Source organism: Dipteris shenzhenensis, chromosome 17, assembly GCF_047967505.1.
Source record: "Dipteris shenzhenensis isolate YYH24624 ecotype China chromosome 17, Dip_SZ_1.0, whole genome shotgun sequence".
In the NCBI taxonomy this organism is placed as follows: Eukaryota; Viridiplantae; Streptophyta; class Polypodiopsida; order Gleicheniales; family Dipteridaceae; genus Dipteris; species Dipteris shenzhenensis.
Genome location: NC_141612.1, coordinates 49064701 through 49136789, shown reverse-complemented (window position 1 = coordinate 49136789; position 72089 = coordinate 49064701). Strand labels below are relative to the sequence as shown.

Below are 72089 nucleotides of genomic sequence, written 5' to 3'. Positions count from 1 at the left end.
TAGGCATTGTTGGAGGTGGTGGCCTTCACCCCTCAATTGAGCTAAGGGGAGCATGGTTTATTGGCAGGTGTCACATTGTAGGACACATGGCATCAGTGGGATCGTAAGCAATAATGTGGCCCTAATGGACTTGCATATTGGCTTGATTTCCCCTCTGTCGCTCGTCCCTCCCGAGACCTTTTGGGGGGAGACAAATGTATGTGTGGTAGGAGGAGGGGGATTGGGACCCCCCCACATTGGGACATGTGGCAGCCATGCATGCTATCAACATGGAATCAAAGTAGGTGTTCCTCGCAAGATTGTGGTGGAATTCAGTGTGGCCATTGTGTGAGCGACATGTGGCAGCTGCATGACTATGGCGATGGACTATCACAATCCATACGGTGACTTTGAAGTGTGACTCGATTAGTGTGTGTCAGCAACAACGGTGATAGCTCTTGATGACTCCCTGATGCATGTGTGTCCCTCTTGTAATCTTTAGCAAACACCCACATGGCATTGGTGGGGGCTTGCATTTGATTGTTGGTCCGGGCTTGTGTGGTTTGGTTGTGGTTAGGTTTGAGTAGTTGATCATGTTTGTTTGCACTAGGGTTTGTCCACATTGTCAAGGGGATGTAGGAGGTGGTGGCCAACACCCCTCAAAGCAATAATGTGGCCCTAGTGGCCTTAGATATATTGCCTTGATTTCCCATCTCTCTCTCATCCTTTCCGAAGACCTTTTGGGGGGACAGAGAGGTATGCTTAGCTAGTAGGTAGGGATTGGGACCTCTCGCACTCGATAGTGTCCTTGGGACACATGCCAACCATGAAGGTTGCTAATAGGCATGACTATACATTTGAGCCTACCAATTGAAAGCAATCCAAGTAAGTTTGTCTTCTTAAAAAATTTCACCAAACTCATATACACAACCCCAAAAAAAAGACACACCCGAAAAAAGTTAATCCATACTATTTAAAAGGATTGCTGTGTGGCATTTCGATCGTCTAAATGTCATGTGCACATTTTATTCCTAGGTGTTAAAAATGCTGAGAGGGAGAGAGAGAGAAAGAGAGAGAGGGGGGGTAGGGGATGTAGGGAGAGAGAGTTACCTCATATATATATATATATATAGAGAGAGAGAGAGAGAGAGAGAGAGGGAGAGAGAGAGAGAGAGACGGAGGGGGAGAGAGAGAGAGAGAGAGAGAGAGAGAGAGAGAGAGAGAGAGAGAGAGAGAGAGAGAGAGAGAGAGAGAGAGAGAGAGCATGTGTATGCACGTACACACAGACACACACACATCTTTTAAATATTCTTGCATGATTCCCATGTAGCCTGAATTAGACATTTACTTTGTTATATATATATATATATGTGTGTGTGTATGTATATATATATATATGTGTGTGTGTGTGTGTGTGTGTGTGTGTGTGTGTATGTATATATATATATATGTATATATGTATGTATATATGTACGTATGTATGTGTGTGTGTGTGTGTGTGTGTATATATATATATATATGTATGTATATATATATGTATATATATATATCTATATGTATGTATATATGTATGTATGTATGTATGTATGTATGTGTGTGTGTGTGTGTGTGTGTGTGTGTGTGTGTGTGTGTGTGTGTGTGTGTGTGTGTGTGTGTGTGTGTGTGTGTGTGTGTGTGTGTGTGTGTGTGTGTGTGTGTGTGTGTGTGTGTGTGTGTGTGTGTGTGTGTGTGTGTGTGTGTGTGTGTATGTATATATGTGTGTATATGTATATATACCAATCCCAAATATGAGCACATGAGGAGAAAGACCTTGATATTTTGAGTAACTTTCCTTTTTGAATCGCCTCAATCCGAGTTATGCACCAAAAGTTATGACCCTGTAAAGTTTTGGCTATGTATATGTGCAAAGGCCCCCCCAAAAAAAAAGGCCATGTAATTTGGTGCGACGTGGCATTTTTTGTTGGGGGGGGGGGGGGGGCTTTTCACATATGTATAACTAGAACTTCAAAGGGTCATGACTTTTGATGCATAATTCAAATTGAGGCGGTTCAGAAAGGAAAATTACTCAAAATATCTAGCTCTTTCTGGTCATGTGATTAGATTTAAAATTTGTAAAAAAATAATAGGTGTTTTTCAAACTATTGTTGGCCACACGTGTGGCCCAAAAATCATGCAAAGTAGAGGGGGGTCCCAATCTCCCTTCCTCCTAGCCATGCTACCTCTCTCTCTCTAATAAGGCCCATGGGATTATGACAGAGTGTCCACAAGTACTTTTAAATATACCTTAAACCTTGCAAACACCCCATACTTGTGGGATTAGTCTTTCCTTCATCCCTGTGTCATAAAGTGCCTGCTTGAGGCATTATTCCTTCAAATATCTACCTTATCTTATTAGCCACACATATATTTCCTTATGCCTTGTGAAAGGGTTTGAGCGACACAACCCATATTCCAACCCCTCCCATGGGCCAAACACTTGGAAAAACATCCTTGCCTTGAAATACAGAAACTTGGCACCACATATTAGGAATTCTGGTTATTGTTCTCCTTTATGGTGGAGGTGGATTTTGTCTAGGGTTTGAAGGGGTGTAAAAAACGAGTTGTGATTGGAGGTTGTGAACTAGATTGTCCATAGTGATTGGTCCATGCATGACATGAGAGGTAATTAGCTAGCTATTGAGATGGCTCCATCTGCATGGCATACCAATGGCATGAGCGAATCGACAATGGTGGTGGTGCCTCCAGATGCATGTAGTCTTATACAAAGCTTTTTGGAGACTTTGTTTAGGGGTCCTTTTGTTGAGGTCTCGGACCTGAGATGTCTCTACATATGATGAGAGTCGGTTAGAGGTCATACGGCAGTTTCTCATAATTTCATAAGGTCCTTAGTATTCGAGTCTTTTGGGTTTCCTGTAAGGTCAACAAACCTAGTAGGGGTGAGGCCCTGTCGATGGTTAAGTTTCATGAAAATATAAATTTTTTTCTTAGATGTTCATGTGGGATCTATGCACAAAAGATGAACTGCAATCTCGTTATACTTCATGTGAGATTTCTCTTGAGTTTGAGTGTGTGAGGGTGTATGCTAAGTTGACGTCACTTCCAACTTCGTAAACGATAAAAGGTTCATTATTTTAGTTTTCCAACAATTGGTATCAGAGCATACTAGTCTTGCGAGCCTATAAGATTAGAGTTTGATGGGTTTTGAGGGTTGAGCTTGATGTGGGGTTCTCTAAGGTTTGCAGTGAGGTCTTAGTATTGTGGTTCATGAGTGGGACAAAGAAACACAAGCATCTACATTGACAAACAGTTTGTGGCTTGGAAATCTAAGAAATTGAGGAGCAACAATCAAAGGCGGCATAAGAGTACTCTTCACATGTTGCTTGATGTGTGTGGTTAACTCCTTCAGGTCGAGTCAAAAGTGCATGACTATTTACATCCATGGATTCTTTGAAGAAAGTGAAATCTGAAGCATCTATTGTGAAATTCAATGGGTGGAACTTTGTGACCTAATAGCTATCTAGATGGTGGCTCCGGTAGAAGGGATTATGGGGAATAGTCCCTGATATAGAAAAAGAGCCGACCACTAATGAAGTAGATAAGCGGGCCTAGAAGAAAGATAATGAAAAAGCAATCGGGATGCTAGGAAGAGCCTTAGAGAGGACTATTTTCATCACCTAGATGATATAAAGCTAGTTGTAGAAAATTGGACCACTCTAGAGGCTCTTTTTTGGGTAAAGATGAGACATTTGAAAGCTACCCTCAAACAAGAATTACTCGACTTGCATATGGGAGAGAGTGAAGACTTAGCAACATTATTGAGTTGCATGTAGGCTCTTTTGAAACAACTTCATGAGCTTGGTTCAAAGTTAGAATCAAAGTTAGAAGATGAAGACTAGAAGGCAATTCAATTGAGAGCTTCCCCCCAATGATAATGAAAAAGCTTGGATTCTTAGGTTGAATGATGAAGCATATTTTATTAATGAGTCATAGCTCAATAACAATGACAAGAAAAACTAAGTTTCAATGAAAAGGTGTCACACACACGTGTGTCACATGTGCTATGGAAATGTGACACTCACCTGTGTGTGTGTGTGTGTGTGTGAGAGAGAGAGAGAGAGAGAGTAATAACAATGAAGAAAAAATAATTTATTTCATGGGGAATGTGACAAAGGGACACACACACACACACACACACACATAGGTTAGGGGCACTGAGAGTCGTGTATATATGCATGCATGCATGTATGTATATATATATATATATATATATATATATATATATGTACGTGCATATGTACATGCATGCATGCATGCATCCATACATACATACATACATACATCCACACACACACACACACACACACACACACACACACATACTTATACATATATATATATATATATATAGAGAGAGAGAGAGAGAGAGAGAGATATCATGGAGGAAGGGAGATGGGGATGAAGAGAAAATAGAGGGGGGAGGGGTGGGCGGGATGGGGAAAGATAGGGGAGTGTAGGAGAGGGGAGAGGAAACAAGGGGAGAGAGAGAGAGAGAGAGAGAGAGAGAGAGAGAGAGTATGCTCACCATTTTTGTGCAGGCTCGCCAAAAGATGCTCACCAAAGCATGCACCCGAAGGAAGGCAACTGACAAGAATGAGTTAACTAGGCAAAGCTTATGACTTTGCAAATCGATGATCAAGTAGTGAAGATCAAATCAGGGTAGCAAAAGTCAAGACAAGTGGGCATGCATCTTTGTTCATTGGCAAGAAGCCTCCAAGAGATAGTGAGTATATCAAAAGTCAACCACACACCCCCACCAACAAGCATTCTAGAAAAGGGACAAACAAGTGGCAACACCCACTGACAAACATCCTAGAGAAGAGACAAACTAGTGGCCACACTATTGGCCAAAACAAGGGCAAAAGAGCACTGAGAGACAAAAAGGCACCATCAGCTCCAACTAAGAACAACCCCAATAGAAGAAGCAAGAGGACAAGGGAAAGGGACCTGCTCAGCTTTGATTGAAAGATCCGGTATGGTTGGTAATTTATTTAGATTAACAAAAGTAGGAGCAATGGAATTTTTAAATCGAGCATAAGAGATGTTAAGTTTTGGACAAACCCCATAGTGGTTTATTTCCTTTGGCTATACACATCACCAAACTAGACTTCTTCTTCTTTTCTTTTCTTTTTTTAGATAAAATATCCTCCTTGGGACAAAAGGGAAATAAGGTATGGCAAGAGGGGACATGTAAAACTTAGAAGGGAGAAGGACAAGGGAGGCTAGGGGCAAGGGAGAGGCTATTGTGAGGTGAAAGAGGGCCATGTGAGGAGGCATAACACAGCCATCAAATAAATTATTTTGCACTTAGCTTAATGTTCCATGGGATCCAAAGCAAATTAGATGCATTTATGTTTCACATAATACAAATTTTAAAACTCACTTCAAATCTATTATGAATTTTCAAAACTCAATTGAAGACACTATTACCATTAGCCTCTTTTTCGACATTGTTCATTGATGCTTTTTACTTCATTTTGCATTGAAAATGATGTCTGTTAATACAAGTAGAGAGATAGTAGGATGTCGATATTACCGTTGATATTATAGTCCATATAAGCGTGAAAGCTTCGATATAAGTGTCGATAAAAGCATTGAAAAGCTCTCTGGAAAATACATAGTGTCGATAACCTTGCATGTACATTAGCATTAACTATTCAACACATTAGCATGGTGAATTTAACTCAACACCTTCCAATAATGAAATCCATTGACAAATAAAAATATATTGTACAGTTTGCTCTTCATCCTTTAACCAATCAAAGGCTTGTTGGAATCTTCATCGTGAGTATGATTCTCATCCTCTCGATCATTCATGGCCAGATCTCGCATATCTTCAACATGTAGATCGATGTTCCTGAAGTCAATATCTAAGAAACCCTCTGAGGAACTCAAGCTATCTTCATGTTCCAAAACTCTACTAGAAGGGTTATTGGAAGTGCTAGCTTCCAGCCCATCTATTTCTTGATCTTCCATTTCATTCTCTATTTCCACATCTTGAAAGGCATGTCGGTTTCTAGATGCAACTTGAATTACAAACCACCACACTAGTTGTCCACTTGATCAGGTTGAAAGACTACCTAAGACGAAAATCCATGATATGTTCATGCAAGCTTTGATGAAGTGGAAGGACAAATAATATCCATGTAAGAAAAATGCTTACTTTCTCGCAATGCATGGGTAGTGCGCAAATGTGTCAGTAAGGTCATCCCAAATTTTTGTTCAGTCAATGGGAAAAAACCCACTTGGATCCTTTTTTACTATAGTAGCTTGAGCACCTCTGCAGATGACTTTGAACCATTTCACATCAAATATAAATACTTGAAATTTTCTAAGATTCACTTGCAAAATATCTTGCATGACTCCAACATAATCCATTTCGCCTGTGATGAGATTTGTATCCCTTGCACTCGCTCTACTATCTTGCGAAAAAGTTGGCCATGACTCCTCGATCAAATGTGTTGCACTTTACATCAATTTTCTCTACTCTGTAGTGATTACCATGTAGTGATTACCATATGCCCATATTGCATTGAACGAATGGTACTGTAAAGGTAATGAATTATCCTTGTTAATATGTACAAAAAGTTTATAAATGAATGTAAATGAAAGCAGCATGATCATATACCTTTAGATCACAACCTCATGCAAATTCCTCCTCCGTATTTGTCACAATCTCCCCGCTTCAACTGGCATCTTCAAGAGTGTCCTCTAACCAATCAATGGTGCATTTAGCAAGCATTTTTGCTAACTCTGTGGGATACTTCTTACCTCTATTTGGCCTTCGCCATGCTTTTCTATCCTCCTCTCTTTTTGCTCCTTAAGGTTCCATTCATGGAGCAGTTGCGAGCGTGCCAATCCATAAGTCCAACTAATGATCCACAACGAAATAGATGTGAGATGCGTGTTAAGATGGGCATGTGTCGTCAGAGACCTTTCCCATAATATTTTGTCCCTGCGTTTCTTGCCGGTATCGAGATGCGCCACATTGGGGACAAGTTGTAGAGTGCTTCTATGTTCCTTGTAAGGGATGCAATCATTGGGACACGCATGAATTGACTTGTAATCCATTCCTAATGATGTAAGCATTTTCTTTGCGCCTGTCTTGAGTCGAGAATTGTGTTTCCTTTTGGAAGTAGTATTTGAAGTATCCTGAAACATCAATCCATTCAATGAATTTAAAGCCATGTAAATTAAAAAGTACATGTAGTGAGACACTACTTGAAGTACATCAAAACTCTTACCAAAATAGGGATGAAATGCTAGTGTCCGACCATCCATAGGTTGCTTGTAAATTTAAGATCAGAAGAATTGTTGCAAGATGAGATTTTCTTGCCCCTTCATATAACATGGTGCTTGCTTCACCTCATAAGCTTTCCTCTTCAAGACTCATGTTATCCTCCCTGATCTATTGGACATCTTCATCTCTTTCATCTTGGGGTGAAGGAGCATCAAACTAAGTATTTATTATTTCTTGCATAATTTCATCCTCATTCAGTTCATACTCCTCTTCAGTGCTTGTATTTTGTTGCTCTTCTCTCTCCCAATACTCCCTTACAGCATTTCGATATTCTTGGGTCAATATTGTCTCATGAGGACGATTATGCAATGCGTGTGCCCTCAAACTTCCTTCCACCAGTTCATCTCCCTACATGAACCAAATTTAGAGAATTAGTTGAAAAATTCACATACAAGAATGGAAGTATAGTACATGAAAAGAGTTTAGATAATTTAGTGAACTAGCCAATAAAGAAACTTGAACCTCACCATTGATGGATATGTTAACTTTGAATCTTCAAGGTCTTATCTTCTTACTGAATCTTTGCATGCTTGATTTCCACATAATTTAAAGTTAAAAATGATGCATTGTGTTTATTACATCCAAATTTTTGGTACATTTGAAGATCTTTAAAAAATGTTATATAATTGACAAAATTTATAAAAGCAAAGCTTTTAATACATATTCAATTATAATATCCCCTCTAACTTGTATTCTTCATGAGTCAAAGTTATTAATTGAATTAAAAAATCAATCTAGCTCTAAATATAAGCAATACCCGTTGATAAAGACTTGCTCTACTAGTCTCTTCTTCGGATTCCAATGAGCTTGAAGACATCTATACAAAGAACACTTGCCTATTACATCTATATTTTATTACATAGTCCATGAATAATCAAAGAAATGCAAAAGATACATGTATAATGGCAAAAGTCCTTCCAATGCTCTGTTACATCGATCTTTGCATTGATAAGCTGTATGGAAAATGTCACCGAGTCGATATTTCCATCGATAAAAGCGTCGATATTAACGTTGAAAAATTGCAAGTCTATCAGACCACATAGGCATACTTTGATGATCAAAGGACTGTTAATCTACCTCATAAAAATTAATATAGGGAACATCAACTTTATACTCACAGAGTTTTATGCAAATAAAAAACTATTTGATGTGAATCGGAGTCGATATCTCCTTGATTTTCACATGGAACATGCATGGGTGTTAAAAAAAGTGCATGGGCATGATTATACCCATGGAGATGATACCCAATGGCCATGATACTTTGCATAGGCCTCAAACTCACCTAGTTTGAGGCCTATGAAAAGTATCATGGCCATCGGGTCTCGTTCGCATGGTCAAGAATGAACATTTCCATGTTTTTGCCTGCCCATGCTTCCTCTCATACTATTGCATTTGCCATACATATTAACAAGAGAAGTCCCCACCTGGTTTGAATTCATGGACCAGAATATAGGCATGCATTTTTTAGCCTATGGCTAAGTCCACCAGGTTAGCGCAAGCATCAACAAGGCAAACAAAAGTAACTTTGTATGGAATCAGCACTCCATGTGCAGTTGTGCAAATAGCTTAAGTACTTTCTTGCCTTGCCCCTGCTGTGCATATCCTGCAAAAACATGCCTCGAAGGTATTCTCACAAGGTAAATAGGACTCGATGGCCATCATACTTTGCACAGGCCTTAAAATCGCCCAGTTTGAGTCCTATGCAAAGTATCATGGCCATCGGGTCCCATTTACATGGTGTGAATACCTTCGATGCATGTTTTTGTACCATCATAGAGGAAGCATGGGCAAAAACATGGAAATGTTCATTCTTGACCATGCAAGTGGGACTCAATGGCCATGATACTTTGTACAAGCCTTAAAATCACCTAGTTTGAGACCCATGCAAAGTATCATGACCATCAAGTCCCATTTTCATGGTGAGAATACCTTCAAGGCATGTTTTTTTACCATCATAGAGGAAGCATAGGCAAAAACATGAAAATGTTCATTCTTGACCATGAAAACAAGAGTTAATGGCCATGATACTTTGCATAGATTAAAATCACCTAGTTTGAGGCTTGTGCAAAGTATCATGGCCACAGGGTCCCATTTTCAATGTGAGAATACCTTCGAGGCATGTTTTTGTACCATCATAGAGGAAGCATGGGCAATAACATGAAAATGTTCATTCTTGACCATGCAAATAGGACCCGATGGCCATGATACTTGCACAAGCCTTAAAATAGCATAGTTTGAGGCTCGTACAAAGTATCATGGCCATCGGGTCCCATTTACATGGTGAGAAAACCTTTGAGGCATGTTTTTGTACCATCATAGATGAAGCATGGGCAAAAACATGGAAATGTTCATTCTTGACAATGCAAACAAGACCTAATAGCCATGATACTTTGCATAGGCCTTAAAATCACCTAGTTTGAGGCCCATGCAAAGTATCATGGCCACTGGGTCCCATTTGCACGGTGAGAATACCTTCGAGGCATGTTTTTGTACCATCATAGAAGAAGCGTCGGCAAAAACATGGAAATTTTCATTCTTGACTATGCAAATGGGACCCGATGGCCTTAAAATCACCTATTCTGAGGCTCATGCAAAGTATCATGGCCATTGAGTCCCATTTGCATGGTGAGAATACCTTCGAGGCATGTTTTTGTACCATCATAGAGGAAGCATGGGCAAAAACATGGAAATGTTCATTCTTGACCATGCAAACGAGACCCGATGGCCATGATACTTTGAGGCCCATGCAAAGTATCATGGCCATCGAGTCCCATTCGCATGGTGAGAATACCTTTGAGGCATGTTTTTGTACAATCATTGAGAAAGCATGGGCAAAAACATGGAAATGTTCATTCTTGACCATGCAAACAGGACTCAATGGCCATGATACTTTGCACTAGCCTTAAAATCACCTAGTTTGAGGCCTTTTAAAGTATCATGGCTATCAGGTCCCATTTGCATGGTGAGAATACCTTCGAGGCATGTTTTTGTACCATCATAGAGGAAGCATGGGCAAAAGCATGGAAATGTTCATTCTTGAACATGCAAATGGGACTCGATGGCCATGATACTTTGCACGGGCCTTAAAATCACCTAGTTTGAGGCCCATGAAAAGTGTCATGGCTATCCAACATCATTTTGCCCATTTGCAAAGCCCAACTCCTTGTTTTTTAGTCTAAGGGGCATTGCGCACTTATAAAAACAAGGGTTTGGGGTTTGCAAATGGGGAAAATGATGTTGGATGGCCATAATACTTTGCACAGGCCTGAAAATCACCTATTTGGAGGCTCGTGAAAAGTATCATGACCATCCAACATCATTTTCCCCATTTGCAAAGACCAACTCCTTGTTTTTTAGTCTAAGGAGCATTACACACTTATAAAAACAAGGGTTTGGGGTTTGAAAATGGGAAAAATGGTGTTGGATGGCCATGATACTTTGCACGGGACTTAAACTCACCTATTTTGAGGCCTGTGCAAAGTATCATAGCCATGCAACATCATTTTCCCCAGCCCTAAACCCAAAACCCTTGTGCACACCTAATTGTATTTGCACTGACACACACCCTAAAAGAAGGCATCACGATAATCCAAATGGACTAACACCTCGCTAGAATATTTACACCATCATTATGTAAATTCTTGTGAATTTTGGTCCTATGACGACCATCATTACCATGATGGGGCATTGACCCAAACCACACAATATTTTAGATTCATTGAAGGTGCGATTTAAAAACAATACAAGCGTCCACATTCAAAGGCCCCCTATGTCCCAAAATTACATTGACCCACATTTGATTATCCCATTTACCACTTTCTTATGAATTGCAACTGAATCAAACACAAAGATTTTTATTTTTCTTTAAAGGTTATGGTAGATTTTTTTTATTTAATGTAATTTGTATTTTTGACACTTTTATGGACGCTTTTATCGACGTTGCCAGGACCAAAAACACATACTCCCCCTATTCCATGTCGCTTTTCTCCCTCAAAGACCAAGCTTTCCTCACACTCTCTCCCCTTCAGACTTTGCAACCATCTCCCTTCCACTTCTTACGCCAGAGGCACTGCGGGCAGCAAGGAGAAAGGCAAGAGACTCATCAAAGGACCTGTATTTCTAGTTTTTGATTGTACTTGTTTTCCCTCGTCCTTTCAAATCTTGTTTTCTGTGGGTTTTTTCCTTGTTTTCCACATGCAAGAGGAAAAGAAGGGGAGGAGGAGGGCATGGGGAAGAGAGGGGCTTGGGATAGAAAACGAAATTCCCTCCCTCTCCCCTTTCTCTCCCTTTTTCCTCTCTCCCTTTTCCCTCTCTCCCCTTTCCTCCCTCTCGCACCTTCCTCTCTTTATGTCTCCCCTTTCCTCCCTTTCCTCTACATCTCTCCCCTTTTCTCTTCTCATGGGTTCTTTTGTTGAGTGATTTGTGTAGGCTTGCTTTTGTACGAGGTTCACAGAAAGAGACCCACCTAACTTTTGAGGTAAGTTCCCCATTTCCCTTCCCTTTCCCCTTTTCCCTTTTGTCTTCCCTACCCCTTTCCATTCATGTGTCTAGAGGTGGATGTTTACAACGAGAAGGAACCTTGTGTGCAATTTTTTGAAGGGTGGGATGAAGCTTGACAAACCTCTAAAGCATATGCACACAAGTCTTCTTCTCATTATAAGTATTCACCTCTAAAGCACATGCACAATCTCCCTTCTCTCCCTTTCCCACCTTTTTCCCTCCTTCTAACCAGTTTCCCTACTCTTCTTGCATCTCTCTATTCCCTCCTTCCCTACTCCTTCCCTACTCTTTCCCTACTCTTTCCCTCCTTCCCTACTCCTTTTCTACTCTTTCCCTACTTTTCCCCTACTTTTTCCCTCCTTCCCTACTCTCCTTGCATCTCTCCTTTCCTTCCCTTCTCTCTTTTCCTTCCCTCTTTCCCTCCTCTCTTTTCCTCTTTCCCTTCTCTCTCTTCCTCTTTCCATCTCCTCCCTCTCTTTCCATCTTCTCTTCCTCTTTTTCCTCTCTTGTTCATGTTTAAAATCTCTTCTACCTCCATGAAAGATGGCAAGTTGAGGATCCAATGGGGGCGGTAGAAAGAGAGGGACCGACTACCACTCGTAGTAGCACGGAGAAGGCTTACAAACTACTCACGCATCTTGATCCCCATAGGAGAGGAACTAAATCCTTCAGGAGTACGAAGAGGAGAGGCAATGATTGTTTGGGTCCACCGGGCTCTGTTGAGATCTCCCAGCACACCAGTCATGGCAAAGACTTACAAACTACTCACGCTTCTTGATCCCCAATCCTTCAGGAGTACGAAGAGGAGAGGCAATGATTGTTTGGGTCCATCGGGATCTATTGAGATCTCCCAGTGCACCAGTCATGGAGGACCTCGGGAGAGAGAGTGAGAGGCGTCGATGTAAATGCTTAGGCTCAAGTATAGCGAGTGCCGTTGAGGGTTCTCAAGCAGACTCACAAACATCCACCACCCTCCCCTATTCAGTTAATAGGGAGTATGAAATAGTTATGGATGAGAGAGGTAAGTGGGTAATTAACCGAATGCATGGCCTCTGCTCAAGTAAATTCAAGAAGGTGGTCATGGATTTTCGACACCATCACCCCCAAAAAAAGATTACATTTTGAAGACACTGAGGAAGGAGTTCCCAGTGTCGAGTGAGAACCTAGAGCTCGACTCCATGTGGATGTTGAACAAGATGGCTACAATTTTGAAATCACGAAAAGTCAAAATCCGCAGAAAAGCGAAGGCAAAGGAGTCAAAGCCTGTCTGGGTCCATGATGGTGATTGGAAGATTATAAAGAAAGAAGTCAAGACTTGAAAGAAGTTCGACTAGCAGAAGCAAGCACGGCTACTGCTGGAAGGAGGAGTAAAGTGGGCCAATCGCACTTGGGCTCTAGTAGGAAGGCTCAATTTTATCATTTTTTAATAAGTACCTATTCTTTCACTTCTTTCTACATGTAGTTTGGGAATACTTGGCATAAATCATGAAATTAACATAAATGCTTGAAACGTTAGGAAATGAAAATGGGCAGACAGTGCACGGAGGAGGAATATTCGTATGCGTACGACTATCGTACGAGATCCTTGTTTGACGATCTTGAAGCGAGTGAGTAATTTGTCCCCTTTTTGAATATAAGAAATTACTACACCCATTTCTCTTCAAATGCTCAATTTGAACAACTATTACATATATACTAACCTCTGACACATGTGTTTCTTGAACAATATGAGGAGGGTAAGAATGATGAGGAGGGTGGCTGGAGCGATGAAGAGGACATGAACAACGATGAGGATAGTAGCTATGAATAGGCTAGACTAAATATGATGTGCATATCAGTAGGGTAGATTAGTCAGATATAGAAAGTGCAAGAGCATATAATTTTGTACTCATAGAGAACATGAGATTTTGTACTCAAATCGAGAGAGAATATAGAAACTTTTACACTCAAACTGAATGTAAACATATGAAATGGCCAATACATTGTAATACAAACCTTTTATAGAAGGGCAGATTAGGGCTGCCATAAAAAAATTTTGCCCCTAGAAAAAAGCGTTGATATTTACATCAAAACAACTTTGGGTTTCCTTGACAGTGTCAATAAACTGTTCCTAGAGTCAATATTACCATCCATATTATTAGCGTCGAAAAATGCTTTATCAGTGTTAATAGCAAAAATAATATGGAGGCTAATATCGACGCTTTCTTATCGGCAGTAATATAGAGGGTAGTATTAATGCTTAGGAGTTTAAAAAAATAATATTCCAATGTAATTTGCGTCAATATAAGCATAAAAAATGGGGCCAATCCTTGTAGTGAGAGGGGGTGTTCAGGCATACAAATTACACTTGGTAGTGCATATGTCCTACTTACTATTTGTGTAAATACCATCATCTTCTTTTATTTTGATTAGCACAACAAATATGCCAAGAGAATGGGTCAAGTTCCTTGGAAAATGCGTAACTTTCAATCGGATACTCTGATTAAGATGATTCCAAAACCAATATTTTCTTATTTTTGCCTACAAAAGTCCCATGCAAAAACAACAAACTAGATTTGAAGTGAGTTTTAAAAATTCATATTAATTTTGTGAAACATAAACGCATCTGAGTTGCTTAGGTTCTCATGGCACATTAAGCTAAGTTCAAATAATTAATCTATGGCTATACTATGCATCCTCATAGGGCCTTCTTTCACCTCGGAGTGCCCTCTCCCCTACCTCTTACCTCCATCACCCTTCTCCCTTCAAAGCTCCTACGTGTCCCCTCTTGTCATACCTTATTTCCTTTCTGTCCTACCCTCTCTTGTTTTTCGATTGGCTTCCATTTCCTTCCACATCTTCTCTGCCGCTCTCTCTCTCTCTCTCTCACACACACACACACACACACACACACACACTTTGTATGGAATCAACCATTTTGATCGCAAGTACGTTCAAGGTAGGGTTTTAATGATCCCCTCCTCCATCGGTTGTTAGTAGGCAATATCTTATTTGTGCAATCTGCTCTCATTGGCTAGCCTGTTTTATGATCAAACTTCGAGGATGGTGGCCAAACTGTGTATACACCTTGTCATAATAGGCAGCATAGAGGCATGTTTCGGGTTTGAGAGCCCTCCTTGAACCACGTGTTTCAATCTTACACGTTTGATCTTGAAAAATCTAATGGTCTAATTTGTGATTTATTAGCACTGGCTCTCCTAGAGACAGTGCTTTAGGATTGCGTTAAGTGGGAGTTTTGTGATTATTCTTAGTTTTTTAGGAGTTTTTATTAGGAATTTCTAAAATTCTTAACCTCCACTTTTAGATGGTTGTTGGCTTTTCAGCTTTTAGCTTGTGTGCCTCTCGTTTAATGCATGTTATCGATGCAACAGAGCAAGGAAATCCAAGATGGATCCAAGATTGAAGGATGACTACACCTTTATTCATATGGTTGTAGTCCATGTGACAATATTGTATAAACTACAACGAGGATCAGTTATTGCATCGCCTTATTCATGTATTTGTTGGACTTTAGCTTCCAAATATGGGCATCACAAAATCTATTATAAATCACCACCCCTGATATTTGCAAAGGGAGAATCGAGTCCCAATGGACCCTATGTCGCATCTCATGTTCACTATTTTACTCATTCCCTTTTTTCCTTACAATTTTAACAAAATACTAGTATTTAACTTCAATTATGAGTTACTTCTTCATGTTAATTTAAAAAATTATTAATTTAAATCGACTTATTTTAAATGTCCTTCATTTTGCCTTTTCTCTTAGGCAGCCTATTGCACTCTAGTTACACAATCAATTCACGATTAGGAGGGATAGGAGGAGCCTAGGTGGGGAGAGAGGGAGAGAGAAAAGGGGTGAGGGGAAGTCGAGAGGGAGGTAGAGGATGATAGAGAGCCAGAAGAAGACTAAATTTTCAAGTAATTGTGGAAGCCCCATGGCAACCCGGTGGTAGGGCTACGTGCCTACTTCAGCGATGGCCCTAGTTGTTTGATCCCCAAGGGGGATAGGGGTAGGGCGGGGGGTGAGTGAGTTGTATATTTAGAAAGTAAAACAAGGTGAATGATAATAAATCATTCATAAGGCCTGTCGGAGATTCAAATAGCAAAAGAGGGCGGAGATGATAAATGGAAAGGGATGAGGGGATAGAGAGAGAGAGAGAGAGAGAGAGAGAGAGAGAGAGAGAGAGAGAGAGAGAAGAGAACCCTGAAAATGTGGCAGAGAAAAATCACAAGTAAAAACTGTGATTAAAATAAATAAATAAATGGGCATTTTCGCTTCTGACTTCAATTAGGAAAGGGGAAAGAGGAATGGGCACTATTCACCTCTCCTATTCACCTCCGCATTGAAATTCCATTAATTAGTGGGAATCCCTCCCGCCCCTCACTCAATTAACCTAAGCTTTAGATTATTCAATTTAATAAATTATTTTCTTAACCTAAGCCTCGTGGCCCTCTCTACCTCTCTCTACCTTTCGCCTACCCCTCTTTGTCCCATCGTGGTGTGGCGTCGCTACCTCTACATCTCCTTGCCTCCCTCCTCCACTCTCCCTCCGACTCACTCGCCTCTGTCCCTCTCTCTCTTTATAGTTGCGGATGGGCAGTCTCTAGAAGCCTCTCGATTAGGCACTCTCCAGAAGCTTCATGCATTTGCCATGGCCCTCAATTAATCATTGTCTCAAATTTGCCTCGAATTCATTCTTCTTACGCTTAGGTTAATCGCTTTCTTGGACAGCGCACTCTGCTTCTAATTAATAGAATTTCTTTTTTTCAATGTTGTGGGCACCTATTGAGCGTCCTAATGTTGTGGGATAGAGTTAATATGCCAAGAGAATGGGTCAAGTTCCTTGGAAAATGTGTAACTTTCAATCGGACACTCTGATTAAGATGATTCCAAAGCCAACATTTTCTTATTTTTGCTATAAAGTCCCATGCTAAAACAAAAAACTCGATTTCAAGAGTTTTAAAAATTCATATTAATTTTGTGAAACATAAACACATCTGAGTTGCTTAGGTTCTCATGGAACATTAAGCTAAGTGCAAATAATTAATCTATGCTATACTACGCATCCTCACACGTCCCTCTTTCATCTCGTAGTGCCCTCTCCCCTGTCTTTAGCCTCCCTCACCCTTCTCCCTTCAAAGTTCCTACGTGTCCCACCTTGCCATACCTTATTTCCTTTCTGTCCTAGCCTCTCTCATTTTTCGATTGGCTTCCATTTCCTTCCACATCTTCTCTGTCTGTCTGTTTGTCTCTATCTATCTGTCTCTTAGATAGACAGACAGATAGACACACATACACACACACACAACACACACACACGCGCACACACACACACATAGACACACACACACACATGTGCGCATGCGCAAAGGATATGTGAAGATTATAGAACGTTGCGCTATGCATGTGTCCTGCCTCAAGGTTGAAGCAAATTGGAGGGCCTCATGGTGTTTAAAACTATTTTGCCCACTGCTTGTATGCTAGTTATGCACTATATCCATGGTAAAACTCTTCTTGATTGAGAAGCACGGAGCCTTTGCTCAGAGTTGACTTAAACAACAAACACTCTCCATGAGAGCGCTAGTATCACGTTATCGTGAAATAAATAAGCCACAAAGTCCAACATATGCATTTTTTGGCACATGTGCATAGATACCTATGCACATATTTGGGTTTCAACCACAGCCCTTGGGAAGTGACATTAAGCAATATCTGAATGGTGTTCAAGCATACAAATTACACTTGATATTGCATATGTTATACTTACTATTTGTATAAATACCATTTTCTTCTTCATTTTTGATCATCATGGCAAATATGCCAAGAGAATGGGTTGAGTTCCTTGGAAAATGTGTAACTTTCAATCGGACACTCTGATTAAGATGATTCCAAAGCCAACATTTTCTTATTTTTGCCTACAAAGTCCCATGCTAAAACAAAAAACTCAATTTCAAGTGAGTTTTAAAAATTCATATTAATTTTGTGAAACATAAACGCATCTAAGTTGCTTAGGTTCTCATGGAACATTAAGCTAAGTGCAAATAATTAATCTATGGCTATACTACGCATCCTCACACAGCCCTCTTTCATCTCGCAGTGCCCTCTCCCCTGCCTCTAGCCTCCCTCACCCTTCTCTCTTCAAAGTTTCTACATGTCCCCTCTTGCCATACCTTATTTCCTTTGTGTCCTAGCCTCTCTCGTTTTTCGATTGGCATCTATTTCCTTCCACATCTTCTATGTCTATCTGTCTGTCTATCTCTCTAAGAGATAGATAGACAGATACACACACACACACATGTGCGCGCGCATAAAGGATATGTGAAGATTATAGAACGTTGCACTATGCATGTGTCCTGCCTCAAGGTTGAAGCAAATTGGAGGGCCTCATGTTGTTTAAAACTATTTTGCCCATTGCTTGTATGCTAGTTATGCACTGTATCCATGGTAAAACTCTTCTTGCTTGAGAAGCAAGAAGCCTTTGCTTAGAGTTGACTTAAACAACAAAATTGAGTGCGACTGATTGTCAAGCATTGATATATTTCCTTCATCTCTGCTCACCAAGAAATGATGGTCAAGCATCAAACATAGCTACTACACAATGGCTTGTGAATTCTCAACAGGAATCCATGGGATTGGTGGGCAACCCAACTCTCTTTGTATGGAATCAACATTTCCCATCGCAAATAGGTTCAAGGTAGGGTTTAAATGATCCCCTCCTCCATCGGTTGCTAGGCAATATTTGACTTGTGCAGTTTGCTTGCTGCTCTCGCTGGCTGGCTTGTTTGTTGATCAAACTTCAATGATGGTGGCTAAACTGTGTATACACATTGTTACAAAATCAATTCATGATTAGGAGGGATAGGAGGAGCCTAGGTAGAGAGAGAGGGAGAGAGGAAAAAGGGTGAGGGAAGGTCGAGAGGGAGGTAGAGGACGATAGAAGCCAGAAGCAGACTAAATTTTTAAGTAATTGTGGAAGCCCCGTGGCGACAACCCGGTGGTAGGGCTATGTGCCTACTTGGGTGACGGCCCTCGTTGTTCGAATCCCAAGGGGGATAGGGCAGTGTTCACAGAAAACCTGCAAACTATATACAATGAACATGTAACATTTTCATTTTCACGTGTAACAAATATTTTCTCAATTTTGTAAAATCTACAAAATTTTAGGCAATTTAGTTATATTCTAAAAAGTGGGCAAATTCTCAAAAAAAACCTTCAAAATTTGAAACCCCAAGTTTTGTGATTTGTTGAGAAAAATGTTTTCTATGAACACTGGGATAGGGGCAGGGCAGTTAATTTAATATTCCATGAAATACAAAAGACTTGACAATTTGCACTCTGTAAAAAATGTGTGTATTAATAGAGTTTCTACAATGCACGGATTCATTGTGTGCCTTATATGCATTGCAAGTTTGAGGCAGGAAATTTGTGAAGTTGTGTTTGCTTTCCTTGAACGATGCCATCACACCTCGCGAACGTTGCAGATGTCTTTCGGATGATCTTCGTGATTGCATCCACTTCAGCCGGTGTTTGAGATTAATTGTGTGCATTCATGGACCATGATTTGTCGCTCCAGCAGGTGATGATCGTGCCCGATTCGGCAGATTTGTAAGGGATCCATTTCGTTTCATGTTTACAACTTTTGGCAGCTTAATTCCCACTGTCTCATCCGGAATGATTCCTAATTTGTTGTTGTTCTCCATGAATTTTGCTGGTGCACAGTCGTGGCTTTGAGCTTGCGGGATATTCCAGCGTCCATCTGGAACGTTTTTGCCTTAGTTCCTGCGATGGCAGAAGTGGAGACTTTGACACACCGGGAACTCTGATGGCTTCAAAGAGTGGACATGCCAAGAATGCGTATTAGCATGTACAACACAGATGCAAAATCTGCAGCCGTCCAGTGTCTGAATAAACGATTTGCGGGCAAAAATCTGAAGCTTGCTCGCATGCAAATTTTAAAACTGGAAAGGTAGCTCTTGTTTTGACACATGCGTTTGGCGTGCCGCATTGACCTCTCTATCATTTCATGCTCGTGTATTACTGGGACAGTGTCTTCAAGTGCTTCAGCTAATTCTGAATGGAAAAATACAGCACGAATCTTCCTTCCGATTCGGTTGGCCGATCCTAAAATGTTGCGGTTGGAGAGACCCGTGGTTTGATGCAGATTGTTGCCATCGCTTTTGGAATTTTTTAGTGGCAAGTGCGGCTGAGTCTTTGTGTCCCCGATTGGATATCGTCTCACACGTTGCTTGGTTCGCTCGGTTGCGCAATCAGAGCAAGCAGTCCGAATCAATCAGGGCAACACACGACGAATCGGGTCTGATTGCTTGAGACCATTACGATTATGCATTTAGAATACGATCACGGTATACTCTTTAACGTCTCTGTTTGCACATTCCACAGAGTTAAAATTTTCCAGAAGTCTCCTCTGAGCTAAGTTTTCGCATTCTACGCTACAGCCTTGCCAAGACAATGAGTCATCCCGCTAGGAGAACGCCAAGCCCTTTAAGCATACCGGATAATGATTCTGAGGGGGATTTGGGCTTGGACGCATCTTTAGGCTCGTGTACAAGCTATCGCAGATGCCCCTCGTTGAAAGCGGATTGCTTACGATCTCCAGTTGATCCTAAAATATGGGAGGGAGCATCTTATCGTGCAAGATTCGGGCTTGACATTGGTGGCACATTGTGCAAAGTAGTGTACTTTGAGCCTTTCGACTGCCTTGAATCATGCACGTCCTCAATCGATTTATGTTCAACCAGTGCTGCAGTGCTCGCTGAGTCATGGGGAGGAAAAATTGGAGAAACGGAAGACGTAGACACAGATGCCAAGCTTTCTGTGTCAAGGAGAGCGAATGCAAATGATGCGGTGCAAGAAGACAAGAATACGCTCCTCAGCTGCGAAGAATCAGAGCAGAAAACCCCACAGAGATTTTGTCAGTCAGAGGATTGTCTCTCAACGTTCAGGTTATTGCAAGGGGAGCAGGATGGAGAGGAGTTTGGCACCGCATCATCTACTGTACTTGACAAAGGGGAGAATTCTATTCAGAATTGTCCTTGCAGCTATCATGAAGGCAGATCTGAAAATAGCTCCAATGGTAGCAGCCAGGTGAGACAGCCTTCGATAGGAAGTGACGACCCTAGCAATACGAAATGTGACTGTACAAATGGCAAATTGGATACATGTACGGGTGAAGGTACAGTAGGAGGTGAACGTATGACTAAGGCGAAGCACTTAAATCAGGCTCACAAGATATGGGTTTCAAGCCATGATCCTGTCCTCCTACCTGGTCGTGGTACGCTTTACTTCAAGTGTTTTGGTATGCTTCCCTATCTTCCCTCATTTACAATCGACATTGAAACTGCATGAGTAAGATTCTGTCTTGGGATTGTTTGATTATGCTAGAACAAGATTACTACTACTTTCATTGATCACTTTTCTTGTTATACGCAGAGACATGGAGGATGGAGGAATTTTTGTTTCTCACAAAAGAGTACTCCTTAGTAACTGCTGGCAGGGCTCTTGGAGCAACTGGGTAGGTAGATTGCCTTAAACATGCAATGCTCACATTATCTAGCCAGCATTGAACGTTAAATTGGTGTGAAGGATTGTGACTATGCAGGGGGGGAGCTAGGAAGTTTGGTCATCAATTCCTTGAAATTGCTGGCTTGCAACTGAAGCGAGCCGATGAGCTTAGAAGGTTGGTTGCCATGTCTTAACACATATGCGTAGATTTCTTCCATACTGTCATTGACATCTTAGAATCATAGAAGTTGCTTGATATCATGCTTAGGTTTGTTTTGGGGAGAATGACATCATACTCAAGAAACACATCACAGAAAAGCTTAATATATGCTTAGGTTTGCTTTTGGAGGTTGGATTATTTATTGACCTTGTGATGCCTGCATTTGTAGTTTAGGTAGCCACTTCTTTTTTTTGAGCGGGGTAGGGGACATTTTAGAAGAATGCATGTATATGGAGATCAAATTATTTTGAATAGTCCTTTGCCATTTTGGTTGAAAACTTGCAGCCTGTGTGTTTTCATCCCAGAAAACAGCTTATATTATTTGCCCTTGTTTGGCTGCCTGAACTGAAGCTTGGTGCGAGGAATCGGCTTTCTCATGAGACATGCTCAGCATGAAAGTTTTGAATATCCGAAAGGTATGTATGATGATTTCATCCTAAGTTCAGAGAATCATACACTAGAATGCTGGGCTGGTCAGGTGCAGAGCAGCTCGTGCATTCTTGTGACATTGCTAGTGAGTCTGAGAATGTGAACTCTTGTTTAACAATTAGATGGAAACACAAGCTGGCTTGGGAATCTTTGCATTGAACCAGTCAATCTGGCAGTTAAATCTCTGGTTTCTCTCACAAGTAGCCTTGCTATGGTCACGGCCCAGGTGTTTGGAGCAATGATGTTAATTGTAAATTCTCGTATTTAAGAGTTGTATCTTGGCTAGCAAGAAGAGAGTGATGCTCATGATAAGCATTAATCTGACCTTTCAGGATTGTCACAAAGAGCTAAAGAGTATCATTGATTGGGTTGTGGTTGTTCATGCTGTTGAAGTTTTGAAAAGTCAACTTGGGTAAAGATTTTGAACAGAAATGCAGCACTGTGTTTTGCGGTGGTCCAATTTCTTTACTACTTTTGTATCATACCAGCAGGGTCTTTCCAGGGAGGAGTCATTCAACGACCTTTCAGGTCACCAGGGCATAGCAGTGACGACAGTGAGAATTTTTCAGAAGAAGGCAGTTTGCACTCTATTTGTCAGCTTGATGATGGCAGGCCTGGATTGGAAGAGACATGTTTGTCTAATGATAATCCTCATGAACCTAACAAGCTAGAAGATACAGTGGGAGGGAAGAAGATGAGAGCCATGGTTGTACCTCAGGGTCCTAATGAAAGTGGTGGATGGCATGAAGGCAATCGGAATTTGTACCCATATCTTGTGGTTAGTTGAATTTCAGTTGGCTCTTCCTCTTATTGTGAAAGAAAGTAGTGAATTTTCTGTTGTTCGTGTTAAGCCCACTACAGGTCCCAAAAGACTTTGCACATATGAAATACAATTTTTTGAATCTATACAACTCAAAATTCTGAAGCTGCCTGCACAGCCGGGAAATCTGCACTGAGGGATCTGCAATGGAAATCAACGGATACCATAAAAGTAGCCTTTGTGCTCTTCTGATATTCCCCAACCCACTCTGGATCTACCCAAGGCTAGCTACCTCCACTACAATAAGGCAGTTAAAGGGTGATGCAGTCTGAGTCCTCCTTCAGTTGCTTAAAACGGTTTAAGGGTTCACTGTTCTCCTAGCTTGAACAACTTGTAGCTCAAGCATCGTGTACTACTTTTGACTAGCGTCGATTCGTGGCCGCTGCCTCAAACGGTATCAATCTAGTGGAGCAGCAATGCCATTTGGGTGAGTATGCAGGGGTCTTCCTGGGCGGGTTTTGCTGGGGGGACTGTTCAAGTGGCTTTCGTTTTTCTCGGAGTCCTCCACTGGGTTGAGGTGGCACTTTCAGCCCCAACCTTGGATTTTTCTAGCACATAAACCCTAGTAGGTGATTTCAGAAGGGTTGGATCTTCAGAAATATTTTTGGGCAATGTACCCACCCATATCCCATGTTCGTCAAACACAGCTGTTCTCTTGGAAGAAGGGTCGATACTCAGATTCAACATCATCTCCCTACGATAAATGTTGAGATCCTTCCAACTTACCCGAAAGTTGGCAGTGAAATTACAGGTTTCTACTCGATCTATATTTTGATATTGATCTTGGAACCACTGTAAGTTGACTAAGTCCTTAGCTGGACCTTTATGATGGACCACATTACCCTTCTTAATCTTAAGGGTGAAGCATTTAGGGGCTAGGAAGAAGCCTTCTAGTATTTCGTGTTCCAGCTTCAGTTTCCCTAACTCAGACAGAGACACTTCCGAGGAGGGAAGTGGTTTGTCCAACACTGCAGAGTTGGCGTTGGTGTAGTAGCACCCTTCGCAGGATATATAGGGATACATATGTATCCGAGCATATGCTGTGATTGCTGCCAACATCTGTACCGCTGAGGAAGAACTGGCATCTCGTGCTTCCAAAAAATGCAGTATTGATGATGTCTCATCATCCCCATCCTTTCTTTCGAGTCTTTGAAGCTTTCCAATGTACGACGTCGGTCACCAGAACCTAAACCTGGCATGCCTACTAATTCCATCATATCCACATATCAATTCAAAATTCTGTTGAAAAACCAATCAAGTCAATCTTTAGATCTGCTAGCGGGTTTGGATGTAGAGAACGCAGCAACTCATTCAGGAAACAATCTGAAAATTTGTTGAGAAATTTGCGTCAACGTCTAGAAAGCTGGTCCTTATTACTACCTTTGCCCTTGCCCGCTTCATGCACGTAGATGAGATAAAAATGCATGCATGTTCCATTTCAGTCCAAATTAGAGGATACCCATGAGCAGGCTGCAGTCACATAGTATGTGATCATATGTCCATAGCACTAACCTTATAGAGTGCTATAAAGAAAAGGGTTAGATCCCCTAACCCTAACCCTAAATGGGTTTGTATATATTCTATTTTTTCAACTAAATCTAGTCTATAGTTAGTCATTTGTGGTGTGCTCTCTAGCTGTGCCCTCTTCTCCTCATCTCAACTCTTCTCCTCTTCCCTCTTCATATTTTGTCATGGTTCAGAGCATGGTTCTGCCTTCCGCTGAGGCGCCATCCACCTTGTGAGAGTGAGATAGAGATTGTGAGATTGAGAGTTCTCTTGAGTGATTGTGAGATCCTTCCCTTCACTTCCGTGGAGAGAATTCCGTTCATCTTAAGAAGATTTTCATTCATTGTGTGAGAGAGAGTTCTTTCGATTCATTGCTGAGAGAGAGAGAAAGAGAGATTTTCCATCAAGTTCTTCTTCTTCAAGAGAAAGAGAGAGAGAGAGTATTGAGAAAGGTTTTCATTGAGATAGAGAGCTAGTTCTGAGAGAGAGATAGGAGAGTCTATCTCAAGAAACAAGCTTCATATAGGACTGCCTCGACTCAACATGTGAAGATCCACGCTTTTCGAAAATGCAAATGTGTGCAATGCATGCAGAATTTGAATGCCGATTGGCCCTCCAATGGGGAAGAGCGCCCTCGTGAGAGTACTTGTTTCTTTTTCGACCTACATGCAAGGTAGGAGAGAGATGACGGATGAATGTAATGTGGTAGAAAGAATGCTACGTGAGATTCACAATGAAAGGGTGATACCCTTTCATTAATGTCCCTTGAGATCACTCAAGTTCCATCTTCCCATTTACACCTACCCTTAGCCTATGACCCATGCACCTACCATTCAATGCACTCTAATGCACCCTTTCCCTTTCCTATTGCCCCTAGGACCTAGACACGTGTGTGCACATCTTTATTAATAATCATTGGCCAATGTTACATAGTTTTGGCGGTACTATTTACACCGCTTGATCTATCATAAATACAAACATATAACCGCACCATCAAATTGGCGCCTAACAATAATAAAGTTCTAATGACTATTAATTAACTAAATAATCATTTCTCTTGTCATGACACTCCCTCCTGCTTGAATGAGCAGAAGTCCTCTTCTGGATTATTGCTTGTCTCTTCCTCTTATGTGCACTTTCTCTTGTTACTTCTGCCATTGCATCGCCTCTTTGTAATCTGCGAGTATCTGTGGAAAATCTGTAAAGAACTCTTCTTCCATCCATTGTGCATCACTAGCTGGCTGGTTTTTAAACTTCAGTAAATACATATATCTCTTCTTTCCACGAGTACTCTTCTCTTTATGGTATACGATCTGTTCCGGAGTAAGAACTTCAGTCCCATCTTCAAGTTCAGGTTCTTCTTGCTGCTGAGTATCCAAAAACGCAGAAGTATCGCCATGGTATCTCTTCAAATTGCTCACATGAAAGATGTTCTTCATACGCCAGTGGGCTGGTAACTTCAGCTCATACGCTTTGGATCCTTCTTCTGGATATAAAGCTGCTGAAATCTGAAATGGACCATAAAACTTCGGTGCTAGCTTGACATGTTTGGTACTTCCTCTCACTGACTTGATTCTTCTTTTATCAATCTTCAATAAAACCCAATCATCCTCCTTGTAATAAACTTCTTTTCTTTTTTTATTGGCTGCCTTGGATTGTTGAACCTGGGCCTTCTTAATATGTTCTTTTACCTGCTCAATAACCTGTGACATATCCTCAGCAAACTGGTCAGCAGCAAAAATTCGCTCCCCCAAGTGTGTTATTGGAGTGGGTAAACATTGCCCATAGATGATTTCAAATGGGGCTTTCTTGGTGGAAGTATGTACAGTGTTATTATAAGCAAACTCTAACATGGGTAAGAACTCTGGCCACCTTCTAGGTTGGTCATGGACATAAGCTCGAAGTAAAGTAATTATGGTTTGATTGGCATTCTCACTTTGTCCATCTCCTTGAGGATGGAAGGCTGTAGTAAATTTCAGTTTGGTTCCGAGATTCTCTAATAGAGCTGTCCAAAAGTTGCTAATGAAACGGCCATCATTATCGGATACAATGGATTTTGGTAACCCATGTAACCTGAAGATTTCCCTAATGAATAACCTTGCTGTTTCAGGAGCAGACAACTCTTTTTTACAGGGAATAAAATGAGCTTGTTTACTCAGCCTATCTATAACAGTGAAAATCTGTTCAAACTGACCAACCTTGGGGAAACCAGACACAAAATCCATTGTAATGTGTTCCCACCTTTCCGAAGGAATAGGCAAAGGCTGCAAAAGACCAGCAGTCTTACTTGTGTCAGATTTAATGCGCTGACATACGTCACATTGTTGAACAAAGGTCGAAACTTCTTTGCGAAGTTTAGGCCAATGGAAGTATCTCTCAATATTGTCAATGGTTCCTCTAATACCTCTATGTCCAGAATATGGACTCGCATGCAACTCACTCATGACTAGATACCGAAATGTTTTGGGTACACATATGGCACGTCCCAAAAATAAGTATCCATCCACGATGGAATAAGCCTCTAAATCCCCAACCTCATTACGTTGAATCTTCCCATAAATGTCAGCGAAGTCCTCATCTAAAGGATAAGCTTCAACCATTGCTCCTAATGATTTCTCCTTAATCACAGAAACGTGATTAACTTGGGGCCGTCTACTCAAAGCATCAGCTACTAAATTCTCCTTTCCCGGCTGATATTCGATATTTGGTTGCCCAAAGGATTGAATATATTCAGCCCATTTGATTTGTCTTGAAGAGACAATGGGTTGAGAGAACAAGTGCTTGATACTTTGATGGCCAGTCTTAATCTTGAAAGCAGAACCATATAAATAATGCTTCCATAACTTTAGAGCATGAATGACTGCCAATAACTCCTTCTCATACGTGATATATTTCAATTCAGCCCCTTGAAGTTTTCTACTCTCATAAGCAATGGGATGCCCTCCTTGCATCAACATTGCCCCAATCGAGGTACCACTTGCATCCGTACATACAACAAAGAACTCTTTGTCCATGTCCGGAAGTGTTAACACTGGTGCAGTCACTAATGTTCTCTTAAGCTCCTCAAAAGCTACTTGGTGAACCTCTCCCCACTCATACAAGGAATGCTTCTTCAACAAATCTGTTAGTGGGGAAGCAAGACGTGCAAAATTCTTAATGAATCTGCGATAATAACTACACATCCCTAGGAAGGATCTCAGCTCATGTAAGTTTTTGGGTATTGGCCATTCAATTATGGCCTTGACCTTTTTAGGGTCAACCCGAATTCCCTCGGCAGACACAATGTGTCCCAAATACTCTATTTCTGTCTTGAAGAACTCACTCTTCTTGATATTTAGGAACAATCGATCCTTCCTTAGGAGCTCCATCACCTTAGCAAGGTGATCCTTATGCTCTTCCTCATTCTGGCTGAACACTAAAATGTCATCAAAAAAGACTATGACAAATTTTCCCAAGTAGGGTCGCAAAACCCTTCTCATCAGCCTACTAAAAGTGGCTGGAGCATTAGTTAGGCCAAAAGGCATGACCAAAAACTCATAATGTCCAGTGAGAGTGCGAAAAGCTGTCTTATGTTCATGCCCAGCTTTCATACGAAGTTGATGATAACCAGATTTCAAATCCAATTTGCTAAAAACTTTAGCACCTTTAAGCATATCCAATAAATCATCCACTCTTGGAATCGGATACCGGTTCTTAATCGTAAGTTTATTCAAAGCACGGTAATCTATACACATACGATATGATTCATCCTTCTTCTTAACCAATAATACAGGTGCTCCAAATGGAGAACTGCTTGGTCGAATCAGGCCTTTTTGCAACAGATCTTCAATTTGTTTTTCTACCTCCTCATTTCTATCCTGTTCATCCTATATGGGGCTCTACATGGAGGGGAAGCTCCTGGCTCTAAGTCTATGGCATGATCATCTTCTCTCTCCATGGGCAATTCGAATGAGTCATCTCTTGAAAATCGATCCTCATAAGCTCTAAGGAACTCATTTCTCTTCCGATCTTCTTTTGAGATATGAAGATCTCGTGAATCCCGTATATACACAAGATTACAATCTACCCCTCTTTTTACCAATCTTTTGGCTTGGGTAGGAGTAATCAATGGAATTGTATACACGTCCCGATCCCCTACGATCCTTATGTTTTCATCCTTATGTACAAAGCAACAATGATGAGTATGAGGATGAATAGCAGGGTTAAAATCATACCGCCATGGTTTACCTAGTATCATGTCAACGTCTTGTAAAGGGGCTACTAGAAAATCCCTTCGATCTCTATATTTTTGTATACGAAAAGGAATATTTCGTACTATGGATGTGTCTTCTTCATTGTGTCCCCTAAAAGCTCCTGAAAGCGACATGTTTTTTATAGGTTCTGGTTTAAGATGGAGTAATTTTGCCAATCTATCACTTACTAAGTCATAATTACATCCATCATCTAGGAGAACCACTATTCTCTGTCCATTCACGAATCCGTACACCTTAAAAAGATCATGAGGCCCAAAGGTATTGGCTGAATGGACAGCATTCACTATTGGCTCAATAGTCACAGTAGATTTCGAGGGTGACAAGGTAGAAGCCTCACCCTCCTGCTTGGATGCCTTGGCTTTCCCTTTTATTGAATTCGTCTTGGCAATCTTAGCCAAGAGAACGGGACACTTATGCCATACGTGCCTTGGCTTATGTTTCTTACAACCGAAACATTTTCCTTCCTTAATCAACATCCTCTTCTCTTCGTCAGTCATAGAAGGAAATGGCACCCATCGAGGACGTGATTGGCTGTTCACATTCCTTACAAGAGCTTTACCCTTCCCTTTATTATTCTTAAACCGGTTTGGTTTCCTAAAAGTGGGTATATTATTGGTCTTAGATGATGACCCATACTCCTTATTGAAGGGTTTACGAGGATTCAATTTTCTCTCGGCTATTTCAGCCAGCTTAGTGAGGTCCTTAAGCGTGGTCGGGTTAAACATTTCAACCTCGTACCTTACTTTTGGGCTTAAAGCTGCTAAATACTTCTTTCTCCTATCTTCCTCACTCTTTTCGGGTAACTCTAGAGAGAGTTTCCAAAATCTGGCTGTAAAATCTGCATTACTCTCATTATCGAACTGCCTAAACCTCTCCCAACGAAAGGTTAGGTTCTCTTCATGCCTCGGTGGCATGAAAGTGGTTTTTAGTTGCTCCACAAATTTAGCCCATTCATGAATAGGCTCTTTTCCTGTTTGTGACAAGGACCACCACATTAGAGCATCCTTCTGCAGATGCAATGTGGCAAGAGCAAGCTTCTCTTGCTCGGTCTTGTCTTGATGGGCAAAGTATAGCTCAAAATGACGAATCCAATTGAGGATTTTGTCAGCCTCCCTTGCCCCATCATATTTGGGGAACTCAATTCTCTCTCGCGGTTGGAATTTGGACGTCTTAGAAGGGTTACTCAACTCTTCATCCCCGAAGTTTAAAGTCCTCTTAGTCCCTAATCTTGTCATAATGGACTGCTCAATCATATTGCTAAGCTGGAAAACCAGCTTATCAACAGGAGTCTCCTCTCTTCCTCTTGCACTTGGATTAGAATCCATGTGTATTGGGTTTTGAGTTAAAGGCGTGAACTCATCACCTTGTTCTTGGCTGGTCTCATTTCTTCTTTCATTACGAAAGGAGAACTCCCTATCAGTAGGTTCTTGAAGGAGAGACTGCTGTAAATCTATTTGTGGGTTATCATACTCAAGATGTGTATAACTCTCACCTAATCCATCCTCTTCAAGAGGGGGTGAAGGTGTTCTTTCTCTCTCTCCTTGGGGTAATGAAGGAAAAGGAATAAGTTCATTGTTATATGTCCCTTCCCCTTCCATTCTTTCCTTTTATTAATACAAGAGAGAAAATGTCTTGCTGTAATTTCAAAAAAGAAGGTTTATTTTACAGCAAACTTCAAGTGTTGTAGAGGTGGTGGTACTTATCCGACTCCCGCTTCGTTTGTGTTGAGAAGACACTTAAAATGACCTCCTTTCCCTTCTCTTTGAAGCTTTTCTTCTTGTATTTCTGCTGTAAACTGGTACGCTCCGTTTGGGCTACTTGTTTTGAGCGGATTGGAGCTCTAGATACCGTTATAGGGGTTACTTGATGGGTGGATCACTCCCTTAAAATCTTATTCCGATCCGACTTCCGGTTGGGTAGAACGGGAATCCCTTTTTCTCACGGTTTAAGGGTACATTCACATTGGGGGGGGGGGGGCAAAAGAGAACACCCCGTTCGCCGTTCGCCGTTGAAGGCCAAAATTTTTCCAAAAAAAACCCCTTGTCTCAGAACCTCGAGATCGGTCGATCGTGATCCTTTTCCGCCAACCTCTCTTGCGACTTCCGTCGTTCACAACTGTCGCCCTCTTCTCGTCCCGCTCGTGGATCGTCGCCGCTCTGATACCAAATGTGAAGATCCACGCTTTTCGAAAATGCAAATGTGTGCAATGCATGCAGAATTTGAATGCCGATTGGCCCTCCAATGGGGAAGAGCGCCCTCGTGAGAGTACTTGTTTCTTTTTCGACCTACATGCAAGGTAGGAGAGAGATGACGGATGAATGCAATGTGGTAGAAAGAATGCTACGTGAGATTCACAATGAAAGGGTGATACCCTTTCATTAATGTCCCTTGAGATCACTCAAGTTCCATCTTCCCGTTTACACCTACCCTTAGCCTATGACCCATGCACCTACCATTCAATGCACTCTAATGCACCCTTTCCCTTTCCTATTGCCCCTAGGACCTAGACACGTGTGTGCACATCTTTATTAATAATCATTGGCCAATGTTACATAGTTTTGGCGGTACTATTTACACCGCTTGATCTATCATAAATACAAACATATAACCGCACCATCAAATTGGCGCCTAACAATAATAAAGTTCTAATGACTATTAATTAACTAAATAATCATTTCTCTTGTCATGACACAACAAAAGGCGCTATCGGACTGCAATCTCAAAGCAGCTGCCTCTTCGATAGTCTATAATAACTAGACTGTAAAGACGCTCTACCAACATCAACTCCAAAGCTCTACAAGCACCGAGCGAGCATCAGTATCAACGAACGACTGAGCCATCCTGCAAGGCATCAACGAACGACTAAGCCATCTCCATCGACGTGGAATCGGGCGACTTCTTCGACCAACGACGCCTTCTACATAGCCTTCAACGCTCATGACTTCCACTCCAACTTCACGGGCTGCTATGCTCCAGCAAGCTTCTAGCAACTCTGATTACTGCTGACCAAAGCTCCGCCTCCATATATGTCGCCACCAACGTAGAAGCAGCTCCCACAATAGCGCTGACGAACGACCACGACCAACAGCTCTTTTTCATAGCTTCCTCATAGCCCGGCTCAGGATCTACAGCAAGCCGCCGCCAACAGCAACGCCATGGCAACGGGCAACTCCAGTCTCCTTCGCCTCCACAATGCCCAGACTCTCCACAGCCTTGGCCGCCCCAAGCTTACAGCCCATCTAGATCTGATTGTTCGGCTTCTCCACGATAGTGCTCCCAACAACGAGCCAGGCTCCTAGCCCATCTATGCCAAAGCTCACCCACTGCTTCCAAACGTGCAACAGCGATCTCCAGGAGCACCACTTGCAAAGCTGCGCTCTCCAACGAGTTGTGACTCCATCATCAAGGCAACCGACGAAACGGCTTCGACGAAAGACTCCAGACGGAATCTGAAGATCCGAACGGAATCTCTTCAGATTTCGGTGACACGAATCACCACGTGTCTCTTATCCTCAAGACTTGTCTCTCTCTAACCCACCATCTGCCACGTGGCAGATAAGGTTGGGTCTCCTAACTATGGTTAGGTAACTGTGGACTAGTTAAGTGGATTGGTTAGGTTAGGCTCAGTTTAGCCAATGGTCAGATTTTTGCCACGTGGCAACCCTCACCTGATCTGCCACATCACCCTTATCTAACACGTAAGCATGCCACGTCATCCTGCCAGCTCATCAATCACGTCATCATTGCCACGTCATCTGCTGACATCATCATTAGTGCCACCTCATCAATCCAGTCAGCATTGACCTCTGCAGGCACACATAGTGCTCCATAGTCACTTCATGTGACCACTCCTGCCACCTCAGCACAAGGCTTCTCAGGCACACCTCTTGCTAGGCACTGTGCCACCTCACACTGCATGTGACCCATAGTGACACATCATCATTAAGCACCATTTGCACTCCTTTTGTCCCTCCACCTAGATCAAGTCGTATCTCTTCATCCAAGAAGAATTTGAGGGCGCTCCAAAAAGGAAAGTCGCTCGTTTTTTGGTGCTCTACGCGCACGTCACATCACGCGCATATTTCGGCGCAAGTTACACTCACATTTTAGCCTTGCCGACAAAACCACTTCCTTCACGCATATTTGCCTCTACATGGACGCATCTGACCCATCACTTAAAAAGAACAAAAGAAAAGGAATTATTTGATGTTCTTTCATCGATCGACGGTTGGTATAGATCTAGATCAGAGTAGACTAGATCGCCATAGAGGGGACCCTTTGAATTACCCCAAGTTGCCAATCTAAGCCATGCCCGAAATTCCCGACTAGTACCTACTCGGAGTCAATCCATATGCTCACATATGGTTTCACATCATTACATTACCTGAAACCTTACGTTCATCAGTTCAGTGAGCAGACTTCAGAGTTCAGAGGTATTGCAGATTGTTTCAGTGGGCAGATAGCATTTGATTTCACACACATGCCACCATTGTAAAGCCTATTCGGCTATTTCACGGCATCGTGCACATCATTTCAGCCTTGTAAAGCCTCTTGGCTATTCCCGGCATCATTGCCACAAGCTGTGTAATACAGATCAAATTTTATATAATGCAGTTCTATCTTCACCGACGGTACAGAGATTTCACTTGGCATAGTCAGTGTATTTGTAGTTGATTCATACAGAGATTTTCATGACACTTTTGAGTACATTTCTTGCACCATGTCTACGACTAGCAACCTCAATCTGGAGGCATCTGCTAAGTTAGACAACTCCAATTACGGTACATGGAAATATCGAATGGAGACCATTCTTGTACTTCAGGACAAATGGGAGTATGTCGATGGGTCTACACCTAGACCATTGGCCGATCCCGCCACAAGTAGCTCTACTCCATCTGTTGTCAAACGGGATCTACAGCGGCATCTACAGCTATACAAATAGTTTCCGCACTAGTAGCAGATCTTGCCATTGCCCGAGCTCAAGCATAATGGGATAAGAAAGACAAGTACGCCTATCATCTGATCAAGCAGAATGTGCAAGATGTCATGCTAGGACAGCTCAACACAGTCAAGACATCAAAAGAAGCATGGGATATGTTCACAGCTCTCTACGAGTCCAAGAACACATCCAGGATTCTCACCCTGAGAAACCAGATCAACCAGAGTTTCTGCAACAACAGTGAAACCAGTCATGCTTATGTACTCCGCATAAAAGACTACAACAATCAACTTGCAGCAGCAGGAGAGACTATGAACCCCGTAGAAATGGTTCAAGTTATTTTGAATGGACTAGGAGAGGGATACGAGAATCTAGTCCAGAGTATTGCCATCCAACGGCAAATTTCGACACTGGAAGAACTTCAGTCAATTCTACTTGGTGAAGAACTCTCCTTTTAATGAGGTGCCCCCTTGTCTTTACTATTTGAGCCTTGTGGGACCTGATTTTTACACTTTTCTCCCCAGTATTGGGTCCTTTTTGCACTTTCTTAGGTCCTACACATGGCACAAACAAATTCCAACACTTTAACCCATTAAAGGTTAAAGTCAACTTTCTTTGACCGTAGTCAATCTGATAAAGACTCCTCTTTATTTCTTGGGAGAAATACCAATTGGTGACAGTTGGAGGTTACATTTATGATAAGGGAGCCCTTCATAGTAGCCTCTGTCTTCCTGCCTTGGTGATGCCATACTCTCTAACCTCGTCCACGGTCCAAGTAAGTGATAATTTGAAATGAGATATTTGTGCAGGGGTCGTGTTATGCAGCATGTGGTAATGTGACAATACCAACATGTGCCCCCATGGAAGTGAAGGACTGATGTTGGAGTTGAGTTGATTATTATCTTAGTCTGCCCAATATCTCATGTACCGACTGACACAAAGAGCCCTTGGAGCTACCAAGTAGCTCCATAGACCAGCAGATGTATTTGAGATCAAGATATTGCCAATGACATAGAGCAATATGGACAAGCATCTCTGCCAGTGCTGATTCCCATCCTCCTAGTGATTCTACTAAAGAAGCCAGCTCGTTGACATTAACCTTGAAGAGTGAGCGGACAAGGGGATCACACCTGTACCTTGCCTATTCTACTTGTGACTCTCATATAGCCCAAATGACTTCCTTTGTAGTCCGTAGTGCCCGGTATTTTGAGACGTAGGGAGCATGTGGGACCAAATCAAATGCCTTATAGAAATCCACAAAGTAGCCATAGACCTTCTGCCTCTAGCTCTTGATCTCCTCAATCATGGCTGTTATCGAGGGCTTTGAGCTTGCCTACGAAATCGTTATCTTCCTCCTCCTTCAGAAACTATTTCCTGAAGACCTCTTCGAATTATATCCATGTTACAGGCTTGGGTCGGAGTTCCTTCCACCACAATAAAGCCTTCACTGACATATACCCTGCTGCAAGCTACATCTTCTTGTCATCTGGGTAAGGGTGAAACTGGAAGTGTACTTGCCACTTGTGCAACCAAGTGTCAACCTCCTCCTTGCTACGAGACTTCTGATCTCCGGGAAAAGGATCTGGAGTGATATTTGGACCTAACATTGAAGCCAAAGCATCCACATGTGTGAGCACCTGAATAGTGCTAGTCAAAAGTGAGAGCGAAGACTGAATCCCTTGGAGTTGCTGTGTCAACCCCGTTTGATTCGTATTAACTCGCTCAAACTTTTCATTGAGAGCAGCGGTGAATTCATTGAAGGCTGTCTTCGCAATCAAATCATCGTAGAGGCCTTGGTTATCATCCGCATGGTAGTTCATATCCTGGTCTCCCATCGAAAGCCCGGGGTCTACGGAATCAGCCATGATTGAAATTTGATCTGAAAAAGAAGATAGGCTAGAGAAGAGAAACAATCAGGTGGCCTGGGAGCTAGGAGGTAGAGATGAAGTGAAAGTTGGTCAGGGAGGAGATGACGGAAGAAGGAAAGGCTGGCCGATGAAGAAGGTAGGCTGGTCCAAGCTGACGATCAGCTCGGATTCTTGGACCCGGTCTTGGCTGGCCGTACGAAAAGCACCCGGCCTAGATCGCGATCTGGCCCTATCCTGCTATGCACCTTCCTGCGCTCCTCTTCTACCTGCCATCATGTCCCCTGAGTAGCTAGCTGCACGCGGGATCCCCCTTGGTTCGCCTCAGCTCTATGCTCTCTCACGACTCCCTTTTCACTCCTCTACCTGGACCTCACTACCTCCTCCTAACTACACCTCTCTCTCTATCTCTCAGCCCATCACATCTTGCAACGAAATCACCCTTCTTACTCTCTCTCTCCTTCCAATCTAGTACCACTTCTCTTAAACGATGAACCAGCAATCACTTGCAAGGCATGAACATAAATTTTGAAATTGAGGCATACCTGGAGAAAAATTCATCCAAAATTCTCGCAACAGAGATTCCTACCTCAGGAGTTGGCTCTGATACCAACTGACACGACCCCATCACTCTTGAAAGCTCTGATCTGCAAGCAAACACAAGATTTCACCAAACGTGAGGAAACTGAGTAGGCTGCTCACCACCCAATTACGACATCTACGGATACGATCCCGAATCAGGAGATGTCCCCTCCGAGCCATGAGTTGAGCTACTGGCACGAACTCCTAACCAGATCCTAACCAGCCTGGTGTCTCGTACCACCAAGTGGCGCTGTGAAGCGTGGGATCTGCTTGCTGGGCCTTGGGCTACGCTATGATGCAGGTGTGCGTCTCCGCGACTCAATCTAAGATCAGACCTCGCACTTGGGAACGAGACTTGCTCCCATCGGCTCTCTGAGAACTGAACCCCTGGGCCCCTTATATAGACTCGGGCCCAATGTGCCAAAAATAGCGAAGACCTCTAACTGGTTCGTACCCTTGCCACTCAAACCGAGAATCAAGCCTGCCTAGCCCTAAGCCTCCCCAGGCTACCTGAGCTAGTCTTGTGTACCTAGTACACGTCACATACCAATCCGTGCACATGACACCTAGTGTCTCATGTTTCTCGTTTAAAGAAAATTTTGCACCTAGGTGACTAACTAATCGAGGGTGTTGTCTTGTTTTTAGGAGTCAGAGGATAATGCAAGGTGCAAACCAACAAGAATCCTGGACCGAGGAACAATGCAAGTATGCAATTGGAAGATACCCACGGTGTTGGTTGCATGGCATGGTCTACCTCTATCTGAGGCTACATGGGAATCCGTGTACCAGATGCAGAGAGCATTCCTAGATTTCATCACTAAGGATGTTGATGCTTGACGAGGGAAAGAATGTTATACTCTAGTTGAGGTAACATGACATTGGAAGGGTCAATCGATATTCTCCTTTAGCTGACCATCTTGTGTTATATATTTATTGTGCTTCATCTATATTGGTCAAACGAGTCAATGCCAAGGTCATTGATGAGGGTGGTTTGGCATGGACTAGATGGTTCCAAGGCTAGGAGCCCAAATGCACCTACTTAAGAAAATGGTCTAGGGGCAATTGGTTTAAAAGGAATCCCAAGAGAGGGGTTAAATGGTGCATTTAGAGAAGGTTCAAAATTGTGACATGTGGCAGGAACCATCTAGGGATCTGAGGGCTTTGGAAAAGCTGCATAAGAAAAAATGGACAGAGTATCTTGAGAAGCAGCTGGACCAGGGATTTGGCTAGGTGGATTATCTTTGTGCCATCACGCGTGATTTGATGAGTTCAATAATTTGTATGTTTCAGTAGATCAGGTCAAGACTTTAGGTCATCTATAACCTGCCATGGGTTCTAATTCACTCATTCCAAATTTTGGTGAGTCTAAGAAGTTGGATGGAACAAACTATCCAATATGGAAAGTGAAGATTCATAGCCATTTAGTGAAATGGAAATCTGGTGTGTGATGGATGTCACGAAGCTCAAACTATCGATGTGCTGGACTCCATGGGGAAGATCACAATTCTCGTAGATCCAAATGAATTGAAGGAGTGGAACTTAAAGAATGCAGTCGCTCTTTCCATGATTATCAGGAGGACTGTGGATTGGGCGAATACCTCAAACCTAGTTGGCAAATACAGAATGAGAGAAATGGAAGATATTACAGGAACTCCACGAGACCAAGGACATAGGGAGGATCATCACACTTCAAATCAATTGTTCAACCTGAAGATAGATAAAGGGGAGTTATCCCATGACTTATTAGTAAAGGTGAAGATTTTCAGGGATCATCTCAGAGCAGTTGGACACAAGGTGGACAACAACCAGTTAGCCATGCTCCTGGTCAATAGTCTTTGAGTGACTGCTAAGGGTTGGTCACAATTCTCACCACTGGAGAACAGATGGGGAGGATAATCACATTCAAGGAGCTGGGTCCATTGTTGCTTCAAAAGGAATGAAGCTATATGACACAAAGGAGGAGGAGGATGGCTACGAGAAGGCTATCATTGCAAAGACTAAGAATGGCAAATGTGTTGACATGGCCTTCTAGGCTAGTTAGGACACTTAGTCCTAGGACACTAGTCTATTGGGACACTAGTACACTCGTGACATTTTAGTCCTAAGTTTACTTGGGCCTCATATTGGTCATCTCGTGTACATCATCCAATTGTAAGTACACTTCAATTGCTTCAGCTTGTTGTCTTCTCCTTCCATTCCATCTTCCTCCATTGCTCCCCGCATCCAACAATGGTATCTGTGCAGTTTCTCTTGCTCCTACCTACCTCCCCATGTGCTCATTGCTCAACCCACCTTCCTGCTATAGGTGAAGACGGAGAGCCGGCCCAATGCGCAATCAAGTAAGGGTGGGAGTGTCTTTTGGTTGTATGTTCAACTATTTGTCCGGGGTTTGGAAGCTAGCAATATAGTCTTTTTATAGCCTCCATCGACATACTTCTTGCCTGAAAACCAACTCGCTTGGACAGCTTTCTCGCTGCCCGTTTTGTGTCGAATCAGCTTCCACATCGCACGCGATCTGCTTCGTATAGCTCCTGGACCATTTTGCTTCCCTACAACCTCCGTACAGGTCTTGCATTTTGGTGAGTACACTTGCAACACTGTTTAGGATCTATTTGAGCTGCTGAAAACGACTCGCTCAGACAGCTTTCTTTGGTGCCTGTTTTGCCTTGAATCAGCTCCCACAACACACGCGACCTGCTCCGTACAGCTCTTGCACTGTACTGCTACCCTCCAACCTCTGTATAGGTCCCGCGACTTGGTGAGCACACTTGCGACATTGTTCAGGCTCTATTTGAGCTGCTTGCTGCTTGCAGACCCGTGAGCAAAGGCGCTTATAGATCTATCTACTACAAGCCAAGGGTCCTAGGCACGACTGTTTTCTGAGCTCTTTTGAGCTCTAAGACCTGCATTGGAAGGTGTTTCCACCTGCAGCAAGCTTCAAAATAGGTGCGACAAACACACGCTGCATTTCACAGTTTTCGCCTGAACAGAAGCTGTCCGTACAGTCGTACAGATCCATACAACTGTACGGATTTCAGACATTGTCCGAACGACGCCATTTCGCTGCGTTTTCTGATAGTCCTTGCTCTAGTCTATGCTGTCCATACACTTCTTCGACATCTATGTGGCCTTTCTTGCAGTAACTGGTTTCTACAGGCTGAAAGAAGTGCCTTTCTGCTGTTCCAAGCATTTGGTTAGGATTTGCTCAGATTTGCAGTGACATTTCAGGGACAGTTGTCTAGTACAGACAAATATGAGGCTTTTGGTTGACATTGGTTCAATTTGCACCACATTGTGCTCAATTGGAGATTTGCAGTAAAATTTGGGGCTTTCCCTCTTTCGAAATTGGGGCTTTTGCCAAATTTGTATTATTTTTCTTTTAAGGTGTCGGGCACAACACCGTCTCACAATTTCTCACAATTAGCTTGCAGGAAATTGGGCTTTTGCTTTTGTTAACTTACATTAGCTCTTGTGCATTGGGGATTTTGGTTTCACATACTTGGAGCACATTTGTGCATACATTTAAGCGGATCAGTGCAAGCTTTTGCAGAATTGCAAGCAGATTTTGCAAGAGAGTTTGTGCATTTTGGCTCAGTGTTTGAGCAAGCCCATTTGGTCTTCACATTTGCAGAGCTTTTGCTGTCGTTAGCCGTTTGCAGATTTTGTGTTGGCTTTTGACAGCCTGCGCATTGCAGTGATAGCTTTCAGGGCTTGGGCACTTTCTTTTTTGGGGATTTTCATTTGCAATGGCCAACGATGACTTGTTTGGAATGATTTTCGCTGAAGAGAAGTTTGATGGTACCATGTGTCGTACTTGGTGCACCACCTATTGGTATCCAGGAATTTCTGGGGTACTGTATCTGGATTAGAGACTAGACCTGTCTCTCCGGCACATGCACCCGCTGCCACCGCACACATGCAGGTGGTGCTACCACTGCTACTGCCACTTCTGATTCATCTACCACTACTGCTACAGTGCCTCCCACACCGGAATAGATACCTTGGGGTCAGAGAGATGCACCCTACACGGAAGCACATAGCAGAAGAGGAGTTTCCATCAGAGGGTGCATCAAATAGCTATCTATATATCTATTCTGTCTTGGCTGTACATCTGAGTTTCTCTCTTTACGTTTAAGTAAGCACATGCATTTGAGTTGTGTTCCTTAAATATCTGCTGATCTTGGGCTGCGTGGGAGTTGGCCTTTAGCAAGCAACTTCCCTTTACTTTTTCTACACGTCTAAGATCTGTATTTTTCCCTCCCCTACTGTGCTCTGTTCGTCTCACACTTGGACTTGGTGGAGCAAGCAGACTTGACCCAAGATCACCTATGCACAGTCAAGACTGTGAGTGGACCTAGCTAGGATACAAGCTGGAGTCCTAATATCTCTAGCGCATCTCTAATACCTTCCTTTCTCTCTTTTTAGCTCACTTTGTGGGTCTCACTCAAGGTCGTTCACATGGATGATTACTCGATGACCTTGTCTCGATACCCATGCTATAGGCTCAAGATCACATGTGATGAAAAAATATGTGATGCGTTTGCTGCTTGTGCTTCTGGTTTATCGCATAAGCATGCGTCTGAGGCATGTGACCTGTTAGGCGGCATCATTGGTCCAATTGGTGAATGACCAACACATGTCCTAAAAACCTTGCTTAAGAGAATGGTATCTCTCATGTATCGAGGGCATCTCATGAATACATGCTTGGCTCTTGCATATCACATTAAGTGCAAAGCCTCAGCTCACAATGGCGATGTGTGGCATCAATTCAACCTCAATATGGAATCTATGGGATAAGGTTCAAAGTTGACCCATGGCAATCAGTACCCCATGCAACCCGTAAATATTTGAGTGGTTTGATGAAACCGTGGTCATATGTAGAAAGTACTCTTATAGAATGCCATCTTGGTGGCATGTGGCTATGTCAGGGATACCAAGTCATTGGATGTAGACATGTGACAAAATCATCCCAAATGACTTCATGGACCTCCTACCGCATCAAATGTGCATTCAGAGTTTTCAAGACTGGAAAGTGGAGCCATAAACCACTCGACCACCTCTCCTAGAAAGCTCTTTTCCGATTCTTATTGGTAGGGGGGGGGGATCTATGGATCTCCTGCCACATCAATTGTAGGGTGGGTGCATCTAGAGAGTATTAGATATGCCTCAAGAATGGAACAATCTAGTAGCCCATGAATTCCAACAGTTCTTTCAAAATTCGATGCAAAATCAACATCTCCTATCTAGGATCTCACTCGTTGAAAGAACTACACTGACACACTATATGGCATATGTTTATACTATGGCCTACATCAATGATTGGGCACTGTTGGTGGCAGTGTGCATATTATAGTTGTTAGTCCCTGCTAGGCATCATGGAGCTTATGTTTTTTAACCTTGTGAGTGACTGTGTGAAGTTATTTGTTTTGTTTTTAGAGGATGAGTTTGAGTATGTTTTTGGATATCTATAAAAATCTACACAAGGAATCCTGGACAATCTGCAAATTCATATTATATGTCAGCCAGTTTGATTTTCTTGTTCAAACATATATCTATTCTTTCTTTAAAGGGGGCATATATATCTATTCTTATGCAACTTGAATTGCACAAAGGCCTGTTAGAATTGCTGGGTGAGCTTAGCACCTCGGTGGACGATTACTTAATGTGGCACACCATGACGTATTATGGATAATTTTGTGCCCCTCTGGTGTAGTAATTTATCACTTCAAAAATGTTATTGCTTTCCTTAGTTGTGGAATGCAATCTATGATGCGAATCATGTGATGAAAGAGTTTGCATGTCCACTTGCCTTCTAGGATGGGCAAATGCTCAGTCTATTGTATTGTCATAGCAAACACTTTTGTCATGTGCTTGATGATATCTTTGTACAACATCTTAGAAGTAATACTCTGCTTAAATTCTGTTATACCTTCCTGGAACAGTAATGTAATTAGACATTGTACAAGTTCACATCTCCTATCACACCAACAATGTGTAGTGGAATCAACCAATTCCTGATTCTCTGCTAGAGGCATCTGCCATATTTGGTCTGATTTCTGACAGTATGTTTAATCAGCTATAATCATGTAGTGTGTATGTCTTTTGTTGTGGAATTTATTTTATTGACAATAGGATCACAATGCACTATGAATATTGAATGTGTAATCAGAGGATGCTTATAATGACAGGTCAATATTGGATCTGGTGTAAGCATCCTGCTGGTAGATTCACCTGAACAGTTTCAACGCGTAGGTGGTACTAGTCTAGGTGGAAGGTACTGTCATTACATCAACTTTTAATATGTGTGGCAAGTCTTTTCAACTTAAAGATGTTGATTTCCTGTTCTGTTTCAGTTTTCCAACACCAAGAAGGTGATTTCACCTTCCTTTGATTTAATATATAGTTATGAACCCCCTTTTTTGGAGTGGTTTTGAGATGAGGTGGAAGATAATATGCATTGAAGAAGTGATTTGATTGATATTCTCAGTGTGAAGGACTGTGATGTTAGAGATATGGATCAAGCAGGGTGGTGTAGAATCAAGCCAAAATATAGAATACTGTAGAAGAGACGAGGTGTTGTAGCTTGAAAATGATATGCTTTAGGCCAAAGGACAGTTGTATTCTACAAATGTATATTAAACAGGGCAAAATTAGTTTTGTATTGCTATTGGTGATGTACAAATCTTCTGAAGCTCTTTGAAGCCATCTATCTGCTGTGTAAAAGCTGCCTTTAACTGAAAATTTTATTTTGTAGTGTCATTACGTAGAATGTTCTTTACCCTGGTAGCAAACCAATTCACATTCATGGATGTCATCACCATTGCGTCTACATTCCTATTAATAGTTTGCTAGATTCACAAGAAACTTTAATCTGACGATTTCTTTATTATATTTTATATTAATACCAAATGAAGAAAGATTAAATGAGTTTTACCTTGGCCGCAAGACTTATTTGACTTTGTTGTTGCAGCACCTTCTTTGGACTGACATCTGTACTGACGGGATGCAGTAGGTTAGTATCAAGAAATGGTACTTGAACTTATTAATCGAAAGTGGAATTCAGTTTGTGAAACTATGTAGTGCTTGCTACTGCACTACGTTGTTGTAAGCTTAACTAATCTTTTCAAATTGCACAATGTATTATTAGTATTTGTTCTTGAAATTTTGGGGTGCTGTTTTAAAAAAAAAGCATGCTCGTATGCATGAGCAAATAGTGATTGGATTTGTAAAAAGGAGGCCGTAAAGGCACTCTATTTGTATTAGAACAAAGTTTCCCTGCAGCCTGCATTTATAGCTAGCGCATTGGAAGGCCTATTGCATCGCAGTGGATGAAGTTGACACTATGTAGGTTAGTCCTCTGTCATTTAACATAATCTATGCATGATGATCTTGAGTAGTAATTTGCTATCTAAGCATGAACCCCAAATTTTGAGTTTAGCATTGAACTTATGAACCCTATTGAGATTGCTACAGTGAATCCCTACAAAACACATCACATAGGATTGTGTTCATTGTGCTACTTCGACAATGGAATACCTGGATTTTCCTGTATGCTTTTTCTAAATCAAGACACATTGACAAAGTTAAATCAAATATCTTCATAAAAGGTAACTTGGAAAGATGGCCACCTCAAATTTCGTCCATTTTTTTTGTACATGATTTATTGCTTACACCAGATTTTCCTTCGTGATGCATTGAAGGACAAAGGTAAAGCTAAGAACCATAGCAAAGAAGCTGCTATGATAGGAGGTTGGAGGGGATGGAGGCAGACTCAGATGGGACAACCCATCTTCCTCCCCCCTACCCCCAAGAGATTATCATGTATTGGCTCTAAGAGAAAGATTTGGTTTTGCGCCTTTTCCAAGTGGTGATGGGATAGCTCCCATAGGTTTACTGCCTCCCCATGACTATCAATTTTCATGGGATAAAGGGCTCGGAGATGGCTTCCTCTCGCCCCCGCTTTCTAACAAAATGCGTTGCTAAATGGATCCCACAATGATGCCAGGTTTTTCAACGCTGATGCCAGGCTCCTCGTGAAACCAGCCTCAACAACGCAAAGGGTGGTAGGATCCACTTAATTACAGCATACACAGTAAAATGACAAGTAATTATGCACCACATAACAAATTACAGGGGAGCTAGAGCGCTCCTACTCAGAAACAAGGACACCGATTGGCCCCAAACGTTGGCACCCCTTGCGGTATTTATTTAACATTCGAAGCCAAGCGGCTGATTACAAAGGTCTCTAGGAAGCTGCACCATAGGCAAACCAATGCCCGCAGACTCCCCGTCCTGGCTGAAATCGCATTCTGCAACAGGCTCTTGGATTAGGTGCAATTTCCTCTGGCAGGCCCTGGATGCACTGGTACTGGACCTGGCTGAAGACGATTTTCCTTGGCGGGCTCTGGAAGGTCTTGGTTAAAGGCGATTTTGCTCTAGCAACACCTGGCAGGCTCTGGCAGCTCACAACTGATGATCTTGCTCCTTCTGGAACTGATTTGGCCTTCTGAGTCCAAAAGAAGAGCTCTCCCCCTCTTTTGCTAAAAATAGCAATTTTTAATTGCACCACTCTTTTGGCCCCCCTGTTGCACACTTTGGCCCTAGGAATTAATTGTCTAGTAACTGGGCGCACATTCACTATTTCCAAGGGTCACTACTAGGGAATTTTAGTTCCACAAGTCCCGCCCCATGGCTGGACCCTTGTGCCCTAGAGGCTCAATGTAGTCACGCGCAAATTACGGGAGTCGCAAATCAAAAGTCCCATAATTTCACGTCCTCGTGACATTTCGGAGAGACAACTGCCGGTAGAAATGGTTCAACAATCGCCAAGTCGATGGGTGCTCAGGTCAGACCTCCCTCTAGGTACTCTTCCTCTTACGCTTTTGCGCTCCAAATGAATAGAGCAGGCTTCTTGAGTGTCCCTTTCCCAAGAACTCGCAACACAAGTCTCGGCCCCAACTTGGGAAAGAAAGAGATGGGGAAGAAAGAGGCAGCCCAAGACGAATCTTCACGCTCGTCTCAAGGAAGCCTTAGACAAAAAGCTGAGATAGAGGATTTCATTGAGAAAGAAGAGGGAAACACACAAGCCGAGATAGAGGATTTCATTGAGAAAGAAGTCGTGGAGGGTCTCTCGGTGGCGCACAAAAAGATACATGCGGATTTTTTGGCTTGAATGATCCAAACTGTTGGAGACTTCTGATTGTCCAGGTGTTTTTATAACCGCTTTATTGACGAAGAATTGCATGCAGACTTTGTTGCATGGTTGAGAATGCATGTTGTTGGCTTTCTACCCGGGTCTCACCCCTTGCTGCATTTCTCGAGGGGTGGGTTAGAGCAAATTGGGTTAAAAAGGGCTTGGTTGTCACGAATGTCCGATCTTTGAGAAAGGGTTACTTCATGTTCCTAATTTGAGAGGTTAGACATGGCCACTAAGATTCTTCAGCAAGGCTTGTTGGACAATCCCTAATCAGCCCCTGTACTCAGGGAATGGACTGAAGACTTTGCTTCAGATAAGCCAAGATCCACCCGAGCGCCTCTTTGGGTGGAGCTTCCAGATTTTCATTTATCCTTGTGTAATCAAACAGCTGCCTTGTGCAAAGGGTTGGGGGTAGAAAGGAGAATTTCATCAATCCTAGGGGGAACTTGCAACCGTGTGTGAAACTTGATATTGCTGAGGAGCTTCCCAACTCTATAGTGATCCTTAATAGGAATGGATCAGTGTTCAAGTAGCAATGCTTGGTTTATAAAAACTTACTTGATTCTTGCTGGCCTTCTAGTCACATAGGAATTAATTGTCTAGTAACTGGGCGCACATTCACTATTTCCAAGGGTCCACTAGGGAATTTTAGTTCCACAAGTCCCGCCCCATGGCTGGACCCTTGTGCCCTAGAGGCTCAATGTAGTCACGCGCAAATTACGGGAGTCGCAAATCAAAAGTCCCATAATTTCACGTCCTCGTGACATTTCGGAGAGACAACTGCCGGTAGAAATGGTTCAACAATCGCCAAGTTGATGGGTGCTCATGTCAGACCTCCCTCTAGGTACTCTTCCTCTTACGCTTTTGCGCTCCAAATGAATAGAGCAGGCTTCTTGAGTGTCCCTTTCCCAAGGACTCGCAACACAAGTCTCGGCCCCAACTTGGGAAAGAAAGAGATGGGGAAGAAAGAGGCAGCCCAAGACGAATCTTCACGCTCGTCTCAAGGAAGCCTTAGACAAAAAGCTGAGATAGAGGATTTCATTGAGAAAGAAGAGGGAAACACACAAGCCGAGATAGAGGATTTCATTGAGAAAGAAGTCGTAGAGGGTCTCTTGGTGGCGCACAAAAAGATACATGCGGATTTTTTGGCTTGAATGATCCAAACTGTTGGAGACTTTTGATTGTCCAGGTGTTTTTATAACCGCTTTATTGACGAAGAATTGCATGCAGACTTTGTTGCATGGTTGAGAATGCATGTTGTTGGCTTTCTACCCGGGTCTCACCCCTTGCTGCATTTCTCGAGGGGTGGGTTAGAGCAAATTGGGTTAAAAAGGGCTTGGTTGTCACGAATGTCCGATCTTTGAGAAAGGGTTACTTCATGTTCCTAATTTGAGAGGTTAGACATGGCCACTAAGATTCTTCAGCAAGGCTTGTTGGACAATCCCTAATCAGCCCCTGTACTCAGGGAATGGACTGAAGACTTTGCTTCAGGTAAGCCAAGATCCACCCGAGCGCCTCTTTGGGTGGAGCTTCCAGATTTTCGTTTATCCTTGTGTAATCAAACAGCTGCCTTGTGCAAAGGGTTGGGGGTAGAAAGGAGAATTTCATCAATCCTAGGGGGAACTTGCAACCGTGTGTGAAACTTGATATTGCTGAGGAGCTTCCCAACTCTATAGTGATCCTCAATAGGAATGGATCAGTGTTCAAGTAGCAATGCTTGGTTTATAAAAACTTACTTGATTCTTGCTTCCTATATGGGCCTTCTAGTCACATAGTGGAAAACTGCCCGTAAAAAAAGGGCAAGTCAAAGCCCACTGTTGAAGCCACTAAAGCCACTCCTGTTGCAAGGGAGAAGTGGATCCCTGAAGCTCCCAAGGAGCAACTTAAGAATGATCCTTTCCAAAACAAGGGGAAAGAGAAGGAGGTGCTACCCATTGTGACAAAAAACGCTTTTGAGGTGCTTGTTGATCAAGAAACTAGTGAGTGGGTTTAGGGTCATTAGGATTCTCATGACGACCATTGAGATAAATATGGCTGATCTAAGGACTTTGAGGATGAGATCAAGAGGAACTGCCACAGGTAGGCGCTGATGAGCAAGATTTCAAGCTGCAAGTGTAGATGTGGATTGCTGTTCAATGCTTTTTGAAAGGGATCTCCTTCTCAGTGGTGTCAATTTATGCTCCAACAGAAACTTAGGGCAGGACTGAAACATGGGAGTCACTCAAATCAGAAAGCAAGAATAGATCAAAATTTCAGAGACTAAGGTTTACTATAGAGATTGATGGGTAGGTAGGAGAGACAGACCTACCAAAGACACCTTTAAACTCATCAGGAAAAGAGTTAATAAAGAGATCCCTTTTTTAAAGAATAGTGCCTTAACTCATGCTGCTAACTCTCTAGAAAGTCTACTGTCAATTCAGCAATACTTCCAAGGACTCCTTTCCTTTCAGAGATAATTTCGTTCAGAATTTTGATAAGTTCTTCCTGGAGTCTCATTAACTCTGAAAGAGCTTAAAGGGGCTGTAGACATAATGGCTCATGGTAAGACCCCTGGGGAGGATGGGTTGCCTATTGAGTTCTACAAAGTTTTTTGGGCTTTGGTTGGTCCCCATCTCCTCAATGTTTGGGAAGAGACCATCAAGGCCCAACAGTTGCCTTTTCACATAAATGGTGGAATAATCAAACTTATTTCCAAAGAAGGAAAGAAGGATGAACTAAGGAAGTGGAGTTCAATATTTTCTTAAACACAAGCACTGTCTAACTCAAGAGTTTGCAGATGACACATATTTGACTCCCTGAAACTCAGACTGGGATGTTAGTGAGGTACCTGATTGCTTAGTCATTTTGTTGAACAGCTTCAGGTTTAGTGACAAGTCACTCCAAGTCAAGATATGCCACTCTGAGTGGAGGGGATCAAGCTATACTAGAGCAACTAGGATGCAAGAAGATAGGGGAAGGTTTTTCAGACTCTAGGCATTCCTATGGGTTTTGACATATATATGAAGGATGGTGGGAGTGTTTTCTTGAAAAGTTCAAAAAGAAGCTGAAAAGTTCAGCTGTATAAATGGAGAGCCAACCTGACTGAAAGGAGACTTGTACTCAATCATTGCCTAGATGCAGTAGCTATTTTTTATCTCTTTTGCTGGACCCCCTCTAGAGAAGGCATTGACAAACTCATCAGACTATGCAGATCCTTTATGTGGGGAGGGGACAGGAGGATCTCCAAGGTCAGATGGTCATTCTGCACTAGACCAAAGGAGGAGAGTGGTCTAGGAGTGCTTACAAGCTGGCAGTAGCTTAGATAATTAAAGCAGTCCTAAACCAGGGTCTAGCACACCTTCTTCTCAGGAATTTCAAACATGTTAGACCTCTTAGAGTTGCCAAGTGGAAAAATTATCCAAGGCTTGCAGCTCTGTGTAATCCAGAACCCTGTACTACAAAAGGAAGCTCTTGTGGAAGTCTTTATGGAACTCCTTTGAGGCCATTAAAAGTCAATTAGTTTTTACTGGTAAAGGATCTTTCATGAACGTAGATTCTATTTGGTTCTCTGTAATTTTCAAAGGCACAAAGAGTTGGATAAGACTAGATCCCTTTTCAGTAAAGGTTTACAATGCTGGGGTCAGCTGTGACACAAAGAGAACATGAGGTGGAAGTTTTGGTTGGAGATCAGAAGGGAGTTTAGACTTTCAAACCCAGATGCTAACATATGGTAATATTTAATGGAAAGGAGGATCTACTTTGCTTATCATAAAGCATTTAGTTGGATAGGTACTTCACAACTTCTACCCATACCAACACCCAGGAATGACATTGAGGAGATCTGCAGGACTTTGAATGCCAGGTTGAAAGTAAGTGACAACAGGCACAGGTGGAAGAATAGATTCTCAAGGATTTGGAGTAAGGCTACACTAGAAGCAATGGCTACATTGATCTGGTGAATTCTTCACAATGCTGTTTGGACTAACACTAGAGGGGAGGCCATTGGAACAGGGATGGAAAATGCAGAAGATGACCGGGACTTAGGGAGGACATTTACAATCTTTTTGTTACTTGTCCAAGTGCCTGGAATATGTGGAAAATAGTACATATGCAAGTTGGGAACCTCTAAATTGGAAGGCTATACTCCTAGGGGATGTATGCAAAGGAAAACTGGAACAATAGATCTCATGCCTTATGGTTCATTTGGATTTCCAGGAATAACTTTCACGCTCATTTAAATGCTGAAGATCTCTTTTGTGCTTGGTTGAACAGGAAGAAAGACGTCTCAAAAGGGAGATAATGATTTTCAATGACATGCAGCAGCAGCTCTTGACCATGAGAAGGCCTAGTGGCCCTGATTGTCTCCAAGCCAAGGCTGAAGTGGTTTGAATGTATCTGCTCTTTCTCTTACGGTGACAGAGATTCCAGTCTCAGTACCTTTACTGCTCCAGCTCTTTTCCTGCCTCGGAGTTCCAGATCTGATTTTTCACAGCGACAGCTCTTCTACTCCATAAGTTACTCTTCTATTGCTCTAGTGCTTGTGTCTACGTTGCCAACCATCATGTTCAGGGGTGTTTTTTGTATCCCAGAGTATTCTGTACCTCTTGTACGCCTATTTTTGAGGAGTTAGGTGGGACATTGTGCAAAGATCTTTTGATATTATAATACAATATACTTTTTCTGCCCAAAAAGGAAAAGAAAAAGAAATCAATGCTCTACTATGCGGGGACCGGCTAGCTCTACTTTGTAAGCCCTCCTTCATGAGGACAAGGCATTTAGTAGCATGGATGCTTGGTAGGTCCCAATTCAGACACTCAATGGAGCAACTGTGGCCTGATGTTCACAAGCACAAGCGTTAGTTGTCGATACGATGCAAGAGGTTCCCTATAAGGAGGTGGGAGTGGTTTAGTTAGCCACTGACCTAAGGCGAGCCACCGCAGGAGCTCCAGTGGGCCTTCCACAGGGGATATATAATGATATACTGCCCTTGTATTCGCCCAGCATACAACATTTGTCCTTTATTGTTTCTAGTGCGCCATCGAAGGTTCTTCACCAAATACATAGTTGGGAAGCACCTTCCATCTATTCTATCGATTGCAGTAATATAGTTTTATTCTCCACACTACAGCTCTCTCTCTCTTCTAGAAAGATTCTGTTGTCTGTGTATATGCAGAAGTTTCATTTTCTTACATGGTATCAAAAGGGTTATTGGAGTCTTTATCCTTTTCTTTCTTTGAGCCTTTAGAGAAAGGTGCATCGTCTCTCCGCCTAGCCCTTTGACACATCTCCTCAAGGAAGCACACCATTGAACTCCTCAATGTGAATGAAGGCGTGTAGGCCTGTGCATTCAAGGCCGTGATGAGACTATTGTACTTGGGGGGATGAATATGGATGCATCTTCGTGCAAGGTCTTCATTGGTGTCTGTAATACGGATTGCACACATATGATCTCGGTTCGTCACCCTTGTGAGGAATTGCTCTATTGCTTCAGGTTTGGACAATTTTTTCGAGGCAAGGTGATTCTCCAGACTTTGGATTCTCGTTTGATTTGTGGTCTCGTATTGGTTCTTGAGGATCGTCTATACCTGTGCAACTGTAGGGACATGTTGAATTAGAGTCATAATAGAATAGAGTTATTTGCATTCCTTGTCCTCCATGTTGAGATCTTAGTACTGAATCGTGGTTCATCGACAATGGAGCTTCTTGACACATGACCAGTCACAAAGATTGGTACACCTCCCTACAACTTGTTGGGAATGACATCCTAGTTACAATCGAAAACGATGCAAAGTGCCTAGCCAAAGGCACATGCATCATTTCTTTCATTGCATGGTTTATTCATTGTCACAACACGTATTATTGGAGTGATGCAATCCATAGAGCGGCACCAATAAGAGCAAATAAACCATGCCTGGCTAGTAGTACCTTTATGCCGTGGCCAACTGTACTTTTGATTGGGGGATGTAAGGTTGTTCTTCTTAACATTATGCCCCCAACAATAGAGGGGTTCATGTCCTTTTCTGGAAGAAACTTCTCTCTTGGGCCCCAATTGTAGACTCATGGATTATTGGAGGTGACTTCAACATAATGGAGTTGCTCTTATATAGACAAAAAGGGAGGAAGAGAAGGTGCCATTCACTCACTTGAGAGAGCAACTTGGGATGTTTTCCTTTCCTAGTTCAGTGTGGCAGAGATGTTTGGACAGATGATGCCTTTCACACTTTGCCTCATTCGCTCGTGTTCTCGTGGGCAAAAGGGAGACTGCAGATGCCCACCCATGTGCGGATGATGTTGATGATTGGGCATTAGACAGAGTGACTCGGTATGCATTTTACGAGGGGTTTCCACCTCGGATTACTTTCTGGTGATTATGATGATTCATGAGCCTCATTTGAGATGCCACTCTGCCAGTATCAGGATTTCAGATGCTTGTATGCAGAGGAGGGCCTTATAGAGGATTTGTTATAGATTTGGGTGCCTCATATATACGGTGGAGTGTCATATCCGTCACATGTGGTAGCAGCCCTCTTTGGTATTAGTGATTTTTATCACACAGAAGACATGAGATTCTCAGATGGGAGATTGGTTCCCAACAACAGCTAGTATCCCTGCAGAAGGAAGAGCAAGAATGGCCTATAGATGCCTGGATTCACGGGCGCCTTGCTACAGCAAGGGCTCATTAGTAGGTTTTGTTAGAAAGAGAGTAAAGTATACCTTTCATGCATGGGAATAATTTTGGATTCAGATGGCAGTAAACACTTCTTCTCTACTCTTGGTCTAGACATGGTAGAGAGAGAGGCTTTGGATTAGGCTATGGAGAGTGGCCGAAGGCTAGCCATTCTACTCTTGGATTTCAAGAAAGCTTATGACAGAGGAGATTGGGATTTCTTGGAGGGTATACTTCTACATTTTGGATTTTCAAATGCTTCAATCAGAGGGATTTCTTCTTTGTATCAGCTCATAGCCAAGTGCATTAGAGGGGATTTTGGGGAAGAGATTTCAGATTTTTAGATCAGTCCGACAGGGATGCCCTCTTCCTCTTGTCCTGTATTTGTTTATGGCATAAGCAATGAGCATGGTCTCAGGCTGACAGTATGGGCTGAGACTTCCTTTGAGACCAGGATGAAGAGATCTAGACAGTGAGTTTATGGATGATACTGCTTTTTTTTTGGAGCATTATGGGCTGAGGCTTCCTTTGAGACCAGGATGAGGAGATCTAGATAGTGAGTTTATGGATGATACTGCTTTTTTTTTGGAGCCACTCCACAGACTCTTACTTCTTTTAGGACAACCTTGGATTTATTTAATTTTGTAGCAGTAGAGACACATATCAATTGGAATAAATCGGATGGCTTCTAGATTAGTAACGAGGACACTCTAGATCAGGGGGTTGTTGGGGGGGCATGCAAGGATCTTCCAAGGCACCCGCTACCAGGACTGCTGTTTTCATTAGGGAGTGGAGTGGCTCCTTGTTCTTAACAAAGTCCTCTATAGGGTTGAGGTGGTACTTTCAGCCTCAACTTTGGTTTTTTTCTAGCTCTATTACAGTTGCTTGATTTGGCCCGATTTGGGTGTTTATTTTTCCATGCCTTGCATGATGTAATCTGCTTTTGATCTTTGCTCAAGGAGTTTCTTTCATACTTAATAGAAGTCTTTTCTTAAAAACAAAAGATTGGGGGGCTGATTCCAGTTTTACTTGGATTTAGAGGAGTGTCTTTGTCAGATACGTGGGCTGCTAAGTCTGTGTGGGTCTCTCACCTTCGCAGAAATTTTGCTCATGTATTAAAGAGTATTACGAGAGAACTGTTTTTTTGGAGTTTAACCAAACTTGACCTTGCTTCCAGAGTGGTGGTTGTTAACCAAAGGGATTGCATCACGCAGCCCAAAAGGTCTATAAGGAACTTTCTATGGACTTTGGAGTGGGCAAGAGTCAGGGTGGCTTGGGAGACCTTGGTCCTCCCCATGCGGGAAGGGGCCCTCAGTATCAATACTTCAGACTTGTAGTGTAGGGTCTTGCTATGCAAGGTGGTGGTCGGGGGGCTTTTGCCAGGACGAGAACCGTGGAAAGACTTTTTCATATGGTCATGTTCTCCTTCTATGGGCAGGGACCTGATGGATTGTTAACACTAGATGGATTTTAACTTCAGCTCATCTCAGGCTTTCTTCCTTCCCCCCTTGTGGATTCTATCTTGAAATTTTGGGGCACCTTCAAGAGTGCTCTTCAGAGAGTTTTCCCTTCCTCTCTGAAAGAGATTGCTAGGCAGCCTGACATGTGGAATAACAATATACTAGATTTAGATGCTCGTTTGGGAGAGACTAAAATGAAATTGTTTAGACTTCACAGGCAGTTGTAGCTTGAATGAAGAGATTTGGACTACTTTTTGATTAGCCTTCTCCTTTAGTGCTAGCCTTGGTCATGGCTGAGTTTGCCCTTCACCTCCGGAGTGCCGACAGAAACTTAGTACGAAGACTTTGTATAAATGGATGCTCAAGTATATGTTCTGTGATAGACTCATTCTTATGCCATCTGTTGTTTAAGATATAATTTTAAGCTTGTCGTTTGCTCTGCTGACCTTAGCTTTGAGGAGGCGATTGACCTTGCAGCTGAGGGCGACTCTACAGAGATTGACATGCTCGTAGGGGACATTTATGGTAAGTTGATTGACCTTAACACATCTTTCTTTGAGCTTTATATGCCTTTGATAGTATCTTTCTATTTCTGTAAGGGATTGAAACAGCACTAACAGGAGTTTGTATGCATAGGAGGGGACTACCTCGAAATGGGGCTTGCTGCAACAACGGTTGCAAGCTCTTTTGGAAAGGTTATTTTTTCCCTCATTTATATGAACAATGCTGCTTTCTTTTCAGGTTATATTCTTACTAATCAAAGGATCACTGTTGAAGGGTGGATGCTCTTTGTTTCATGTGCTTGTGTGGCCTACCTTTGCTTAGTGTGCTGTTTTAGGAAGTATCTAGCACTGTTTTTTCCTTATTCTTGTTGATTATCTAAGGTGATGGAGCAGCTCGTTCAGCCAGCCAGAAGGGCTGCAGCCTTGAAGACTCCACAGCACCTAGCAAAAGCTACTTTGCTTATGATCACCAATAATATTGGATCTCTGGCCAAGTTGCATGCACAAGCAACAGGTGTCGAACATGTTTTGTTCACCGGCAGTTTTATGCATGGCAACAAGGTAACCTACTATCATGGTCTCTCTCTCTCTCTCTCTCTCTCTCTCTCTCTCTCTCTCTTCGTACGTAAGATTATGCTGCTTAAAGATGCTGTTTGAGTTTCTGATGTATATTATGGGAGCTGAGTGACCCCCAGCTTATCATTGGATTGACTTGTGGTCTTTTATATGGACATGCTTTAGTTGGCGATGCGTCTGTTGGCTGTAGCTATGGAATTCTGGTCTAAAGGACAAATAAAGGTGTGTTTCCTTCTTGTACCACACTCATTGAAATCAGTGTTCAATTAAATTTAATCACTAACCATTCTAACTGTATTATTTGATGAATAGGAGAACAACTGATCCTTTTTCAGGATGAGCTTTGAGTTGAGGCCATTGTTTGTGCTAAGTTGGGTCTGTAATATAAACTAATAGAGCATCTCATGTGATTGATTTCGAACACTCACCCACAGAATCCCGTCTGTCCACAGGCACACATGCACATGCATGGGCACCCACTCTCTCACTTGATCAAACGAGAGAGAGAGAGAGAGAGAGAGAGAGAGAGAGAGAGAGAGAGAGAGAGAGATTTATTAATTTCTACAGAAGGCCAAATGAAATATGAGACCAAAGAGATTGAAATCAAGATGAGAGGACACCCCCCGTGGGGGAAACTAGAGGCTTCACCTACACAACTTCAAGAATCTATTGATGAACTGAAACTAGGAACAACAGGAAAGAAATCTAATGTGTCAGGAGTAGGTCACTATATGTCCTGTCATATGTTGGTCATGAGTAGTCTCAGCTCTTCATGGCCCCTGATTAGGGTCCATTGAGAGGATCTCTGGTAACATGTCTGAGATTTACTGTTGACATCCTCGTCTTCTCTATAAGGTGTACTTGACGGTTATATGAGGCAGCCTAACGTCGAGATTCCACAATGACGGTCCCTTGAATGAGGCGAGTACTTGTGTGGCCAGTCTTCTGTTGGTTTGGTGTGCCTGAAGTTTAGGGTCTCGTTCTTCACGTCTCCCAACTACTTCTCTTGTGAAGTAGTCTTTGATCTCTTGCTATGTGGGGCTGTGTCTCTGGCACATCTGTGGTCATGGAAGTAAATGATTCTGTTCATATTTATGCATCCATGGTTGAAAATACAGTGATGCCTCCTTCAAATCTCATAGTATGTGGTGCATCGCATGAGGACATGCTCCTCACTCTCCACCTCATGTGTGACACCTAGAGCCTCAAATCTTATGGTGTCGTGTGGCTGCAATCATGTGTCCTACCTTGATCTGGAATTAGTGGGTTCTCTTTTGATTGAGTATTGATATTGCAGCCATGTCCCATTCCATACTTGGTGTTCCCTTCTGTGAGGCCTTGAAAGTTTCTTGAATTGTCTCATCTACAGTCCACTAATTTAAATTTTGAAGGCAATTGAGTCTTTGTCCTTTAGCTCTTTGAGCTCTTTCTTGAAGATCGTATCCATCTTTTGCCAATCGTGAACCCTTGAGATACAGATTGATCGATATCAACTGATGAAAAGAAATCACCCTGAATGACTAAAAATGGCTCTGGATCCGCAGACATTCACTCTACATTATGGATCCATTGTTGCTAGTTTGGCTGCCTTTATGCAGCCAAATAAACTTGTATTAACCCTGAATGATTAAAAATGGCTCTGGATCCGCAGACATTCACTCTACATTATGGATCCATTGTTGCTAGTTTGGCTGCCTTTATGCAGCCAAATAAATTTGTACTAACTAGAGGATTTTGTGGCCTCCTCTGGCCTTACATAGCTAATTTGGCAACTTCTGGGCTAGTCCAATATGCTCACGGTATTGTACTTGTGTGATGTACTTATTTGCTTGCCTATTGTATGGTAGGCGCTATGGGATGCTTCCCTGTCCGAATGGCCACTTGTGTGTCTATCTTATGTTCTCTTATGGCATTTGTTGCTCTTCTTTGTAGACATTTGTTAAGCCTAGGTCAATTCAACCTCAATTGGTAACTTGTTTTGTGGTTTTTTATCAGCATCCTTAATCCGTCTCAAAATGAGGTTGCCTATAGTAGAATGATTTCTGGATCCTCAATACATTCTTGAGGGAGGATGACTTCGGCATCTATGTAACAGCAAAAAAAAAAAGGCACACACACCTTGCCACTTCTTGTCATCCTGTAATATGGAAATATGCTTGCGGCTTATGCAAAAGAAAAGGAGGTACCTTGGTGTTTGAGGTCAGTGTTGATATAAACAGAAATACACAGTTTTGTTGGGTTCGGTGGACTTTTGTCAAAGGCTTCCAAAGCTGCCTTTTGGGGGTCTGTCATCGTGGCTTAGGCTGATCCTTGCTATTGGAAAACCCCTTTCCTTCGTCCTCTTCAATCCCCTTTTCTTGATTTCGTTTTCCATCAAAGGCCTTCTCTTACCAGAAATTCATACACTTATAAATCTCTCTGTCTCTTTGTGGTATGAGAGAGGTGATTGGTGGCCAAGCAGAGGAAGAAGTGGGTCGTCGTCGCCAGTTTCTTCTTCCATGCTACTTTAGTCATCTGTTGCCACTCTGCTACCCTTGAAGGAGGCAGATTTGACCACATTGATGTGCAGGCATATTTTGCCATGTCACCCTAATGAAAGCACAAACAGTGGGCTGTTGTCAGTTTCTTCGTCATGCTACTGTGGCCAGGCCCTTGAAGGAAGCGGATTTTGCCCAGTGATGTCTAGGTGTCTTGTCATTGTTACCATGGACGGAGTGGATTTGCCCACTGCCTCTTTGTAATGAAGGGGAAAACCGGGCCAAGTAAAAGGCCCTTTAGATGGAAAATGTGGTGGGACTATATATAAGTCCCCATCCACCCGCTACTATGTACCTTTTGATGTGACATCTAATCCTATCTACTGTTCCACCTCCTTCCTGCTACATGCTCCCTACTCTCTCTCTCTCTCTATCTCTTTCCGACACATGCAGCCCAGGCACGACTCACACGGGGACGGGGTGCTCTGGCCCGATTGGAGAGGCAGTGTTTCTAGGCACACTTCTAGGATCCACCAACGAAGTGTTGGCTTTTTGATACGCTAGTGCGACCGACTGCCATGTATGCAGCACCTTTCTGGGGATGTGATCTACCGATAGCAATGTGGAAGACATTTGAGCAGCTACAGGTGACCATGGGATCTAGGATGATTCGGAGCAAGCCCTCAGTCCGGCATGAGATAATACAGGTAGAGTTCTCCATGACACCACTACAGATTGATGCCATCTTTCAGACAGTGACTTTCATCCATAGAGTCTGGAACTTACCCATTGGAGACTACTGAGACTGGCTCTGGAGTCATCCAAACGACTAGCCGAGGGTGGGACAGACACATGGTATGCACGTATATCCACATGGTTTGCCAGACACGGGATTCAAATGGACAGGCTACCCCCCTTTCAGTATAGTTTGGATTAAGACACCTTTAGACACTCTTGTGTTTTTTTTTTTTTTTTGGTGGGTGGGGAGTAACAACACACATTGAGTTTGACTTAGCCATGCTATCATTGATGGTGTCTTATGATCTAGCAGTGGCAGTGACCTCATAGATTCAGATTAGGATGAATCTTCAGAGATTTGAGTCTTGAGAGTCGAAAGCTTCCTTTCAATTATATGTATCGAGATGCAGGTTTCATTCATGTCACATGTGACAAGATTCAATTGTCAGTTTAAACCTTTAAGTACTCAAAACTTGCAAGCTCTTCAGCCGTGAGTCTTAACTTTAACTTTTAAGACTTGAGTGACAAGTCTTGACTCTTAACTACATTGTACAAGTGCATTGTTTCTTCTTGCATTATTTAAGTGTAGCTTATTGTACTTCTAGAATCTAGCAGCTAGCTATGCTAGCAAGTTGTACATTTGTATACTTATACATATATTAATTAAATATTTATTATTATAACCACAATGGCGTGTCTGACGTGTTTTATCTTTAATACACTTTAGACACTCGTGTCTGAAGCGTGTCTAATGTGTCGTGTCTTAACGTGTCTTACAACCATGGGCCAGAGAGCTTAGGAAGGAGCATGCCCTCTACGCATTGAATGTGTCAGTATCTTAGGGGGGTAGCATTCCCCATGTTGAGGATTGTGATATGTAGCAGTTGCTATCGGAGTTTGTTGATGTATTTGCTGATATGCCATCCCAATTGCCTCCCAAGAGGGATGTGGATCATGCCATTGTTCTAGAGCCTGGTAGTAAGCCCATAAACAAAGCCCCATACTGTCTCTCTAAGGTTGACTGGGAGGAAGTGGTAGTATAGGTGCGGGAATTGCTTGAGAATAACTTCATCTCTCATAGCACTTCTCCTTTTGCCTCTTTGATGCTTCTGGTGAAGAAGAAGGATGGATCGTACCGCATGTGAAAGGGATCTAAATAAGGCCACTATCAAGAACATGTTTCTAATCCCCAGGATAGATGACGTGTTGGATGAACTCAAGGGTGCTTAGTTTTTCACAGAGAGATTTGAGGTCTGGTAACCATCAAATCAGGGTGAAAGAAGGAGATGAGCACAAGACGGCTTGCCGCACAGGACGGGGCTTGTATGAATTCAAGATGATGCCTTTTGGATTGACTAATGCACCGGCCACCTTCTAGGCACTGATGAACAAGATATTACCACTTCTTTTTAGATGCGTGTTGGTTTTCTTTGTTAATATCCTCATTTACAGCAAGGATAGACGAGCACATTAAGCATGTGTTGGAAATTTTGAGGATGCATCAGCTTTATGCAAAAGCTAGCAAATGCACTTTTATGGCAAAGGAGGTTGATCACTTGGGGCATATTGTGAGTAGACGTGGCATTCGGGTGGATCCTACAAAGGTGAAATGCATCAAAGATTGGCCACAGCCACAAAATCCCACCCAGTTGAGAGGGTTTTTAAGTCTTGCTTCCTTCTACAGGTGTTTTATTTGCAAATTTGCCAAGAGGGCAGCTCCTCTTACTGACCTCTTGAAGAAGGATGCTTTTCGGTGGTCAAAGGAAGCACAATGTAGCTTTGAAGACCTGAAACTAACTCATGCACCTGTCTTGGTATGCCTTGATTTTTCACTCCTTTCATTGTGGAAGCAGATGCCAGTGGCAAAGGATTGGGGGCTGTTATGAGGCAGGAACACGGGATAATAGCCTTTGAAAGCAGGAAGTTTGATGCCAAAGAACTCAATTACCATGTTTATGATCAGGAGATGCTGGCTGTCTTACATGCTTTCAAGAATTGGCACCACTATCTGTATGGAAGTAAAATTAAGGTGAACGCAGATCATAGGACACTCAGATTCTTTCTCACCCAGCTAAATTTGTCATATAAGCAAAAGTGGTGGTTGGCTACGGTCCCCAATCCTATGATTTTGACATTGAGTACAAAAGGGGAAGGAAAATGTGGTTGCAGATGCCTTGTCTAGGATGTGGGCTTGCAATTTGTCCGCTATCTCTACCATAGTTGCATCCGTATGCGTAGGGACGTTTTTTCCGTATGCGTTCCGTACGGCTTTCCATATGAGTTTTTTTTTTTTTTGGTTTGCTTGTTTTTTTTTTGTTTTTGTGTGTGTGTGGGGGTTTTTTTTTGGGTGTGGTTTGGTTTTTTTGTTGTGTGTGTGTGGGGGGGGCCGGGGGGGGGGGGTTGTCTTGTTTGGGAGGGGGGATCGATTTTGTACCTGTCCAAAACCTTGGAAAACACATTTTTAGCACTATTCTAATCCGTACGTTGCTAATCCGTACTCCGTACACTATTGGCCAACTTGGCTGTGGTTGGCCTCAAGGATGGTCTCAAGGAGGAGAAGGATGAGGAGGAGGATGGCACTGATGTAGATGATGATGAGGATGAGGATGAGCAAGAGAATGAGGATGAGGATGAGGATGAAGATGCAGGCTGCAGCTTGAGGCTTGAGCCTCATCGGTTGTGAATCGTGATGCATTTCAATTTTCAGCTTTATTTCCGGGCTGTGGCAGCCTTTTCTTCTATGATGTTTTGCCTTTGATGTTTTGGTGTAGTACCTACTTCCAAGTTTCTACTACCTACTACCTTTGATCATGATGGTGTAGTATTGATCTATCATTGACACTATGTATCAGAATCCAGATTCCAAATGACTCTAGTCTCTGGAGAAAGTTTGTAGCTCTATGTCAATGTAATGTGTACAATGTATATCTTTCTAAATGTTTTTGTGTGAAATTAGGGTCATGTATGTTTCAACCTCAGGGGCTGAACCATACTCCAATCATACTTCCATACTCGTATGACGTATGCGTATGGTAACGTATGGAAAAAACTATGATCTCTACCATATATCAGGAGTGGAGTCATGGCATTCAGGAAGAGTATATGCAAAATTCTAAGGCAGCTTCCATATTTTCAGATTTGCAGAAACTTTCTAGTCAGGGTCATCCGGATTTCAAATTGCATAATGGGCTGTTGTGGTGCCAAGATTGGATTTATAGACTCAAAATACCGCCAACTGGTTTTGCAAGAAATGCACTCCTCTCCCATGGCTGGAGATGTGGGTATCACTAAAACATATGAAAGAATCAAGCAGAGCTTTACCTGGGAAGGCATGTGGAGAGATGTTAAATACATGGCTGATTGCTTGCCTTGCCAAGAGAATAAAGTGGACAACAAACTACCCGCAGGTCTTTTGCAGACATTACCCATTCCAGAGGGCAAATGAATGCACATAGCAATGGATTTCATCACAGGATTGCCTTCCATAGAGAGGGGATGGGACAACATCTTTGTTGTGGTGGATAGAATGACAAAGCCACTAAGACCCGGTATTCAGTATCACAAGTTGCTTGGCAATTCATTGAGCATGTCTTTAAGAATCATGGTTTCCCTTAGGAAATTGTTAGTGACAGAGATGCAAAATTTATGGGTCACTTTTGGCAAGAGATATTTACAGCAGTGGGTACTTTACTCACACCTAGCACTACTTACCATCCTGAGACTGATGGATAGTCGGAAAGGGTGAAGAAATGGTTGGAGGAATATTTGAGGCACTTTTGTCATGATACTCAGAAGTCTTGGGATAAATGGTTGGCACTTGCTGAATTTTGCTACAACAGTACCAAGCATCTCTCCATTGGCATGGGCCCATTTGAGGGAACCACATGTTGGACAGCATGTTGATGTTCTTCTTGAGTTCCCACCTATGGATGAAGAGGGCCATATCCTCTGTCCTGGAGCGCATCGTGGGTTTCAAAGACCATGTACTCAGAAACAAGGCCTACGTAGAGTATCCTATCAATTGGCGGGGACTCCTTGCTGAGGATGAAAGTTCATGGCAGCCAGAAAGCATTGTCCAGGACCACCCCTATCTCCTACCGGATTGATTAGTAGTTGCTGTTTGCTGCACTTTTGGACAGCCATGCTGTGAAATTTTGAGGGCAAAATTATTCTATGGGAAGGGATGGCTGTAATGAAGGGGAATACTATGTACCTTTTGATGTGACATCTAATCCTATCTACTCTTCCACCTCCTTGCTACCTGCTTTCTACTCTCTGTCTTCCCTACACACACACTCTCTCTTTCTCTCTTCTACCTCATTCTCTCACTCTTGCCCCTTCTCGTCCCCTTTTTCCCCTCTCTCTCTCTCCCCTCTGCTTCTCTATCCCCTTTCTCCAAATCTGTCCCTGTCCCTTTTCTAAACATTTACCTGCTGGTGCATACATGGAGTAGTGTGAATAGTGGATAGTGGTTGACATTGACCCGTCACATGCTTGATGGGTTGGAGTTGATAGTACTATCTTGGCAGGATCCTACTGGTGGCTGGCAGGCAGGCAGGCAGGTTTTTGAGCAGAGCAGACTGGTTGAATTTGACAATTGAACAACAAGCATGACCATGGCAAAGACAGTTGAAAGGTGAAGATGATTGCAGGCTACTGATACATTGCTTCTCATACTTGATGTGATAAGCCTATCCGCCTCCCCCCCTCCTGGCGTGTGCCCACGGTGGATCCTGTGGGGAGAGGACGGGATCAGCAGATAGCGGCTCCAGATGAGAGAAAAAGAAAGAAAGAAAGATGTATTGACGTCTGCGGGAGGCCTCACAGGCCTATGAGACAAATGCAAAACCAAAAGGTAACTCATACACGCTACTAACAGAAGAGTGTCAAGTGCTCAGAGCTAACGAAGTGCTAAGCTAGTGAACAAAATAGTAGAGTAGCAAAATATCAGAAGAGTGTCAGGTGCTCAGAGCTAACGCTCCTAGTACATGCCCAGGTTCCATATATCCAGGTAACCTAGTCACTCTTTGATGAGATGTGAGAAGCTCTCGTATCTGTGTCTGTCAAGCTGTCTTTCGATGCGGTGGAGGGCGTGATATCCTCGATCTCTGTATCCGAAGGGCTACATCAAGGGTGACTCCTCGTCTCTGGCGGTCACCTCGATCGTGCGTGTCCCTCTCCGTGTCGCATGTGGAGCGCATGTCTCTCGTCTGGCAGCATTGTGGCGGAGACTCCCACTGCTAACTCCATGATGCTCTTATCTCATCAAGCTCCTCTCCCTCAGCCTCACCGGCAACTAACTCAGAAATCTGTAACAAGTGTCTGTGCTCTGTTGATCTCGGTGATCTATGGCCTCAATTCCTACTGCTCTCTGGTATGTTGCATCATTATATCTCTATGTCGTCGCATCTCAATCAGATAGAGCCCAACACAGACCTAATCGAGAAAATGGATCAGCCGTGTAAGTGGACGAAAGCCATGCCCCTCCTGGAAGAGGCAGTGATATCATCCTCGGATCTCATCATCCTCGGATCTCATAATAGACTAGGCAGACTCATAGAAAGTTCTCCTCTGTCTCAATCTCCTATATCTGGCATAGTGTGTAAGTCCTCTGCTCTCTGGGTATGCGTGCAACACTCCCTGCTTCAATCCTCAGCTGATGTGACGAGATTCACAACTTACCGATGGTGCTGCTCAATGCATGTGAGATTCTCCTGTCCTCGAGGTAATGAGGTCTGATGACAAGACCACGCTTCGAGACCCTCGGGAAGTGGTCATGGTAGAATTGGATTTTGGTGGGGAATTCCTCTCCCCCCCAAGCCCTAGATGTATGGATCTAGAGGAGATCCAACCGTATGATACGGTTGATCTCATCTCGTGGGATCATCTCAGGTGGTGCGTCCAAGACGTATTGAAAGGAGGGAAGTCTGTCCATCTGAATAGCGTGACTACCAAACCATGTGGATACCCGTGCATACCATGCTGTATCAACACCGCTCTCTGCTAGTCGCCTAAAGGACTCCAATGCTAACCTCGGTAATGTCCACTGGGGTAAGGCCTAGACTTTGTGGAGGAACGTCGTTGTCTGAAAGATGGCATCGACCTGGAGAGGGTCCATGGCGAACTTTGCTTGTATGATCTGATGGCGGATTGAGGGCTTACTCCAAATTATTCTAGATCTTATAATCACCTGTAGCCTCTCAAATCTCCTGCTGAAATATCACTCCCCCAGAAAGGTGCTACATACATGCAGTCGGTCTCACCAGCGTGTCAAAAAGCCAACCCTTTGTTGGAGGGTCCTGGAAGTGTGCTTGGAAGCATCGCCTCTAGTCAGGCCAAAGCACCCCGTCCTCGTATAAGTCGTGTTGTCCCTGCATGGGTCATCGTGAACCTGGTCTAGTGAACACTACTCCCAAATATGTGTAAGGCTGCACTATCTCCACTCGCTCGTCACAGTATGTGAAGCTATGGCGACGGGACACTACTTGCAAGGTATTGAAGATCATAACCCTGGTTTTCCCAAGGTTAAGTGTCAAGTCTCTCTCTCTCTCTCTCTGTGCAGAACATCTCCAGAGCCTCTAGATGTTTCTGTAGTCCCTCAGTTGAGGATGATATGAGGACTATGTCATCTGCGTACAACAATATCTACACCATTAGGTCAGCTAGAACTGAACCCTCTCCACCTAGGCGATCGACAAAAGAAGTGATCTCGTCGATACAGAGCCCAAAAAGAGTCGGTGAGAGAGGGCAGCCTTGTTTCACTCTGATTGTGCTCTCAACCAAGTCTGATAGGCCTCTTGGGGCACATACCTTCCCTCTGATGGTCTCATATAGACTCATGAACCCCCAAATGGGAGCTACAACTCCTGTAACCTCCTGATTAGGCGAGAACGTGGGACAATATCAACTGCCTTATGAAAGTCTACGAAGGAAGTGTAGACTTTCTGATGCCCCGACTTCGCCTCCTCAATAATAGCCCTCAAGGTGAAAATGTGGTCCAGGTTGGAGTGCCGTCTCCGAAAACCTACCTACCCAAGAGCCCGTTGCCCGTGACCCTCTGTGTGGCTACTGATCTCCCTCTCTAGTACTGACCCATATATCTTAGCCAGAGTGTGGTCAATCATAAGAGTGCAGTAGTTCCCCAATGTCCATGGGATTACCTGCCTTGTGTATCGGCACTATGGTGGTGGTGCTCCAGAGAGGTGGGAAGCCATGGCATACGGCATGGTTGAACAACGGTGCTAGAATCGGGGTCAAGATCTCCCGTCCATGTGCAAAATGCTCAGTGTGTAGTCCCTCATGATCTGGTGATCTCCCGTTATGAAGCCGGAGAAGGGCAGCCTGTACATTTTGCATAGTAAACAGGTGACATGTAGTGTGTTTGGGCATAGAGGACATATCAGGTGGTGCTTGTTGACCCGGGACATCATAGAGAGAGCATGCATTTCCCATCCCGTAGTAGGATCTCCTCCGTGAAAGGATCTGATCACCGCATCCATCCTGTGTATGAGGAAAGCTCGCTTCTTATGCCGTGTCACTCGGCGTGAGATCCCTTGCGCCTCTGGTGAAGTCAAATGTCACAGTGCTCACTCACGTGTAAGGTGGGCTCTCATCTCTCTGCACTCATCGTCGAACAAGGGGATTTGGGGCATCTTTCAATCTGGGACACATGAAGATCATGTCGTGGGAAAGGATCTAGTGGCAACATCCTGTATCACTGAGACAAGGGTATCTGATGCATGTGTGAGGTCCATCCCCTCTCTAGTAATACTAGAAGCTTAGAAACCAGGTGGCTCATGTACATCGGGTAAAGAGCACGGTCAAAATGGATCTGAACACGAGTGGGTGGTGGGGGGGCCCTCATGGCTAGCATGGCGACCGATATACAGAAGGCAGGGTATGAGTGGTCGGCCTCGAGTGGAGGAGGCACAAAAAAATCACATATCCGTAGGGCAAAGACTAGTGGACCGAGCAGGTAGTCCACTGTACTTCTCCCCCGCCATGTGGGAAACAAGTGAGCCCACCAAATGATGGCCATCTCTAGAGACCGCTATATATGATCAAGTCATGAATAGCCCCCAACTCAAGTAAATGCCTCCCATATGCTATCACTGGTGCATTTGCATCTGCCGATTGCCTCACGATCCCCAGCTCTGCTGCATCCATCTCCGGTACTATGAGGGAATCCCCATCGAAATCTAACAAGCCAACTTGTATGTTCCCAGTACGTGCATTGAAGTCACCAAGGAGGAGAGTGTCCCCTTTCTAGAAATTTTTGTGATGTCATCATGAATAGTCTCATATGGGCTGTGCTCATTAGTGGTGACTTCTCGTGCATAAGATGATGTGTCTGGGGGAAAGTAACACACAACAATGAAGATCGGGCGTGCCTTATGCCATGTCACTCGGTGTGAGATCCACTGCGCCTCTGGTGAAGTCAAATGTCACAGTGCTCGCTCACGTGTAAGGTGGGCTCTCATCTCTCTGCACTCATCGTGGAACAAGGGGTTTTGGGGCATCTTCCAATTTGGGACACGTGAAGATCGTGTCGTGGGAAAGGATCTGGTGGCAACATCCTGTATCACTGAGACAAGGGTATCTGATGCATGTGCGAGGTCCATCCCCTCTCCAGTAATACTGGAAGCTCAGAAGCCAGGTGGCTCATGTACACCGGGTAAAGAGCACGGTCAAAATGGATCTGAACACGAGTGGGTGGCAAGGGGGCCCTCATGGTTGGCATGGCGACCAATATACAGAAGGCAAAGCGTATGAGTGGTCGGCCCCGAGTGGAGGAGGCACAAAAAATCACGTATCCGTGGGGCAAAGGCTAGTGGACCGAGCAGGTAGTCCACTGTACTTCTCCCCGCCATGTGGGAAGAAGTGAGCCCACCAGATGATGGCCATCTCTGGAGACCGCTATATATGATCAAGTCATGAATAACCCCCAACTCGAGTAAATGCCTCCCATATGCTGTCACAGGTGCATTTGCATCTGCTGATTGACTCATGATCCCCAGCTCTGCTGCATCCATCTCCGGTACTAGGAGGGAATCCTCATCGAAATCTAACAAGCCAACCTGTTTGTTCCCAGTATGTGCATTGAAGTCACCAAGGAGGAGAGTGTCCCCTTTCTAGAAATTTTTGTGATGTCATCATGAATAGTCTCATATGGGCTGTGCCCGTCAGTGGTGACTTCTCGTACATAAGATGATGTGTCTGGGGGAAAGTAACACACAACAATGAAGATCGGGCATGTCTTATGTCGTGTCACTCGGCGTGAGATCCACTGCACCTCTGGTGAAGTCAAATGTCACAGTGCTCGCTCATGTTAAGGTGGGCTCTCATCTCTCTGCACTCATCGTCGAACAAGGGGTTTTGGGGCATCTTCCAATTTGGGACACGTGAAGATCGTGTCGTGGGAAAGGATCTGGTGGCAACATCCTGTATCACTAAGACAAGGGTATATGATGCATGTGTGAGGTCCATCCCCTCTGCAGTAATACTGGAAGCTCAGAAGTCAAGTGGCTCATGTACACTGGGTAAAGAGCACGGTCAAAACGCGAGTGGGTGGCGGGGGGGCCCTCATGGCTGGCATGGCGACTGATATACAGAAGGCAAGGTCTGAGTGGTTGGCCCCGAGTGGAGGAGGCGGCATAAAAAAATCACGTATCCGTGGGGCAAAGGCTAGTGGACCGAGCAGGTAGTCCATTGTACTTCTCCCCCGCCATGTGGGAAGAAGTGAGCCCACTAGATGATGGCCATCTCTAGAGACCACTATATATGATCAAGTCATGAATAGCCCCCAACTTGAGTAAATGCCTCCCATATGCTGTCACAGGTGCATTTGCATCTGCCAATGGCCTCACGATCCCCAGCTTTGCTGCATCCAGCTCCGGTACTAGGAGGGAATCCTCATCGAAATCTGACAAGCCAACCTGTTTGTTCCTAGTACGTGCATTGAAGTCACCAAGGAGGAGTGTCCCCTTTCTAGAAATCTTTGTGATGTCATCATGAATAGTCTCATATGGGCTGTGCTCGTCAGTGGTGACTTCTCGTGCATAAGATGATGTGTCTGGGGGAAAGTAACACACAACAATGAAGATCGGGCGTGTCTTATGCCGTGTCACTCGGCGTGAGATCCACTGCGCCTCTGGTGGAGTCAAATGTCACAGTGCTCGCTCACGTGTAAGGTGGGCTCTCATCTCTCTGCTGCATCCATCTCTGGTACTATGAGGGAATCCTCATCGAAATCTAACAGGCCAACCTGTCTGTTCCCAGTACGTGCATTGAAGTCACCAAGGAGGAGAGTGTCCCCTTTCTAGAAATTTTTGTGATGTCATCATGAATAGTCTCATATGGGCTGTGCCCGTTAGTGGTGACTTCTCGTGCATAAGATGATGTGTCTCTGGATCATCGATATGTGTGGTCTGAGAGAGAGAGAGAGAGAGAGAGAGAGAGAGAGAATTGTTCTTCAGCTCGTATTATACCATCATGGCTATAGAGTGTTTTCCTTTTTGTCTGGTTGCTGCTGTGATTTTACTCAAAATGAAATGGCTATTCATCATCTCCTTTAATGCGAAGGAAATCTGATTTAACAATGCTCCTGTACATGGACCACAGTCTATATCGACCAACTTTAAAGTTAAATGATAAATAAAGAACGTGTGTACTTGGCAGGCTATTTTTCTCCGACATGAAGGACATGCAGGAGCCATGGGAGCATTACTCAGCACATTGAATCCTACAAATTCAACAGATGCCTTGCTATTAACTTAGCTACTGGGTTTGGATGTGTTGTGTAAGTTGGTTGGAGGATTTCTCACTTTGCAATGTTCAGCAAAAGGAATGGTTTAGAAGCCCTTTCCTATTTGAATGCAGGCATTTCTGATGCATTTTCTTTAGTTTATAGTGCATTAAGAAATTGGGTTCCAAATGTTTTATCATATCTTTTAAGTTGCTGTATTGTGAAGGTGGTATGATACTGAAAGTGCAACAAGGAAGATGAATAAAAAGTCCCCACTTTCCGGAAATTGTGACATACGAGACGGACACATGGGTTTCTATTGAAGAGTCAATGGAATTTGGTCCCCCATTTAACTAGTTTATATATAGAAAGGAATAGACTAACTTCTATGTTGTGCTTTGAGTATTTTGGTAGAGTATATGCTTTCATGAATTGCTTTCATGATGGAATGGACCATCTCTATCACAACAGTGTTTGTAATCTAAGCAAACTCCACGAACGACAAGACATGCTCCATGCACTAGATGATCTCATGAAGAAAATGAAATGTAGAAGACCCCTAATTAAATATTCAAAAGAAAAGATGAGCTACTCATCTTCGGGGAATGGCCACATTGAAACACCAAGGTGAGTTATGAAAGCATCTATCTTTCATCTATTTTACCTAGGATCCCAAGTTGGATTATAGATGAGACTTAAAGAAGACTTCAAAACAAAAATTGAGCTACTTGTCTTTGGAAACGTCCACTTTGGAACACCAAGGTGATGTATAAGAGTAGTAGAATGATTGGATGATGGAGTATCATGTATATTTGTTAGTTTGTTTTCCTTGTTTTTTCAGGTTTGTTTTCTCGTGTAGTTATGTATAGATTTTTAATTTCCTATGTACATTATTTGGCCATGTTGCCAACTTTGGATTTGTTAAAAATAGGGATTGACGAGGAGTTTATGGGTCTATACAAACAGGATGGCCAAAACAGAGCTATAAACTATAAACATCTTTTGCTATTATGTAGGTACAGGTTTGTGAAAATTAGATGTTTATTGAAACTTTACATAAATGCTAATCTGATTGTGTGTGTGTGTGAGAGAGAGAGAGAGAGAAAGAAAGAAAGAAAGAAAGTTAATTAAACTTTTCGGAAGACTGATGGGTCCATGAGATTGTGAAAACCCTGGTACAAACGAGTTGTGAGGGTGGAGCTACTAAACGAGCATCCACACCAATGCAAAATGCAAAAAATGCAAAATAGTAGTACTAAGTATTAAGTGCAACAGTCATGTGTGTGGTGTGTGTGTGTGTGTGTGTGTGTGTGTGTGTGTGTGTGTGAGAGAGAGAGAGAGAGAGAGAGAGAGAGAGAGAGAGAGACTTCTAATTGTTAGTGGGTGACATTTAGATACAAATATCACAAAGTATACCAACGACTTTGTTTATAATAAGAGATGGGTAAATAAAACATGTCTTCATTTTAGAGATCTCTTATGAACTACATAAACTACAAGGCCTTTACATTCTAGTGATGTAATTAATGTAATCACCAAGAAAATTGGAGCAAAAGAGTTATAAAAGATGATTGTTATGTCAAAATCTCTAAGGATGCAACATAGTTCACCAAAGCACATTATAGGAATCACAAGGTTATCCAACTTGGCAAGAATCACTTAATTCTCTAGGATCCCATGTGATTGGATGTGGATAAGAAGCCATCATTCTATTGACAGTATCCCACTTTGAAGGGACACAACCACAGCTTCATGTCCATTTGTTGCATCACAAGCCTTTATGCATAGTTGTTGCATACCATCATATCCAAGGGTTGCATTGAAGGGATTAAATACCCACAAGGAGCAAAGGATATGCAATCAAAGTCACTTGGTCATAGTCGAAGTTGGCCATAGTTTGTATTTGGATGCCTACAATTAGAGAACATCATAATTGAACAAGAAGCTATCATTCTATTGACAATAGTGGTTGCTCCCACTTTGAAGGGACACAACCATAGCTTCATGTCCATTTGTTGCATCATAAGCCTTTATGCATAGCTGTGGCATACCATCATATCCAAGGGTTGCATGGATGTTAACCATGTGGCAACAAGGGCCAGAAGTGCAGTCTAGGACAACATCAATGAGAGCATTGTGTGTGGAGTAGCAGCAAAGCTCCGTTTGTAATATCTTGAGTCTGAAAGATGGTATGATGAATCTTAAAGGACGAGGATAGCTAAAATCCTCTCTGGAAAATATTTAATCATACTTGCAAAATCAAGATCTAGAGAGAGAACTAAATGTAGAGAGAGAAAGATTAAAAGCCTAGACTTTTTGAGGTCCCCTCACTTTATATAGAGACCCAAAAGGTCCCCCTACTTTGTAAAGAGACTCAAAAGGTCTCCCCACTTTGTGTAGAGACCCAAAAGGTCCCTCCCAAAGCTGGAGGGACTCTTGTCCAAAAGAGGTCCCACCATGGAGATACCTACGGATTGTATAGAGACCAACATGTATAAATATTTCTCAATGGAATGAAGCTCCCACTTTTTGGGATTCATTGTTCAAGCGCACTATTGTGTTCATGTGATTAATATTCATTGCGTCCATGCTCTCTTATACTATTGTGTTCTAGCATGCCCTTACCCTTGCACTCTCTACCCTTGTACTCCCTCCTCCTCCTTCCTTTTTCCTCTTTTCTCCCTCCTCCTCCTCCTCCTCCTCCCTCTGTTCTCCTCCACTTTCCTCCCTCTTCCTCCTCCTTTCTTGTCCTTTCTCCTCTACCCTTACCCCTCGAATCCGCTAAGAAGACTACCTCTCCACTCCTCAACCTTGGACGACTCCTAAACCCTGCAACCCCCTCTAAACCGTGGAACTTGTAATTAGCTCTCTCAACCCTGACCCCCTTTTGAGCCTTGAAATCCCTTCTAAACCCTTGAACTCCCATGGAGGTGTGAGCCTTCATCAATCGTTATGATCAAGCCCTCTTTCTCACCCATGCGTGCATGAGATGTGCTTTCCACACTTTAGCCTACACCTCTCATCGGAATACAACCCGAGGACCTATGCTACATTTATGAACACCTATGCTAGAATGAGCGACGACACGACTATAGGTTACCAACACCCTCGAAACTTGCACTTGGGAGAAACAATGATAACATTTCGGCACCGTTGTCGGGGAGGTTAGCGCTTGAAGTAAAAGCAGAGCACATGTTTGTATGTGTGAAAAAGAACCCCCTTCAAAAACCCATTTAAGACACATCCCTCAAGGCAAATGAGTGAAAAAATGCTTCCAAGTGGTGAGAAAGGATAATGTTGCCATACATAATCTCATTAATATACTAACAACCCAAAATTAACCCTTAATCCTCCAACATCCTATAAAAGCAACACCATCTCTCCCTCACTTCTTTTCCCACACTTTTCCAAGCTACTTCCATCTCCAAATTCCGTTGAGCCTCTATATTTTCCATGTATCTCTATTTTCCGTCCAACATTCGTCCACCATTTGCACCACCACCACTACTTTTTTCATCAATCTCCCCCTCCACCATCACTTTTTTCGTCAATCCCCCTTCCATCTCCATCTCTACCTCCCATCATCTTCCTCCCCACCACCTCCCTTTTTCCGTCCATTCCCCATCTCCCCCACTCAACGTAATCATCCTTTTCCCCTCCCCCTTCACTCCATCATCTCTCTACCTCTCTCTATATCCCCATCACCCTCCACTCCACCATCTCTCTATCTCTCTCTACACCCCCATCTCCTTACACTTCCCCTTCCCCTCCCCCTC

The 72089-nt window shown here is 43.0% G+C and overlaps 1 protein-coding gene across 10 annotated transcripts; it reads left to right on the top strand.

The window, feature by feature from the left end:
* Positions 1-19241: 19241 nt before the first annotated feature.
* Positions 19242-68919, top strand: LOC147892227 (uncharacterized). Of its 10 annotated transcripts, none has more exons than XM_087388386.1 (15): positions 19242-19413; positions 19557-19803; positions 20109-20200; positions 20294-21153; positions 21288-21369; positions 21457-21534; positions 21931-21995; positions 22497-22786; positions 42162-42247; positions 42944-42985; positions 53727-53800; positions 53912-53970; positions 54160-54339; positions 54520-54576; positions 68247-68917. In XM_087388386.1, exons 4-15 carry the CDS (start codon positions 20307-20309, stop codon positions 68343-68345), a joined length of 1959 nt encoding a protein of 652 aa, XP_087244512.1. In that variant the 5' UTR covers positions 19242-19413; positions 19557-19803; positions 20109-20200; positions 20294-20306; the 3' UTR covers positions 68346-68917. The 10 variants fall into 10 exon arrangements, 9 of the variants coding, with proteins under 9 accessions (XP_087244512.1, XP_087244509.1, XP_087244508.1 ...); XM_087388383.1 differs by having other exon boundaries at positions 19999-20200; XM_087388382.1 differs by having other exon boundaries at positions 19926-20200.
* Positions 68920-72089: the final 3170 nt, after the last annotated feature.

Coding starts and splice junctions, on each gene's coding strand:
- LOC147892227 (XM_087388386.1), top strand. CDS start 20,307: ATGAGTCATCCCGCTAGGAGAACGCCAAGCCCTTTAAGCATACCGGAT. Junction 21,535..21,930: donor CGAGCCGATGAGCTTAGAAG/GTTGGTTGCCAT, acceptor CCTGAACTGAAG/CTTGGTGCGAGGAATCGGCT. Junction 54,340..54,519: donor GTTTTATGCATGGCAACAAG/GTAACCTACTAT, acceptor GACATGCTTTAG/TTGGCGATGCGTCTGTTGGC.